Source organism: Gadus chalcogrammus, chromosome 14, assembly GCF_026213295.1.
Source record: "Gadus chalcogrammus isolate NIFS_2021 chromosome 14, NIFS_Gcha_1.0, whole genome shotgun sequence".
NCBI classification, from domain to species: Eukaryota; Metazoa; Chordata; class Actinopteri; order Gadiformes; family Gadidae; genus Gadus; species Gadus chalcogrammus.
In genome coordinates this window covers 7,325,200-7,393,981 of record NC_079425.1, presented here as the reverse complement: position 1 = coordinate 7,393,981, position 68,782 = coordinate 7,325,200, and the positions used below count along the sequence as shown (strand labels likewise).

Here is a 68,782-nt window from a genome sequence, read left to right as displayed (position 1 = left end):
TGGGATACAAATTAATATAGTGTGTGAACTGTAATTGTGGTTCTCTAGTGGCTCTAATCATTTTGTCAGATTTAGAGGCAGGAGTAAAGCTCCCTGAACCCATCCTAAAAAAACTATTGGCTGTAGGAAAAATAATGGGGGGGAGAAACCTTGACAGTTATTCAGACATACAGTGTAGCAGAGTTGCAATTGATAAGGCATAAACATGAATATGAACAATGTCTATGATGAAACGGAGGCATGCGATGATAAGATGTGTTCTTCAGGGTGGGGGCAGTAGGGGTTCCTGCTGCCAGCAGTTCAACATTTAGTCTTTGGGCCATCTTGGTTATCAGCATTGAACCTAGTTCTGGTTGTTCGAATCTGAAAGAAAGAACAGATCGAAACAAAAAAAAAGACTGAAGAAAGGCAGCAGAGTAACCAAGGATACATTCAGTGAGACAATGGGTGATCAAGATTCTTATATGGAAACGTTTGCATTGTGGGTAGGAGGGGTAAATTGGGTGACTTGTCTTCTCAATCTTTTCCCCACACACGGATGCCCCTCAACTTCCGGCCTGGGACCGGACGCACTCAACCTCTAAAACGGTCTTAAGGGGATTATATACTGCTCACACCCTTCAATGTTCAAGTTTCAAATTCCAATATTTTCTGTTCTCCTCTTTTCTCGTTCAGGACAGCGCTAAGATGGAGATAAGGAAGAAGCTGAGTTCTCCGCCAGAACCAGAGGAAATACGAACCATGGTATATTACGCCAAGAATGTCATCGAGGAGTTCAGAAGAGCCAAGCACTACAAGAATATCCTCTCGTGATCTATGCCATGTCGTCCTCTGTCCCTTAGCTGATCCATCTTAATTTCTCCATTCATCTGTTATCTCTCTTCTCTGCATTCATCTGTGACCACTTTCTGGCGTTGATTCTCATACCATCTGTTTACCATCTTTTTTTACATTTGTTGAAACCTATCTTTCGAAGTTTGTCATTATCGGTTCCTTGACCACTTGACACCTCCCAGTGAACTGCTTGAAATGTGCGAGCTGAGCCAGGAGAAGATGGGCTCTATATTCGCCGACACCAACGTCTACATGCTGCACATGATGTACCAGGCGATGGGCGTGTGTCTCTACATGCAAGACTGGGACGGAGCCATGAGCTATGGAGAGAAGATCGTCCAGCCCTATAGGTAGGCCCAGCTGTCAATCACAGCGACATTGACATAGTGGCGTATAGAAGTAAGAATCTCCTTGACAATCAAGCAATTGTACCCAACCAAAACCATGAATCAGATTAAGAATCAGTTACTTTTATGACATCTTTTGGTACAAGTACACAAGAGTAACATTCTCAGGCTCGTTTCCTCAACAGTCTCATAGCAGCAAACAATACAAGATAAAGTGAATAAAGATAAGATAAGGAGCAGCATCAATAGATCACAAAGATAAGATGACTGAGTGCAATAGATATTCAAAACGGCCCGTAACGGCTCACCGTACTCACACCCGGTGGTATAACATGTCACCTTTTAAGCATTGTGTCCTCTGATCATGATGCATTGTCTTCAACGTGTGCTGTTGTATCCCCCAGCGTGCACTACCCCCCCTACTCTCTGAACGTGGCGTCCATGTATCTGAAGCTGGGCCGGCTGTACCTGGGGCTCGAGAGGAAGACGCAAGGGGTCAAGGCTCTGAAGAAGGTAACTAACCAATCCGCTCATTAAAGAAACGTTGTGGAGACGATGTTGCTTCACCCTAATCTTGGTTGTATTTGCACCAATATGGATTATATGCTTTTATTCGTTAGCCTGAAATAAAAATGAGATCTTCGAAATGTAAATGCAACTATAGGGCTGGGTAAAAATATCGATTCATCAATGCACTGCAATTTATTTGTTCTTGATTCAATTTAGATTCACAACTTTTTTTTAAATCGATTATTTCCATAAAAAAAGAAACATACTCAGTCATTGTAATCTAGAAGCGAGTATGCCTAAATGTATATGCCCTTTTACATTTGTCAATGTTATGTTTATTACTTTTATGCTGCAAGTTTACCTCAGGAACAATACTATACAACGGTGTATTCCCTTTTTTGCACAATGAAACAATGAAATTGTTAATTCATTTTGAAATGGTTAATTCTAAATAATATCTAGGTATTTTTGGCCTCTGCACATATTATTGAATCGATATCGAAGTAATTGGATCAATATCGAATGAAGACCTTAAGAATCAAATTGAATTGAATTTTGAGGTACCTGGCTACCCAGCCCTATGCAACTATATGATTATCTGGTGGCTCATTTAATGGTATGAGCACTAATATATAATGCATACAAATTGAGAATCAATATAACGAAGTAACACCATGATGTGATCGTTTAACCAAATCTGGCTAGGATGTACCTGATGTACGTCCCTCTATGCAGGCCAGTAATTCTCTCTAAATGATCTTCTTCCTCTGGCCGAAGGCACAGGCGATCATGGAGGTAGCCCACGGGAAGGACCACCACTATGTGGCGGAGGTCAAACGTGAGATCGAGGAGCAAAACTAAAAGGAGATGCAGGAGGAGCAGTTCGTGTCCACACAGAGGCGTTGGGATTATTGCCACCTCGCCTTAAAAGAAAAAAACCCAGAATTTCAAATGCACAGCATGCGTCGTGTACCTCCTTTTTCTTTTCTTTTCTTTTCCCGGTTAAGTGATGTCCAATACAGTGTTTGTGTCCACCGGTTTATCCCCGTTTGTGTAGTTGGTCGTGATTCTGTTTCTGTTAACGGTTTTGTCTTGTGTACATATCAAAGTCTGGTCTAGGATGACCTGCGTCGGGCATGTCCTGTTCAGCGCGATCTTAATTTGTATTTTTTTTTTTTTTTAAAGTGGGCATGGCTTAATTTACTAAATGTTTCTAACTGTGTTTGCGTTTCTGAGGCGTTCCCTCCCCCCAGTGTTTGGTAGAATAAACCACGAGTTCCTCAGGAATGCAAAGGAAAAACGTGACGACTGTATGAAGTTGTTTTTGATTTTGGTTTGTTTTGTTTGAAGAAAAGAAGTATGACACATATTGAGTCAGTTTAATGACTCGCCAACTCATCCAACTAATCTGAAACCATTGTGCCATCTAAAAAGATCATCAATAAATTGAATCAGTTTGTATTACATTTTTTTTATTGATTGTGTAACAACCCATGCAAAGCAGATGTTTTGGAGAGACGTAGCAGCAACAGCAGCAAGCATTTAAGCTCCAAAAAAGAAACCATGTTTGACTTGACTGTATTATTATTATTATTATGTTACTTACATCTCCATATCTCCCTGCACCAATGCTTTACCTGTGTCGTAGTTTAGTATAACTATTCAAGACCTCTCAGTTCTGCCTATGATTCTGGCTTTATAGATGTTGAACTGACTTTTAAAACTGTGAAGCAATCCCAAATGACCTTGTAGCAGCATGCAAAGAGGTCATAAGGATGAAATACACAAGTGTTGTGTTTTGCTTGTCGTTTGCGTTCCTCTTTTTGGGTACCTACATCAAATAAGGATGAGTGACAGAAAGCGTCCTTTAGTGAATGCTGTTACATCTACATTTAATGTGATATCTGATATTGGTATGATATTTGACATCCAGTGTTGATGTTGGCCACATCACCACATAAAAGTGACTGTTTTAGAGTTAAGCCTACACTTAAGTCTATATCCGACTTTATTTGCATGTTACCTGCATGGTAAGCTTAGCAATCGCATGCTTCAATGCTCCTGATCTGGGAGCATTTTGTTATTGGTCAGACCTATCATCCTGAAATAAGTCACCTCCCAATGTTTTTAGGTCTGGTCATGTTCACGCGGGAAATAATGGGGTCAAGACGAGTCCATGTGGGAAAACATGGCGGTACATGATAAATGTGAATTCTGATTCATCAATCAGAAGTTAAGGACACTTGGACTATTGGTGAATCAGAAGTACCATTCACCTCTAGTGATTGTTATATTCTGAAATATTGCAGTTACTAGTACAGTAGTGATGTAATGTCTAATCTAATGTTCTCCTTTGCAGTTCAACATCAGCTTATTTGAAAAATTCCTCAGCGCATGTTCCAGGACATTTAGCTTGTCATATATTAAAGATGGATAACACAGTTTAATGTTACAATGAATCTTATTATATACTAAGAGGCATGCACCTTTTTGTTTGAATAGAACAAGCCTTAATGGTAGATTGGAGGTCAAAGTTTGGAAACATTAATGAAAGAACATCAACTTTCTATGTGGTTTTTCAGTAGATTGGTGGATGATGTGGATTCAATATCAACATATTGGCCCAGGCACCAAACAATAATTCTTTATTGTTCCAATGTTTTTAAATACGATTTAAAAGTGGGTTCAACAACGTCGCAATGCCCTGTTTACAAATTGTCCTCAACAGGAGATCCAGGGTAACCCATAAACCGATTTAATTGTTAATCATATGATTGACTGGATTCACCTCATTGGTACAGCATGACAAGTTAGGGGACTTAATAGACAACTGCAAAGATCCATACACGATGTGTTGTCTGTGCTCTTATACAGTACTAGAACATTCAGCGTACGTTGTCACCTGCATAGATGAAGGAATACACAATCACCTCGAAGGTGCCTATAGCATTCCAAGCTACATCACAATCCTATCCTATAATCCAATAACCACAAAGCCTAATAGATGAGGCTTGATTGACCTTATAGATAATTCCCCAGATTTGCAGTACACACTGTCTTGTTTTTTTACTATTTATATTGTGAGCTGTTGGCATGACAGTTACCAGGCATGCATTTTAATGCAGGGGGAATGCACAAATAAATATCTGAGCCTCAAATTGTATCCCTACATTGTCTGGACCCTTAATAAATGATTCATGACATTGATCATTTTCTTATTTATTTTGTCTTGCTTACTTACTATACTTACTTACTATACTATACTGTATAATGCAAACTCATGTCTATAATTTCTCATGGTCAGTGGGTGGTTTAGCTTTGAATGTTTTGCTCAGCAATTTGGCATCGGAGCTCTGTTCAGTTTATTTTATATTGTAATATATGATAATATATTTTTGCAAGGAATTTCCGGAGGTCTGTGTGGATTAAATTGCACACAGCCACTAAACCTATTCATACAAGTGGTTAATTCAGTAACCCTGTTTGGGGCTTTTCAGAGCGTGCTTACATCCAAGTGGTATTCTGTTCCACTAGGGCTGTGTGTGTGTGTGTGTGTGTGTGTGTGTGTGTGTGTGTGTGTGTGTGTGTGTGTGTGTGTGTGTGTGTGTGTGTGTGTGTGTGTGTGTGTGTGTGTGTGTAACAGGTATTTGTTTATTATTTTTGTGTATTTGTGTAAACAGCATGTGCTTGATGAGGAACATAATGGCCAGCACAGAGATGTTTTGACCTCAAGAGGGTGTTGGGAGGGTTGAACTGATAAAAGGTTGGTGTGGGGTCCGACTGTGGGAACCAGGACGAGAGATATGCATACAGACCAATAAAAGAAGTCTCTGTTTTTTTTACGCGGCTACCAGGACACCTGCACGTGCATGAGGATAAACATTATACATTATGAAAATTATATCTGTTACTTACTTTATTACCTACCGTTACTTGCCAGTGTTACCTGAAAGAAGAGGTTTAACTGTTCATTACCACTGTTGCCTAGTGGTCATAACATATAATATATACAGAACATACATATCATTACAAGTTACATCCGGTGGACTGTAGGGGGCGCAGGGAGGAGGGGTGCCGGTGTTACACCGAATTCTGCGACCCACCGAAAAGTGTGACCCCAGGGGGCGCTGTTGCACATTATCTGCAACATGCACGTGTGCATTATAACAAAAACACAAATAAAACAAAATATCTCCGGTCGGTCTTTCTTTTCTTGATACTAACATTAATTCTAAACAGCATTTTACACAGTAGCCTATAATAGGAAATGCTCAAAGGTAAATCAGCATAAATTAACACTGACTGTAGCTTTTTATGGGTAAAGAAGCAACGGTGAAGGACCGTACTAAACGCCCTATCCATGGTATGGGTCTGTAAAATGCTAATCAAATCAATCAAATGTATTTATTAAGCACCTTTAATAAAAAGGTAAATGGTTGGGGGGAGTTCTTATATTTTATGTATGTTTTTGTCATGCCTGTCTAGTCTACGCTTCAATTTCATGCATATTGCAGAAAATTTGCTAATCATTACCCCGACCCCCACCCACCTGAGCGACCGGACCCTTTCCAATAGACACAGCAGGGCTTCCCTTATCTGCATCAGGGGTAGGGGATTCACCCCAACCCGTCCTCCGCGGGGTCATTTACGCTTGAAAATGAGAAAACTTAATACACCTACAAATTAATTGATGAAATTAATAGAATAGATGTTAATAGTTTCATAATAACTAGTCGTCTATGTGAACTATCGCCCGCATCTTCCCCCGTTTTCCTCTGGACCGTTGGTGAACCCCCATTTACCACATGATATATCCCGTAGGCTATATGTGTCGCTATACGGAAAATGATGGTGTTTTTTCATATCAAAATAAAGCACTCGCCATGAGATAGACGTACTAAGAGGATTCGTAGAATAACATATAGTGACACTGAATGTATCCTTGGTTACTTTGCGGCCTTTCTTCATTCTTTTTTTATTTTTTATAAGTGTTGATCTTATGATCAAAAAGGGAGGAACTGTCGTGGAAATATCAATCATAACTATAATATACAATCATGTACAAATTATATTAACCTTGTTATATAATTACTCACATTAAAATGAACTGTATACATTCTCCCTGTATCTTAAGATTCATCCCTTCCTCTCTCTAACTGAGAGAGGTTAAGATGTTCACACTTTCCTTCCCAGTGGAGCCACTATGTCTGATGGCCAGGTCAATGGACTGACTTTTTGTTATGTAGATTCCTTGAACCATGCTTGCAGACTTGCAGACATGTCCAATTCCCGATAGTGTATTGCAGTTAACTTGGCCTCTCCCGCCAATCCTAAACTCTCCACTATGGTCAATCCCACTTACCTGTGTATTCCCTACCCACAATGCTAACGTTTCCCTATAAGAATCTTGATCACCAATCGTCTCACTGAATGTATCCTGGGTCAATTTGCTGCCTGTACTTTTCCATGATCATGCTCTAATATTAAATCAAATATTTCGCTGGCCAACGTGTCCTAAAAAGAAGTTTCTCTTCAGCAAATATGCTATATGAATACTATGAATATATGAATTGTGGAGAAAAGATTGAGAAGACAAGTCATCCAAGTTGCCCCTCCCCTGTGTGGCCTGGAGTAGCTCCAGCAAGTCTGCTGACCTAATTGACCTGTCTCTAATAAGTCTGCCCCCTGATCCACATTACACACTTTTTCTTGTCCCGTTTATTTTTTTAAAATAATGTTTTACACAAACGACATAAAATATGTAAACGGCCCTTTTAACACTTTAAACTTTCACAACATCTAACCATTAACACCTCATCTAAGCCGGCCCCCCCACATCCCGTCAGCATACAAACGCAGATTCTTTTTTTATGGGGCCCACTCTTCCTAGCTCTCATCCTGGCCCCACCAGACTTTAGGCACAGATTAACCCTATCTGTTAAGGTTTATGCCTAGATGCATTTGCGGCTTTCCCAAGGAGGCCCACAAAAGGCTACACACAGATGCACAATCCAGAGATTAGGTATTCACAGAATATCTGTGGATACTTTGGTTGGAATTTTGCCCACATCAATCGTTTCCTGTGTAAACTGAGTTGGTATTGTGGTAAAATCTGATAAACCGCATTTCACACTTTAAATAAGAGAGTTTGAGGAGTCTGCAGCATGAAAGACAAGTGTCATTTTTGGTATTCCACGTCCATAAATGCAGTAAATGGATTCACAATTAAATTATTTTCACCTCGCTTCATCCTTAACCCTTGCTTGATGATTTATTATAAGCTTCTTCCACCTACTTATTTTAATTAAATTACTCTAGGCAGTAACATTGAGGAGGGCATGTAGTGTACTTCTCCTTTCAAAAAAATGTATAATTACGCAGTCGGTTACAGGGAGGAACCTTAGGGGAGGAACCATTCGATCCGACCATGGGGGAAACAAACCTGCATTGGTCCATGAAAAAAACCGAGGCGTACAATGCCAACCAATCAGAGCTATTGCCTCATTGACGTCAGCAGAGCTAGCCAATACCAGCGAGGCTGTTTGAATTGCTCCAGTTTGGTGGAGTTTGAAATTGTTTGACTCGTTAAGTTGTGTCCTGTATTGACGCGGCGGCCTGCTGAAAAGTAAGTGTTTGCTCCATTTCAAGAATAGCAAAGAGCAAAACAATGTTATGGTGTTAGAAATGTGCTCGATAATCGCTTTTATGTGTATATATTTTAAAAGCCATGCACAAACCACTATCTGTTTATAATGTTCGGTCAAAGAAAACGTTATTTACATCGAAAAGTCGATATTTACTTGATGTTCAGTGAGCCTGACGGTAAACGGACTGCATTTTTATAAAGCGTTTTGTTGTAACCAGTGGCCACCGAAAGCGCTTTACAATATTCTCATTTTTATTAATCTAATTCGTAATCCGACTAGCCTTCGAAATTCTCCGTCGGGATGTCGAATACGCAATGCAATTCGCCGCCCGATCGATTTTATATGCTGACTACTAGTGCCTTGCTCAGATACAAATCGACTAGGAGGACCAGCCAACCCGCCCTACCTCCTGAGCTACATGCCTTCCTATGACTGAATAAAATGTTCCGCACTGGATCCTCCGATTTAAAAGTTTCCATGAATTGGCCAGGTTGTGCGACATGAGCTGGGCAGTAGAGGAGTGGAAGGATGGCCTTCCAGCGAAAGCCCTGCAGAAGATCCTGGAGATAGAGGGCCAGCTAGACAAACTGAAGAAGGAGAGGACTCAAAAGCAGTTTCAGCTGGACTCACTGGAAGCTGCCCTGCAAAAACAGAAGCAAAAGGTTGGTGTTTGAGGAGCCCCTCATTGTGAATGGCAACCATAACGTTCAGGTGTCCCCCCCCCCCAGCACTGTATGGTAAGGCGGCTTTTATACAACAGTTATGCTAGTAAAATGTACTGTTAACAATAATAATTGACAATAGATTGTGATTTGTTTCATTACTTAATCATCTAAACGAATGAAATTGCTTCTGAGTGATGTTGGATGCACATATCAGCGCTCCTGCAGAAATCATCGAATGTTTGTCCAATCAAATTACTCGCTAAGAAACACTGTTGTATGAAGATAAATAATGCATCGGTGATACTGTTCAAAACAATAGTCGTTCTAATCGAAACCCGAACTTAAAGGTTGTATCAGCGATTCTAGTGTTGCTCCGAGATCGTACACAAAAACAAATGGTACGACGACTCAAAACCAAAATAAATAGTATTCCAACCAATGTGGGGTTTTAAACACATGTCAAATGTATGTTTTTCACTCATTCTAAATTCACTTATTTTTATTATTTTCACAAGCTCCCTAATCACAAGTCTTATCAGAGAGTTGTAGTTTGTTGTACCAGGGGAAAGCCTCATATCCGTCTTCCTTTCTCTACAGGTGGACAGTGAGCGAAGCGATGCGTCTCATCTTAAAAGAGAGAACCAGACTCTGCTGGAGTCATGTGACTCTTTGGAGAAGTCCCGCCAGAAAGTTGTCCATGACCTGGGGATCAAGGAGCAGCAGGTTGGCCATCACCAAAACATCTTAAGCAATGTCACATCTTTTTTACACCTACTCCCCTTACATGCAGAATACATCTGAGGGAATTGAATTGCTCTGGCTAAAGAAATGGGCTGGCTACCTTCAACATTATTATGACTTTCACAAAAGCTAACCCTACTGGCAGGTGATTGTATTTAATAGATTAACTATGCAGCTTAGATTTATAATTTGTGGTAGGCTACAGGCCTATACTATTCCTGAAGGGGCTCTGATTTCAAGTTCCCTTGTGTATTACTCACAGCCTTGCAATCCCTTGTTTAGGGACACACCCAAACAAAGAGGGGTGGGTAAGGGAAGCTTGCTTGAAGAAAGCTAATGTTTCCTCCTTCATGGCTAACCCATGTCTTCTCAACCTAGGTTAGCTACCTGGATGGCCAGCTCAGCGCCTCCAAGAGAACCATAGAGCGACTGGAACAGGAGCTCAAAAAGTGCGTATGACCTGTTTGATAAAATTTTTTCCATGCCTTTGAACTCAAAAAAAAAAATATGCATACATTAAATGGGTCTTCTTACAAATGTACTTACTTATTGTTGGTATTGTTGGATAAAAGCGTCTCCTCAATATAAATGTTCACGTAAAATCGAGACAAAGGACTCATTGGTTTTGTTTTTAACATTTATTCTAATTTACTGCTGTGTTTCAATCTTTACAGAACCCTTTTTTTGCAGCAAAAATATCTTTTTGGCACACTTTTTAAAAAGGATTTCACTCTAGGAGATGGATAGGATTTATGTTAATAATCATAAACCCTCTCCCCTGGCCAGGTACAAGAATGAGTCGGATCGTTCCTCCTCCTCGTCTTCGCTGTCGTCGTCATCGTGTTCTGAGCTGCAGGCCTATGCTACTCCTTTGAAGAGCTTTCCTGCACCAAGCGCCACACCAGGATACAGACAGCAAGGTACCGTCCGTGCTGTCGCCCTGGACCAGTATGGACCAGTATGATCACTGCTCGCCACTTGTTTGGTTATCAGTGGTGTTCCATCTCGGGCCCCCTCAAGTAATCCAGTTGAACTCTCTCTGTGTGAACTAGACAACAGGCTGGAGGAGCTCCAGGGGAAATACAGCCATGAGGTGGAGGAGAGGAAGAGGCTGGAAACTGAACTCAAAGTGCTACAGGTTAAGGTGAGCACCACTGATGACATCTGATCCCTTTTATCTTTTGTGAGGTGTGCTGTCTGCACGATCTTACAGCCCTCACTATAGTATGTTGAAAATTGTTATTCTTATTTTGTTCACTCCCTCCACCAGATGTTGAGTCAGTCCTCAACCACCGTCAGTCACAAAGATATAGCTGCCCGTCAGCAGGCCGGCTCCTCCATATTCCCATGGCAGAAGTCGGACCAACCCCAGAGCCGGCCGTCCCAGGTTCCTTTGGATACGCCCATAAAGAGATGCGGCGGGGGCGGTTCTTCCCTTTGGGATGCACACGATGAGACGCCAATCAAACCCAGCCAGCGAATGAGCTCTTCCGCTGTGGCACAGAGTCCGGCTGGTTCCTCCGACCAGATGAAGCAACTGAAGGCTCTAAACCAAGGTAATTAGGTTACAGTCATTCCTCAGTCCATTGTATCTCAGCTGTGGTTTGTCAATTGTCACAAATTTTAGCTAACGACGAACCTCCTAATGATGTCGATAACCTTAGATGGTCCTGTTACTGTGTCGGACTGGTTTGTGCTTGGTCGTTCTCGCAAGACCTGACTGAGCCACTTGTCCAGTAGTTTCTCGTGTCCGTGTCGGTGCTACAGTACTCTCCTCTGTGCCACTCCACCAGAGCTGCGTGGCTGCATGTCCGAGCTGGAGAGGAATCTAGCCTCCCAGGAGAAGGAGATTCGTGGTCAGAGCTCCCGGCTCCAGGAGCTGCAGATCCAACTGGACCAGAGCCGCAGAGAGCTGGTGGATCGGGACCGGGATCTGGCTAAGACCCGCCATGAGCTCACCCAGGCTTCAGCCAAACACCAGCAGTCTGAGGACAAGGTATGGTGTTCTTTATGCGGTACTGATCACATAGTTGTATGCAAGTTATATTGTATACTTGTTTCATTTGAAATTAGGACTTAGGCTTAGCCGGCGGTGGCCTTGCAAGGCTATGCGGCCTATATGGCACACTGACATCAAATAACCTTTCGATGGCAATCTTAATTAGGTTTTAAAAATGTCTGAAAGGAGATGGCTTGTAAACCTGAAATGGGAGATGCTCCCCACCGACTTCTGATCTCCAAAGCTGACCACACGTCCATCTTGCTCCCCCATAGTGTTCGTCTCTGGAGCTGAAGCTCAAGCAGGTCACGGAGGAGATGGGTTGCCAGAGGCATAATGCTGAGAGCTGCAAACGTGCCCTGGAGCAAAAGATCAAGGACCAGGAAAGGACCAATCAGAAGGTGAGAAGCCATGCGAAAAAGTTGGCTTCTTCACTCCTGTGTGCAGGAGGGGGGGGGCTCTCAGCCCTACAACCCCCCCCCCCCCCCACCGTGGGGGGAGGGGGCAAGACCATATCTAACAAATAATACAATCCTCAACAAATGCTACTATTTGTTGCAAATTATCTCTATACACAAAGACAATCCTCTGCATCTAAATAACAACTGGTCTCATAACAAGACCAGTTGTACTGATAAAGGGTACACATTGAAGGTTTTCAAGCTTACTTTGCATTAGCCATGAAGTGAAATGTGGTTCCACTTCAGGTATGATATTGTGTCATAATTCGTGCTTGGTTTTAAAACGTATGAAATCATGTGTGTCTCTCCAGGAACTAGCACAACTGCAGAGTTCCCAGCATGCATTGGAACAGACACTGAACCAGACCAAATCCAAGCTGACCCAGGAGATCCAACAGGCCAAGAAGGACCACAACATGCTAGAGGCTGAAATGGAGAAGGTTCGAAACTCCTCCTTTGTTCTCTCCGATGCTATATTCCTATCTTGTTTTTCTGTTCTTCTCTTTTCCGGGGAGCGTGGTCTTCAACCACCTCAAACCTTTTGTTGTCATCTTCCTCTCGCATTACCTCTTCTTCATTCAATCTTAATCATAACCTAAGAAAAAGGTCTTGCCCTCGAAATAATTGTATCTATGTCTCCTAGTAAACCGTCTCTGCTCTATTCAGGTGGGCCACCAGAAGAGTCAGATGCAGCGGGACGTGGAGGAGCACAGGCAGAAGCTGCTGAGGTCCGAACAAGGTCTCCAGACCAGCCAGAGCAAGGAGCAGGACCTCCGCAAGAAGATGGAGGTGAGCAGACTGACGTATAGCTTTACCCTAGAACACACTCACACTCACACTCACTTCGGTCGGCTGTCGTATCATGTAGCCCTCTGGCTTTCGTTGACGCTAGCCAGGGGGGTCGAGGACCAAGCCCATACATCATTAGGAGTCGTAAACTTACCGTCACCGCGTGTCACGACATCCTGACCAGTAGACGCACTGATAATACACATTTCCTAGACACCGTTGACCTACGCCAGCTCATTCACACAATAGACATACTATCTACTATTGAAAAGTACAGTTAATACATCCATCTTATAATAAATGAAATTATTAAAACATCAGTTAATAGTATCATGATAACTCCTAATATGTTTTCTATGTGAACCACAAACGGAACCCACATATGGTAAACACCACTTTTTAACCCTGATATATAATGGGCTTGTTTACCGTATTCCCATCCCTATAATACGATGACCACTATACACATATATATATTTATTAAGAGGTTTCATATAATAATATTTAACGCTTTATTACAACACACACACACACACACACCTCTCTCTCTCTCTCTCTCTCTCTCTCTCTCTCTCTCTCTCTCTCTCTCTCTCTCTCTCTCTCTCTCTCTCTCTCTCTTTCTTTCTTTCTTTCTTTCTTTCTTTCTTTCTTTCTTTCTTTCTTTCTTTCTTTCTTTCTTTCTTTCTTTCTTTCTTTCTTTCTTTTCTTTCTTTCTTTCTTTCTTTTCTTTCTTTCTTTCTTTCTTTCTTTCTTTCTTTCTTTCTTTCTTTCTTTCTTTCTTTCTTTCTTTCTTTCTTTCTTTCTTTCTTTTTCACTTCGGCTGGCTTATGGAGGTGGTTGTTTACCAGATGGTAAACAAGATTATAACCGGCCCCCAATGCCATTTGAGGGGTCGGCGGTCGTATCATGTAACCCTATGGCTATCGTCGACGCTAGCCAGGGAGTCGAGGAACAAGCCCATACACCAAAACATTGCTTGAAGGCTGATTTACAACACACGAAAAGAGAGGAAGAGGCAGGCAATAAAACGCATCGCACGACCCTAGCAGGCTCGCACTCTAGTTGACCCATAAGGAGAGGAGATCGTAGGCCCTATATTAAATTACACAGAATAGCAATAAGTCATTAACACGCCACCACCCCCCCCTCCCCCCAACCGGAAGTTACTATTTTCATAAACATACCCAGAAGGTGTCTATTATAATACTACTGAGATAGCTAAAGAGGTTCTCGTGTGCTCTGCTTCCCAGGAGCTGCTCAAGGAGAAGAACAGCGTGTCAGTCCAGCTGGACCAGGGCAGCAGGCGGGTGTCTCAGCTGGAGGAGGAGAAGAAGAGCTCGGAGCAGAGCTTCAAGCGCACCCAAGGCCTGCTGGACGACATGAAGGGTGAGCGTGGTGGGGGGGGGGGGGGGGCCTGAAGCTCTCTCAGCACATCCACTGCTTATCTGCTACCTAATAGCCGGGGGTCGGTTGATGTGTAGTAACTCGGGTGTTCTACTCCCAGCTGAAAGGCACAGGGTTCGATCCCCAAAGTATCCACATCCTGCCTGTAGCCATTGTGGTGGAAATAACCGAGATCTAACTCTTCTACTAACTAAGAGAGCAGAAGAAATCGAGGGGTCCGGTGCAAGTATGACAAAAATACTTTATCGTTAAAAAAGGCAACAACAAAGCCCTGCCAGTCAACAGAACCCGGCGTCCTTTTTATCCACACATACAAAGCAGTTTCTTGTTTGGAGTGTCCGCCCACAATCAGTCATCCTGTGGGGGTTCCAACTTACACTCTGACCCCAGACTCCATGGAGCCGTGTGTGTCAAGCCTTGGATCAGAATCCAGAGGCGCTTTTCGATGTTTTCTACCATTAGCTATTTAGGCCTAATAATAATCATGGTTTACCATAGAATATAATCATTAATTTCTTCCATACCATCAGGGACAAAGCCTGTACCTGCTCCTTTATCACCTTCAAAAAGACTCAATGGTACCGTGTGTGTGTGTGTGTGTGTGTGTGTGTGTGTGTGTGTGTGTGTGTGTGTGTGTGTGTGTGTGTGTGTGTGTGTGTGTGTGTGTGTGTGTGTGTGTGTGTGTGTGTGTGTGTGTGTGATCTCCAGCTAAATGGGAGGCGCAGACTGAGGAGGTGAAGGGGCTGAAATGTAAGCTGGAGCAGCAGACTCAGTCCTCCAGCAAGGAGCTGGACAACCTGAGGAAGACTCTCTCAGATGCTGAGGCCAAAACCAACAGGTAGGCGTTGTCTCTCTGTCAATGGAGAGCGGGACTTGAACCAGGCTTATAGAGAGAAAAAGTTGACCATATCTTGTTATGCGTCGTCTCATTTCTTTATAAATCATGCTTTCTATTAAATATTAACTGATATTTTGACACGGCCCATAAAGTAAAAATGTGTTTCCTGTGTTCTCAACCTGTCGCTGTTTGAACCCAGCTCTCAGAGCGAGCTCCAGAAACAGAAGAGGGAGACGGAGCAGCTGAGCGACCGGCTGGCCGTCCTGGAGAAAGAGGGCCAGGCGCTGGGCGCCAGCCTGGCCTCCAGCCAGCGGGAGTGCACCGAGCAGCGGCTGGAGCACCAGGCTCTGCTGGCCTGGAAGGCCGAGAAGGAGGCCCTGATCGACCAGACGGAGGCTGTGCAGGGTGTTCTCCGTGAGAAAATCAGCGGCCTGGAGAGCGCCATCTCCCTGCTGAACAAGGACCACGACGAGCTGAAGGTACGTACCGCGGCATGGAGCCTGACTGACATCCAATGGCGCTGGAGCGATATTAACCGCAGGGGGGGAAACCTCGGTATTCCAGGGCCAGCTGAGCGGGGTGGAGGCGCAGCGCGCCGGCCTGTCGGCCCAGATCGACTCCCTGAAGGGGGAGCTCCTCAACAAGAGCACCGAGCTGGAGGTGAGGGAGCGGCAGTACGAGGACGCCCAGGCCCAGCTCTCTGAGGCAGGACAGAAACACGCCAAAGACCTGGACAACATCGGTGTCCAGGTAGCACTGCTCCAGGAACAGGTGGGTTAAGGGTTCGATTCACCATTCATTTATTTTTTGGGGTGTTTTAAAAAGGAAAGAGAGCCATTGTAGCCATTTGCTTGCTATCGCAGCTATAGTTGCTTAGGATAAGTTGGACCCTCGGAAAAAACGACCTTCACTAGAAGGAGAAATCAACGCTCTATAAAACTGGCATCCCAACGATCCAAATTGCACTTCCTTTAGGGCACTCATGGAAAATGATCTCGGCACTATAACATACTCGGGTTCTTATTCGTGGCAGCAGTGCGGAGCATCCTCTGTGTGCGCTCCACTGATGATGTCTCCGGGCCAGGTGGGGGCGCTGGAGGCGCGGCTGCAGCAGGAGGCCGGCCGGGCCGACCGGGCAGAGGTGTCCCGCGCCCAGCTCCAGGAGCAGCACCAGACCACCTGCGACCTTCTCCTGTCCAAGGAACAGATGCTGGAGCTGGGCCAGGCCGAGACCAGCCAGCTGCGAGACAGCCTGGCCCTGGCCAGCGAGCAGCAGGACGCCCAGCACCACAGGTAGGGGTGGCCCACCGGCCGCTGTGTGTTTGTACGAGGCGTCGTCTTCCTCATTGGCTAAGGATCAGTTCAACGAGGAGATGACACGCTTTCTGTCGGCTCGATTAAGACCATTTCAAATGGAGTCATTTTTCAAATTGCAACAATGATTTTAAAAACAATTTTATGGATGGGCCTTTATATTTGGGGTTGTAGCAAGAGTAGAGTCCAGCAGATACGGCCAGGTGTGGCAGCTTAATCCAGCCATCATCCACACAATCCCGCAAGGGTCTTCCATTGTTAATCTTCTTTTTTTTCAGGTTAATGGAGGAGAAGTTATCCATGCAGAGTCGGTGTGAGGAGACTGTCGCGGAGAAGGCCGAGGAGGCTGAACAGGCTAAACTGGAGCTGATCAAGATCCAACAGGACCTGATGCTCTCTGAGGATAAGGTTTGTATTAAACCTGCTCACCGATGCATGTATTTTATTTGCAGTATTAATTATAATATGATTATTTGTAAGATTGATTCTTATTTTGGACAAGATAAGCATTTGATATTCAGTCTACAGCATCTGTTTTGACTTGACTGCATCCTGCGATTCTTCCTTCATCAAGTCTTTCCATTCGTCACTCCAGATCTCGTCTCTGCAATCTGCCTTGAAGATCCAGAAGAGCCTTGGAGCCGGCCTTCAGGGTCAGATCGACACTCTGTCAGCAGCGGAGGAGGAGCAGAAGCAGGCCCTGAACGCTACGTCAGAAGCTCTCAAACAGACCAGGCAGGAGGTCAAAGCCCTGCAGAGCCAAGCGGAAGACAAGGAGAAACTGCTCCTTGACGCGGAGCATAAGATCACAGCGCTGGAGGAACAAACTGCTGCTTTGGAAACCAAGGCTGTGGAATTGAAGGCAGAAGCAGAGGTAAGCGTGGACGGTTTTCAGCCTGATCAATCTCGTCTCATGTATGTATTGGAACACTGCATCAGCCTTTGGCTATAACTATCTTTATTTTTTTAATTTTTTTTATCTGTTTTCAGAACCTACAGCACACTCACACAGCGGAGAGAGACGGGCTGCAGGCTCAGCTGACCGCCCTGTCGGAGGAGGTGACCAGAAGCAAAGCGCTGGCGGAGCAGCTGCCCGCGTTGAAGGCCGAGCTAGAGGCGGCCAAACAGTCCTGCGGCTCTCTGAAGAACGCTCTGGAGGCCGCGCAGGAGAGCCACGCGCCCTGCGCCGAGAACGCCGCCGGGCTGGAGAGGAGCCTGGCCAAGACCACCGGCCTCCTCGGGCCCCTGGAGAGCCAGCTCCGGGAGCTCTCCGAGGGGAGGGCCCGGCAGGAGGAGTGCCACGTGCGGGAGATGGAGGGCTTCCTCCACAAACAGAAGGCCCTCCAGGAGCAGCTGGCGGCGTCCAGGGAGGCGGAGCGAGCCGCGACGGAGGAGCTGGCGGCTCGCCGGGAGCAGGTGGCCAACATGAAGCGCAGCCTGTCGGCGGCGTCCGCCGGGCTCCAGGAGCAAGACGGCGCCGTCAAGGGCCTCAAGGAGAGGCTGAACCGCGCCGAGGCGGCACACACCAAAGCCTCGGTCTCGCTGAAGGAGAAGACGGTCGCCATGGATAAAATCAAGGTATGATCCGCGCTTCAGCCCGCAAAGTGATTTTAATTTCAATGAATGAATACATTGGTATCCATTGTTGTTCCCTCCCATTGGTTGGTTCCAGAGCCGCAGAGAGCTGGGCTAGAAAAATTGGCAAACTGTTAAAGGGCTGCTTTCCAATACTGGACTCATGTTTTGTTAATGTCGCTTCACGTGCAGGTGCTGATGGAGATGCTGCAGATGGACCTGGAGGACACAGAGACGGCCAGGACCTCCTTCGACGGTCAGGTGGAGGAGCTGAAAGGAACCATTGCTCTGCTGGAGAGCCAGAAGACTGACCTGGAAGTCAGGCTGGAGGATAGTCAAGCTCAGGTCAGACCGATGAGCTGGGACTTAAAACACACTTTCTGCCCGTTTAATGCCTCCTGTTATATAGCTTATATTTTTTTATTATTATATATTTTTTATCTCCATCAAACAATTTTACGATCATCTTCATCGTGATTTTCAGGTGTCTGTGCTGGAGACCCGTCTGGAGGAAGTACAGTCCAGCAACGCCACGCTGGAGAGCCAGTACGAGACGGCCCAGGAGCATCTACTGGAGTGGAGCGACAGCGGCCCTCACACGGAGGAGGGCGTGTCCGACCTATTGAGCGATTGTTTTCAGCAATTAGAGAAATCCGAGGTCTTGTCCAAAATAGTTAACAAAGAGAAAGAAATGCTGGTTGAGGATGTCAGTGTTTTAGAAGCACGAAACGAGAAGCTGTTGACCAACTTCTCTATCCTTAAGAGCAGGTTTCAACCAATGTTAAGATCGAACCGGGTGGCTCATTCTTTTTTCAATAAAGAGTATGGCAAGCTACATGTTGCCTATATGCAGATGATGGACGAGACGACCAGGCTGAAAGGTGAAATTCTCGAGCTCCAAATGAAGAACATCTCAGACTTGCAGACTGAAGATTTGAAGAATTTTGAAATGGCTATCAAACTTCAAAATTTGACCGAAGCAAAGGTTTTGGCAGAAACTAAACTGCATCAGTTAATTGAAGAAAAGGCAGAAGCGAAACTGACTCAGGACGAGGCAGAGATTCCGGACCTACACAAGGTATCCCATGAGAACGACGAGTTGGAGACCAGCTTGAAACGACTGGCAGAAGAGCGGCTTCAGTTGGAGAGCGCCATAAGACTGCTGATGGCCCCTGCAAACCAAGAGTCTCGGCAGCACTGGGACGCTGTCCGGCGCTTGGCGGAGAGGAACCAGGAGATCAAGAAGAAAATTGATTGTCGCGACTTTAGGTATCTATGCGTGTATATTTGTATATTTTATTGACAACCGTTCGTCTGCTCGATTTCTTACTCAGCGGGTGAATGTGTTTTTTTATTCTAAGACTTGCATTCTTTCGGGGGGGGGGGGATGTTATTCTTTATTTTCTTAAATATATTTATCGTGAGCTCTTCACATCAGTGCTGACCGCGGTCCATGGGTGTTGTGCTGTGCTATCCCAGAGGCAGGCAGTTTGAGTCTGAACGAGAGCTGCACGAGAAGACATCTGGGCTGCAGAAGGAACTGGTGCTGTTCAAAGAGCAGTATGCTGCTCTGCTGGAGAAGGCGAACCAGCAGCACAGGGTCATCCAGCAGCTCTCTGAGACCCAGGGGAGTCCCGGCTGCATGGACACAGCCGCTCCATCGCACGGTGACCAGCAGGTGGTTGGACACATTCAACCTGGTGAGTGTGGGTCCAAATTTCTTTTGCAGAATTGATCGACTACTTTTTTTTTACATTTTGTATTTAATATATATATTTTTTTCCTTCCCTGATTGCAGCTTCTTGCCAGCCTGATGAAATGGAGTCCAGTATGGAAGCTCCTGCAGAGCAGCACTCCACCATGGCTGCTCCGGATGCAGACCAGGATGAACCGCCAAAATGTCCTGTCGACACCGCCAGGTACGATGACCAGAAGCCCACAACAACCTCAGGAACAACCGGAGATTTCAAATGTTAATCTGGCCATTGAATGGCCATATATCTTTGAATGAACATTTGTTAGCCATTTTTGCAATTTATTTATTCACTTCTGGCATTAAGATGGACACTTAATGGCTAACATGTCATGCAAAAATCGGTCTCTCTAACTGAACTCCCCTCCCTGGGCTGATCCAGGAGGTCGTTCCACCACGAGCTGCCGTGCCGTGGGGTGGCGGAGGCCCGCTGCCCCGCCGCTGAGGCCACAGCGTGTGGAGGGGACCTGGCCCGGGGGCAGCAGAGCTCTGAGCCGGCCGCGGAGGAAGAGATGGAGCCCTGCTCCCCGCCGCCGAACATGAACCAGGGCCAGGTGAGCGTGGGTCCCTTCTACTGAGCACGAAGTCTTCTTTGGTCTTCTGGTGGGTGTGAAGTAGTGTCCCTCTTCGTAGGCGTTGTCAAACAGGATGGATTAGGGTGAGGCAGCAGATTTGAATCCATATCCTTTTCTAATCGACATTGATCTTTACGTTTGAGTTTCGAGGAAGCATAAGCGCCTCGCAGCTGTTGGCTCTTTATTCTAGAGCACTTTCTTTTTAAACTCTAAAAAGCTAATGCATGGTGGGGAAGTGTGTTGCAAACATTGGTTTGAAGTACAAATGTTTTGGTGGTGAATACCAGATCAACACTTATTAGATATCTTCATGCAGGTGTTTTGGTTGCTGACCTGTGTCCTTTGTTTTGTCAATGTCGCTTCACGTGCAGGTGCTGAGGGAGATGCTGCAGATGGACCTGGAGGACACAGAGACGGCCAGGACCTCCTTCGACGGTCAGGTGGAGGAGCTGAAAGGAACCATAGCTCTGCTGGAGAGACAGAAGACTGACCTGGAAGTCAGGCTGGAGGATAGTCAAGCTCAGGTCAGACCGATGAGCTGGGACTTAAAACACACTTTCTGCCCGTTTAATGCCTCCTGTTATATTGCTTATTTTTTTTTATTATCTTATTTTTTTTTTATGTTTCTCCATCAAGCAATTTTACGATCATCTTCATCGTGATTTTCAGGTGTCTGTGCTGGAGACCCGTCTGGAGGAAGTACAGTCCAGCCACGCCACGCTGGAGAGCCAGTACGAGACGGCCCAGGAGCATCTACTGGAGTGGAGCGGCCGCGGCCCTCACACGGAGGAGGGCGTGTCCGACCTATTGAGCGATTGTTTTCAGCAATTAGAGAAATCCGAGGTCTTGTCCAAAATAGTTAACAAAGAGAAAGAAATGCTGGTTGAGGATGTCAGTGTTTTAGAAGCACGAAACGAGAAGCTGTTGACCAACTCCTCTATCCTTGAGAGCAGGTTTCAACCAATGTTAAGATGTTACCGGGCGGCTCATTCTTCTTTGAACAAGGTCAATGAAGAGTATGGCCAGCTACATGTTGCCTATGAGCAGATGGTGGAAGAGACGGCCAGGCTGGAAGCTGAAATTCACGGGCTCCACGAGGAGAGGAAAATCTCAGACAGGCTTGTGATTCGGGCTGACAAGTCAAAAGAAGCCTTTGTGGGTTATTTCGTCAAATTTGTAGAGATAACCGCAAAAAATGTTAAAATGAAACAAAGAATTCAACGTGCCACTGAAGAAAATATTGAAATGGCTGACAAACTTCAAGATTTGACGGAAGAAAGGGTTTGGGCACGACTGGCAGAAGGGCGGCTTCAGTTGGAGAGCGCCACAAGACGGCTGACCGGGGACAATGTCCAACGGCAAACCAGTCTCGACCTTCCTACCGAGGAGAAACGCCAATTACACGCTAGCATGGATCCTGCGCAGCTAATGGCCCCTGCAAACGAAGAGTCTCGGCAGCACTGGGACGCTGTCCGGCGCTTGGCGGAGAGGAACCAGGAGATCATGAAGTTAATTGATAGTCGCGACTTTAGGTATCTATGCGTGTATATTTGTATATTTTATTGACAACCGTTCGTCTGCTCGATTTCTTACTCGGCGGGTGAATGTGTTTTTTTTATTCTAAGACTTGCATTATTTTGGGGGGGGGGGGGGGGGGGGGGGAAGCTGTCATTCTTTATTTTCTTAAATATATTTATCGTGAGCTCTTCACATCAGTGCTGACCGTGGTCCATGGGTGTTGTGCTGTGCTATCCCAGAGGCAGGCAGTTTGAGTCTGAACGAGAGCTGCACGAGAAGACATCTGGGCTGCAGAAGGAACTGGTGCTGTTCAAAGAGCAGTATGCTGCTCTGCTGGAGAAGGTGGACCAGCAGCACAGGGTCATCCAGCAGCTCTCTGAGACCCAGGGGAGTCCCGGCTGCATGTACACAGCCGCTCCATCGCACGGTGACCAGCAGGTGGTTGGACACATTCAACCTGGTGAGTGTGGGTCCAAATTTCTTTTGCAGAATTGATCGACTACTTTTTTTTAAAATTTTGTATTTAATATATATATATTTTTCCTTCCCTGGTTGCAGCTTCTTGCCAGCCTGATGAAATGGAGTCCAGTATGGAAGCACCTGCAGAGCAGCACTCCACCATGGCTGCTCCGGATGCAGACCAGGATGAACCGCCAAACCGGCCTGTCGACACCGCCAGGTACGATGACCAGAAGCCCACAACAACCTCAGGAACAACCGGAGATATCAAATGTTAATCTGGCCATTGAATGGCCATATATCTTTGAATGAACATTTGTTAGCCATTTTTGCAATTTATTTATTCACTTCTGGCACTCAGATGGACACTTAATGGCTAACATGTCATGCAAAAATCGGTCTCTCTAACTGAATTCCCCTCCCTGGGCTGATCCAGGAGGTCGTTCCACCACGAGCTGCCGTGCCGTGGGGTGGCGGAGGCCCGCTTCCCCGCCGCTGAGGATGAAGGCCCCAAGATGAACCTCCCCGGTCAGTAATGCAGCATGATCACTGAACTTTAAAAGAGCAGCTCAGACGAAAAACAAACCTTTTGTTTTTACCATTTTCCAGGCCGCCAATGTTCCAGCCTAGTCCCAGCCTTGTTATGTGGCCTGGATTTAGACCCCTACACCTCAGACTTGTAGCCGAGACTCCTCTTACAATGTCTTTAGCACTGTACCTTTACCGCCAACAGACCCCACCGATAACATTCAGTGTTATTAATAAATCCATCCCCCACAGACCCACACCAGCTTCAAGCTGATCTGGACCAGAGCCGGGACAAGATGAGGCTCCTGGTAGAGGAACTCCAGAGCCTCCGCTCCGAGGTCCTCCTGCTGACCTCTGACCTCTCGCTGAGGAAGGAGCTGTCCTCCGAGCTGCAGGGCAAAGTGGACCAGCTGGAGCTGATGCTCCGGGCGTCCGAGGTCCAGGGTGGCGGCACCGGCGGGAAGCTCACCCTCAGCCTGCGAGAGAGCCGAGGCTTTGAGAAGCAGGTAGCGCATCCGGATCATACCAGCGGTTCATACGGCCCCCGAACCAATGGATCAATGGCGGCCCATCCCCCCCATTATCTGTATCGTCAAGGCGTCTGCTGATGAAGTGTCTGTTTGTTTCCAGGTGTTCCAGCTGTCGGAGGAGAGGGACGCGTTAACGCTGCAACTGCAGACCGCCAAAGAACAACTGGTGGATATCATGCAGATGATGGAGGGAATGGAGATGGCCAAAGGTAACCATCTGTCTAATGAGCACGTTTTACACCTTGTGTGTTCAATGAGGAACGTTGTAGAAACCTAGTAGCGCTCCTAGAGTCCTTTTTCAGCAGTGGCCCTCCCACTTATTAAAGTAAAATGTGAATTTAACATCAACAAAGATCCTGTGCTCCATCCAAGTCATCGGTATTGTCTGCGTGTGTAAGTCCTTTTGCTTCTCATTGAGGTGGTTTGACAATTGTCGATCAAATCCACGGCACCTCGAAGCACTGCTGCGCCTCCTCAGTGAATTTCAAAGTAAAAGCCATGGAAGGCCTCTCTCCTCTGACCTTTCGGTTGACCTCTCTCCTGCTCCCCAGGTGGCTGGGACGAGAAGTTCCTCCAGCAGGAGAGTGAGCTGAGGAGGGTGCGCTCTGAGAAGGCCAACCTGGAGCAGCACATCCTGGGCATGGAGAGCGAGCTGGATGCCCTGCAGGAGCACCGCGGCACCCTGGAGAGAGTCCTGGAGACCCAGCGGAGGGCCTTCTCCGGCCTCGAGCTGCAGATCGACGCGCTCAGGACAGAGGTCGGTTCACCTGCCAGCTCAACTCCTTTAGACTTCAGCTTGGGCTTCTACCAGCTCAACTCCTCTAGACCCCAGCTTGGGCTTCTACCAGCTCAACTCCTCTAGACCCCAGCTTGGGCTTCTACCAGCTCAACTCCTCTAGACCTCAGCTTGGGCTTCTACCAGCTCAACTCCTCTAGACCTCAGCTTGGGCTTCTACCAGCCCAACTCCTCTAGACCCCAGCTTGGGCTTCTACCAGCTCAACTCCTCTAGACCTCAGCTTGGGCTTCTACCAGCTCAACTCCTCTAGACCTCAGCTTGGGCTTCTACCAGCTCAACTCCTCTAGACCTCAGCTTGGGCTTCTACCAGCTCAACTCCTCTAGACCCCAGCTTGGGCTTCTACCAGCTCAACTCCTCTAGACCTCAGCTTGGGCTTCTACCAGCTCAACTCCTCTAGACCTCAGCTTGGGCTTCTACCAGCCCAACTCCTCTAGACTTCAGCTTGGGCTTCTACTAGCTCAACTCATCTAGTCGGGTTCCTACCGACACCTTAGGCGTGTTCACTTCGCTCTCGTCGGGGGTTGAATGAAGCAGTGGAACCGGACGGTGACGGTTTGATCCGCGTGTTCCCTCAGAGCACCCAGCTGAGGGCGGAGCTGGTGTCCTGCACCGAGGAGAGGGACGAGGCGAGCCGGGCCGTCGGCCGCTGGAGGCAGGAGGTCCACAGCCTGGAGAAGACCAACGTCGACACCAGACAACTCATCTCCATCCTGGAGGAGGACCTCAGGGCGGGCCGGAGGGAGTACGAAGCCCTGCAGAGCAACGCGGAGAGACTGGACGGCGAGAAGCAACAGGTACGTGGTCCGCTCGACGGCCAACCAGTCCACTGAGGCGTGGTTTTAATCCTAGCGTTTAAATCCTTGGACTGGGGTTCTTCAACGGTATAGTCTAATGCTCTGATCTCGGGGTCAACGCTAGTCCAATGACGGTATGCATCGTTTCCGTGTTGTGCCCAGTTGCGCGGGCAGGTGGGGGCGTTGGAGCAGGAGCTCTGTGAGCACCGGGGCCAGAGGGAGGAGCTCCTGGGCCAGCTCGACCGGGTCACTGAGGACCAGAGCTCGGCCTGCCACAACTCTGAGTCCATGGCCTCCAAGATACAGGTAGGCCACAAGCGTTTAGTCCTTGTAGGAAAACATAAAGGTAGTAAAGGTTACCACCGCCTTTAATGTACGCACTTATTGTCTGTCGTTATGTAGCATCTCATCCTAGCTGTCTTTGTTCTATACGGGGAATGGGTTAACCTAGCGATTGTTGGTGCTTTGCACTTGGTTCTATGAACATTCTTATTGTACCGACAGCGATATATTGTTTCACTTTCTTTTGACGAATGTACTTATTGTAAGTCGCTTTGGATAAAAGCGTCTGCTAAATGCCCTAAATCTAAATCTACCGCGTCGTCACTGTAAATAAAATGTACTGGGTTTGATCCCCAGTAGCCACCATGTGCACTACAGCAGAGCAGCTCCATGATGACCGTTATCTGATTTAGCTAACGCAAATGTCGCTGGGTCTCCAACAGGCTCTGGAGGCAGATCTGAGTCGTATGACCCAGTCCCTGGAGTCCTCCCTGCTGGAGAAGGGCGAGATAGCGTCCCGCCTCAACTCCACCCAGGGCGAGGTCCAGAACATGAGGAGCGGCATCGAGAAGCTCCAGGTCCGCATCGAGTCGGACGAGAGGAAGAAGAAGAAGATCGGAGAGCTGCTGAAAGGTGACGAGAAGGACAGAGTGGTTTTTGTGTCTTTATGTTGGAGGCTTTCCCTGTTCTCAGGCTTTTGCTAAGCATTGAACTCCATCCGTTTTTGTCTTTTGGCTCGATTTGACCAACCACTATTTCAAGCTCAAGCTGGAATTCCCGTTCCTATTTGAAGACATGGCCTTTCTCTTCTACGTCTGACTTTTTCGTATCCCTTCCTCAGATGCCCAGAGGAAGTCTGACTCGCTGCAGGATCGCATCGATGCCCTGGAGAGGGAGAAGGAAGGCACGGAGCAGAGTCTGGAAGAGGCTGTGATCCAGGTACCTCATCCGGGTCCTTTTGGCTGTGGCCCCCGCATCACGTTCTTGTATTCCCAGGGATGTGTGCGGCTCTGGCCCTCATACCAGTTCTTTCCTTCTTGAACAGGCGGAGATCGCTAAAGCTGAGATCGAGGAACTCGAGGACGAGAGGAAAAAGGTATGCGCATTGTTGCTCCTCGTTGTCATGGGACTGGGGCGACGGTCATCTAGTGCATGGTGTGGTCGTCATCGGCACTTGAGGAAGACCTGTCTCACATCCTTCTCCCGTCTTATGCTTTCCCACCTTGCCCTTCACCGGGGGCTCCTGCGTGTCAGGTGGAGGAGGAGAAGAGCTCCCTGGGCGAGAGGCTGTCGGCTCTGGCGGCGGAGCTGGACCACCTCAGGCAGGAAAAGGAGGCCATGGAGGGGGAGCTGGAGGCCAAAAGCAGGGTCATAGAGGAGCTGAGGGCGGCCAAGGAGGAGCTGGAGCGGGGCATGGAGAGGGCCGAGACGGGGAGGAGAGAGGAGCAGGAGAGACAGAGGTCCGTGGTGGAGGGGATGGAGCGCGAGGCGGTGTCAGAGCGGGCGGAGGCCCTGGAGAAGTGGTCCAGGGAGAGGCAGGCGCTTGAGGCCAGCGTGAGCAAGCTGGAGGAGGAGCTCAGGGGTCTCCACAGCGGTTTGGCGGAGGCCGAGGCGGAGTGGGCGAGGAGGGAGCAGGAGAGCGACAGCAGGGGGTCTGAAGAGAGGGATGCCCTGAGGGGCACCATCTCCTCTCTGGAGGGGGAGGCGTCGGTGCTCGCTGAGGAGAACCAGAGGGCGTCCGCGAAGCTGTCCTCCCTGGAGGAGGAGAAGGAGAAGCTCATCTCCGGCCTCGCCTCGCTGGAGAACGAAAAGGAGAGCGCGAACGCCGCCCATGCTCTGTCGCAGACAGAGAAGACCCGACTAGAGGAGGAGAAGGAAGCCCTGCGCTCGAGCCTTTCCTCCCTGGGGGCCGAGCGGGACAGACTCACCGGTGAACAGCAGGATCTCCAGGCTACCCTCTCCTCCCTGGAGGCAGAGCTGGAGACATGCAGGCAGTCCTTGTCTCAGGCCACTCAGCAGGTAAGCACAGGCTACACAAACCTAGCGTTTGTTGCGGGGGGGCCTTCTGCTACCGTGTCTTTCACGTGTTTGACGAGCCCGCCGTTGACTGAGCGCCGTGCCTCCAGGTGTCGGAGCTCAGCGGGCAGGTCGGCGCCCTCGCCGAGGGGAGGGACTCTGCCCTCAGCAAGATGAACCTGTGGATGAAGACCTGCCAACAGTTGCAGCAGGAGAAGGAGACGCTGGAGCAGAGCTCTGGTAAAAACAAATGCACACGCCTGTATTGAACCTAGTTCAGCCAAAATACTCTCACATTCAAATAGGTTCTTTCTTCAGTGTGTGTCACAAGAGAAGTATAATTAAGTAACACACACACACACACACACACACACACACACACACACACACACACACACACACACACACACACACACACACACACACACACACACACACACACACACACACACACACACACACACACACACACACACACACACACAGAGAAGGAGAGGGACAGAGAGAGAGGAATATAAGAAGTAATATAATGAGATGGATTTCTCTGATGAAATAGTTTCCGATGGAATCGTGTGGATGTTAATGGTAACCTTGTGGATGTTAATGGTAACCTTGTGGATGTTAATGCTAACCTTGTGGATGTTAATGGTAACCGCGTGGTCGTCTGTCTGCCACAGGCGCTGGCAGCGGCACCGAGGCGTCTGCCCACGGAGAGGAGGCCAGACTCCTGGCGGAGCAGCGGCAGGCGGCGGTGACGGCGGAGCTGGAGACCACCAGGAAGGAGCTGGAGGCCGTGACGGCGGAGCTGGAGACCACCAGGAAGGAGCTGGAGGAGGTGACGGCGGAGCTGGAGGAGCGCAGCCGGGAGGCGGACGAGAGCCTGGACAAGTACTGCAGCCTGATGGTGCAGGTCCACAAGCTGGAGGAGGCCAACGAGACGCTGAGCGCCCGCCTGCAGCGCGGCACCACCCCCGCCACGGCCACCCCCGCCCCCGCCGCCGCCACCACCACCCCCACTCCCAGCCCCGCCAAGAGGCTGTCCAGGAGGCTCTCCAAGCGGCAGGAAGTCGCCCCGGAGGTCGACGCGAAGAACCCCGCCCCTTCCCCGGTGCTCCCCGGGAGCCCGGCCCGCGCCCTGTCGCTGGGCAAGCGCCTCCACCTGGCCAACAGAGACGCGGCGGCGCGCACCCCCGCCAAGGCCCAGGAGGCCCTGTACAACCTGACCAAGAGGATCAAGGCCGGCGTCGCCACGCCCAAACCAGGAGGCCCCCAGGACGAGGAGTTCAGGCCCGAGGGGCTGCCCGAGCTGGTGCAGAGAGGTGCGTCTACTGAGGTTCTGTCTGTGACTCTATGTGTGTCGGTCTGTGACTCTGTCTGTGACTGACTCTCTGTGACTCTGTCTGTGTCACTGCCTGTGTCACTGCCTGTGTCACTGCCTGTGTCACTGCCTGTGTCACTGTCTGTGTCACTGTCTGTGTCACTGTCTGTGTCTCTGTCTGTGACTCTGTCACTGTCTGTGACTCTGTCCGTGTCACTGTCTGTGACTCTATCTGTGTCTGTGACTCTGTCACTGTCTGTGACTGTGTCTGTGACTCTGTCTTTGTCTGTGACTGTCAGTCGCTATATATGGTGGAGACGCTGCTAACTATACCATGATTATTGATGCTTGTATTAGGACCCATGCCACTTACACATGATTTTGTCAATGTACTACACTGCACTTATTTTTGTCCCTGTCTTGATAGTCTTTTATGTTGGCTTAAATAAGTGTGTGTGTTGTGTGGTCATTAATCGGGTTGCGTCCTCTGTAGGCTTTGCTGATATTCCAATGGGCGAGGCCAGCCCCTTCATCATGAGGAGGACCACCGCCAAGCGCCGCAGCTCTCGGCTCTCCTCCAGACGCACCCCCGCGGCTGCAGACCGCACCGTGACCCAGTCCCCGCTGGCCGACGGCAAGGTAGGCCCCGGAACAGGCTCACGGCTCACCGCTCTCGTTCTCACCACAATGGCTACACACCCAGGTATACAGTCTGCTTGGATGACTGATGCAGAGACCCACTGAACAGAAGGAAACAGACGGTTCACACACAGGGGGACCGCCCTTACTCCTCAAGGCCAGAAGGGGGCGACGGAGGGAAGCAACATGTCGCTCGAGGAGAAAGGGAGTTGCCATACAGCTGGTGTCAGGTCGATGATGGGCGGGTGAAGAGATATTGAGGGCTAGTGAAGAGGTATTGATCTGGAGTGATGATGAGTGAGTCATCTTGAGGTGTAAACGGTCAATATGTGGCGGGTGTCACGGTGACTCTGGGACTGGATGAATTGTGGAGTCATGTATGGGAAACTTGGCCCACCTGGCGCTCACGGTTCATGTGTGTATTACTGCTCCGGGATATGGTGGCAGGTCGGCCTCATGGCGGGGCAGGCCGACTGGACGGAGGCGGGCCAGGGTTTAATCAGGGAAGTCTGGGGCCCCCGGGGGCAATCCTAGGGGCCCCCGGGGGCAATCCTAGGGGCCCCCGGGGGCAATCCTAGGGGCCCCCGGGGGCAATCCTAGGGGCCCCCGGGGGCAATCCTAGGGGCCCCCGGGGACACCCCTAGGGGCCCCCGGGGACACCCCTAGGGGCCCCCGGGGGCAACCCCGGTGACCCGGCCGCTCAGGCAGAGAGAGCACTTCCTTGAAAAACCACTCCGTTCATTTTCCCAACTCCTCTTCCAGGTATCGGGGCACCTCTCCCTGACGAGTCCGACCGTTGCCGCGGTGACCCCCGCGGGCCGGGCGGGGCGCCGGTCGCTGAGCCTGCAGAAGACCCCGGAGCAGCGGGAGAAGCGTCGGGAGGCGCTGAGGGAACAGGCACAGCAAGGGGAGAACTGCCAAGTGCAGTAGGCGCTCCCGCTCCACCAGCTCACTCTTTCCTCTCTGCCCTCTGATAATCGTGTGTGTGTGTGTGTGTGTGTGTGTGTGTGTGTGTGTGTGTGTGTGTGTGTGTGTGTGTGTGTGTGTGTGTGTGTGTGTGTGTGTGTGTGTGTGTGTGTGTGTGTGTGTGTGTGTGTGTGTGTGTGTGTGTGTGTGTGTGTGTGTGCGCGCACGCGCGCACCATGGCGTGCGCACTAGTGCGTTCACAGCCTGTTGGTGATGGTTGAAGCCCTATTCGGGTTTTGAATGTAAAGAGTCCTGATTGGGTACCTGGACGTGTGTCATCGGCTGTGGCTCAAAACTGCGCTCCCATTCAGTTCTTGGAGTTGCTGCCAGACGCTTATTCGTGCCGTCTGTGAAGGCACGTCTGTCTGTAAATCCGCTGATCCTCCAGCATTGTATATCGAAATATCAGTAAATGCCTAATTACGCCAACCACCCGTTTACTAATGGCAACTAGCTTTTAATCACTTTTACTGGAATACATTTTATATCATTTTAGTCTTTTTGTTTTTTCCTCCCGATCAGAAAGTGCTTGTACGTTATTGCAGTCATTTTTAAATTTAATTTTCTCCTTTTTACTTTGTTCCTCTGCTCTTCAGAGTTTGTTAGTTGTGTGTCTTTATCTATTAGTTTATCTTTCTATTAGTTTGTGGAGTCATGCATTGGCCCTGGCTTATTCCAAAACTGCTTTTTCTAACTAAATTTTGTACCTGACACAGTCTCCTGTCTCTTCTTTAATGAACGTATCACTGCTGACCGGTTGTTATCTGCTTAAGCAGATGTAACCAAGTTCCTCAGCGTTTAAACTCTGATGTATTTCACTTTATAAAATAGTTAATTTGTTATTACTATTTTAGTCAATTAACGGACGGGAGGACCTTACGGTTAGGATGCAAACACCCTTAACGAATTCACTACTCAAGAATAAAAACATTATGAATCAGACGTGCTGATTATGATCTCCACTCAGTCTGCTGGTTGGGAGCAGAACGCTTCACTCACATGACTAGCGTGGACATCTGTTGGTCAGGTGTCTGATCACCTGTAGTTTGACCCGTGCAGAAAGCAGCCAGAGGACCAGAATTAACGAGCTGAGAAGAGGGGATATGAAGGGCTCTGTTATTCCGTGCGTGTTAGTGTGCGTGCGTGTCTCTGTCTCTGCTCGTCCGTCCGTCTGTGTGTACGTGAATGATCCCCATCCTGTGTGCATGAGCAAGCCCCTGTCTGCACTCGGCGTCACTGAGTAAGCAGGCGTAGCCGGGCCAACGAAAGCAGCAGACCCGCTGGCAGGAAGTGGAGCCCAGTGGACAGTAGGCCTACGTGGGATGAGAGGTGATGGAGGAATTAATCACGAATGAGAATATGTAGATCTGTCACGTACCTGGGATGGTCTTAGTTGAAAGAGTAATTACTTTGTTTTAAAGACCGATTTCTCAAAAGGGGGACACGTCTACCTTTTGTTGACGAGTCCATCCAACGCCACAGTGAGGCTATTGTCGATTTTGTAGTCGACGGTCCATCCCAACCGAGGTAGCACTCATCACTTCACAACTCGGTCCTGTCCAGATGTGTTGGATTGCCACCCAACTGACAAAAATGAATTAATTTTATTTGCATCCGTCCTTTAAGCAAGCGATTACCCCACAACTTGTACGTATGCCGCAATGTTCTTTTGTCTGTCAGCGTTGGTAGGGTTATTTTGAGGTGTGCATGATGGGATCCGGCTTGTCATCATTGCGAACAGACTCAATGAAGCGAGCTTCCTGCTAGTGTGTGTGTGTGTGTGCTGGGCAGTCGGCCTGTCTAGCTGTTGTTGGCCGCGGACCAGTCTGACTGGCCACTGGGTGTGGGATTGTCCCTGGGCGAGCCACTAAGGGAGAGGGCGAGAGAGTGCAGGCCAGTAAGGGATGGGGAAGATAAGAGGTAATAAGATGAGATTATAAAGGTGAGGCTAAATGGCAAGAACATTCATTAAAGTGGGATTCAAATCTAATCAAGTATGACGGTACAGTATCATATCACACTCGCAGAGGAGTGTGGAGTCGATTAATTAAGAAATTATTTCTGTGTCCCTAAAAACTTAAGTGAAATGCACTGGGGACCACCAGGTCATTGGGAATCAGACTTCGAAAAATACTTTCAGAGGAGGCTTACAAACTTCTACATGCATCAGTCTTCCAGGGATTCTATAGCATCATGTGTGTTCTATAACAAAAAAAAACTTTTACTGTGGTTGACTAATTTCATACGGGGCTGTGGGGAAGATACAGTAGCCCCTTATGGGGGCTGGGATTCACCATTGACTTAACCACCACAAGACACTGAGCCTGTCAGTGTCTAGAAACAAGATGGCTGCTGGATGAGCCAGGGCCCTGGATGAGTTCCCCCTGGCAGGGCGGTGTTTATAAAGGCCGAGATAGGGCCCTGGTGATAAGCGGTGCTCTATCTGGCTCATCGTGTGGTGTTGATCCTAGCCTGCGCCGACGGCGCTTCCTGCTTTCAAACCTTAATTTCACGCCTCAGGGGCCGAGCTGCTGTCGGCCGGTCGACATCCATCAGACCTGCCCGTTATGACGCGTTTGTCACCCGTCCAGGAAGATTGAACCCAAGGCAAGGGTCAATCAGTTTGTCAGCCCCGTGTGAATCAGCCCTGTTGGATTATTGGGGCTTGGTTGATGCTAATTTGAGACGGTCGAATAGGTTATCAATACGCTGTTAATCAAGATTTCAAGATTTTTTTTCATTCAGTTCAAGATGTTTTGTGCAAACGTGAGGAGACCGAGTCATTTATGGCTCAAACAAATGTGTGAAATTTTATATTTTTAAAAGTGTCTTGTTTCTGTTCATGGCGACTATGAATGTGTAGCACAGAGATTTGGATGCGTAACTTAATAACTTTTAAAATCCTGATTCTTCCAATGAAAGGGTACAGAGAAGCCGTTGAAATCACAGTATATTCAAGTCATTTAATATTCTGTGTAAAAAAATCTGTATCTATGGACATTTCTTTGAGCTAAGGATTTCCTTACATCAGAAATATGCTCTTCCAACGTAAACATACAGAAAAATACATAAGCTTTTTCCTCCATATCATAGAGTATCAACCAATCAAAGCACATCCAGTACATTAGTAGATTGTAGTTATACACAGTATAATCAGTTTTTTGTTAAAATAAAGCTTACAAAGGAAGTTAGAAAATAGTTAACCTATGAACCCAGATCCAAAATAAAGCTAACCAATCACAAGATGTTATGAAATGCAATGTTAGTACCAACAGCTAACCCTGTTTAAAACAAATTATTTTCTCAGTAAAACTAGTATGCAAAACTATGAAATAAAAGGTTATTTTGGGGTACCTTAATGGGTACTGAGGTGTATTCAAATCACCACATTTACTGGAAGCCTAAGGACACAAAGTTCCTTGTGGAGGAAAAACACTATTATTGGGTCTGAGGCTGGAAAATAAAAGTGCATTTTTAACGGCAGGCATACGCACATCAAGCGTGCGTATGTCTGAATGGCTGACTTACTGCGTGTTACTTCACCTGCATCCGTTTATGCATATAACACACAAGTTATGGCACAAGCAAAATGTCACTGTCTGAATGCTGTATTACTTCTTCATCTCTTATCCTAAAATGAGTCGGAGTTGAAATATTCCTAAAGATTTACCAGTTTGCACTTTTTTGTCCAATTGTTCCACTGAAATACCTAAAACGCCTTACAGGCTTGAGTAAATCCAATACAAAAATGGCCTTATAATTTTCCCAATTAAATCTCCATCTTTAGCTCCTTCCAATGCATCATTAAGATGAGTGTTTGATATTTAATGATTACAACTGCTTAATCAGTCAGAGGCTTGATAACATGAATTTTGTAAACTATCTAAAGACCATAACGACAATTGAATGACAAACCGGATTCCTCTGTATGTACAAGGCATCCCTAACATACCACTCATACCACTCACTTGCAATACAGCAGTTTTGTTCAATAATATGTCATTAAAACCGTGGCTTGGTATACCCATGCATGGTAGTTAAAAAGGCCAACAGAATTCAAGGATGTTGACCCAATGGCATTTGATGCTTGATTAATCAAATATGAGTAGATGATGATGCAGAAAATGTAACTTTTGATAAAGTCTTAAATTAATGTTCGACATATAGATACTTCAAAATATTTGAAAGTACGCTTGTCTGGGATATCAGTTTGTAAAAGAAAAACTGTCTCAAGACACAATATCCAGGACTTTATATAATAAAGTGCCTTGGAGCTATGCCATTTTCATCATGGCTGTCCAGCTGGTACGACTGTCATTAAGAATGGCCAAACTTATGTTAAATCCATCAAAGTTACCTCTTTGATATAGAGTATCAGACAGATACTTAAGGAACTGCTGGAGACATGATCGGAATACAATCAGAATACATATTATTTTTAAGAGTCTAAGAAATACTGATCTGGCATTGTTACATTAAGATGATGAAGCAAATTAAGAAAATAATTGTGTAGCTTGGATAAGGTTGTGTTTTTTTTTAAATTTGGTATACAACCTCTTAGAAATGTCAACTTTTGTCGTCCATTCGCCATTGCCATTCTTGTTGTACTTCGTTACATAGCTAATGTGCTAAATTCTTCACATTTCTACTTCTTTGGTCCACTCAGCACACCCTAGCCTACCCATTGTTTGCTGACAGTTGCACTCTTTGCTATTCAGACATAGTGCTGGTCTTTGCAGTTTGAATACTATCACATTCTGTTGTGTTGAGGTTGGGGAAATCCTCTTGTTTCATGCTAAATTGGCACATCCACCAATGTAGGCAACAGTGGTCAGAGGTGGATAGCGTTGGCTATGATGGGGCCAGTTCTGAGATCACCTGCACAGGTGAGGGAAGCTTAAGAGGCACACAGTGGGGTCAGGGAGGCCTGGAGCCTTACTGATGGGAGTAACTTTCAATTAATCGTTTGCACCCTGCGTCGACAGAAGAAGCAAACCGACGCAGACTTGTACCTCAGATTTTAGGCTGGCACATTCAAATTTGTCGGGACACACGCTGACATAACCTACCTTTATGAGCAGCCGTCACCATGTGCCAACAACATCTTATCCGGTTCGACCAATCACTGACCCCTAGTATGGAGTCAGTCGTTCTCAGATATGCAACCGAAAAAACGTTTTTTTACACCGTGATTAAAAACATGTCTACTCATAGCTGCTCGATGATGGAGATGTCTCCCAGCTCGGGGTCCAGACCGTTCATGAAGTAGCGTCCCTTCCTGGTCAGCGGCGTCATGAGCGCCTGCAGGGCGGCCTCCTTCTCGCTCCGCTCCCTCTCCCGCTCCTCGCCGTAGCCCCCCGAGGCCAGGCCCCGGCGGGGGAGGCAGAGCTCGGGGGCGGAGCTCAGGCCCAGGTCGGTGGACAGCTTGCGCTTGATGGAGGCGGCGCGCTGGAACTTGTCGTAGATGTCGATGCTGACGCGCCGCCGCGTCTCCTTCAACTCGGCCGACACGTTGGCCGTCCACTCGGCCGCGTGCGCCCGGATCTCCACCACCTGGGGGTTGGGAGGGGGAGAGGGAGAGAGGAAGTGAGGGAGGGGGGTAGGAAGAGGGAGGGAGGGGGAGAGGGAGAGAGAGAGGGGGAGGGAGAGGGAGAAATGGCGGGAACAGGAAGAGAGAGAGGGGGAGGGGGGAGGGAGAGAGTGAGGGAAAATACGGAGAGAAGGACGGTGGGAGGGAGAAAGAGTGGGAGAGGGAAAGAAAGAGAGAAAGGGAGAGAGAGAGGGAGAGAGAAACGTGGAGAGCGGGGAAGAGGGAGAGAGAAAGGTGACGGTTAATCCCTGCAATGTCAGTGTGTCTATTTAGGCAAGAGAGCAAGATAATTAATTTGTAATTTTCCACATTATCCAAATGACACACACAAACGCAAATAAAATATGCTGACAAAATCCTTCTGTTTGCCTTATTAATGGATTAGCGAGATATGCTAGAGAGCTAGAGGTGATGTATGAATTGATGGCGCTCTTTCTGCCTCTGATGTCACAGGAAGTCAACTCAAAAACATCATACCTGCAACTAGATTTAATCAGCCATGTCAAATATCACACACACACACACACACATTGAACATACTCTTGCGGTTCCGTCTTCTTGATATAACGGCCGCGTAAGCCTTTACAGAGAAGTCAACGTAAAGCCGGCCAGGTCACTGTTCCTCTTTATGCATGGCTGATTGGTCAGCACAAGCCAGCGGAAATGTTGTCAATCACTCAGAATATATACTTTTTTGCTTTATGCATCATTAATCACGATGTGCAGGGTCATGTACCAACCGATGTACCAACCAAATCAGACCTAATTCAACGTTTGCCTATTCTGCCAAATTAACATACCACACCTTTAACAGTGGAGAAAGACAACATACACAAACACACACACACACACACATTACTATAGCTCCTGCCCTGCTATCATCATATCTAATCTATAAAGTAAGATCTCCATACGCCCCCCCCCTGCCCTCTCTCTCGGCCTGTCTGTCTGTGTTTGTCTGTCTCACTCTCTCCCAGCCCCCCACTCTATCTCTTTCTCTCTCTCTCGCTCGCTCTCTATTTCTATCTCTCTCTCTCTCTCTCTCTGCCGTCTCCTTCACGCTCTGGAGAAGCTCAAGCTAATAGCCTGCGACGCTATCGATTACTTGCACAATGTTGGGATGGAGGTGGAGGTGGTGGTGGAGGCAGGGAAACAGTTGATCAGATTACAGAAAAGTCTCATGGCTGGAATGAAGTTAGACAGAGGGCAAAAGTTGAGATGGAGAGAGACGGACGGGCAGACAGATTAATGTATGGGTGGATAGATAGATGGATGGATGGATGGATGGATGGATGGATGGATTGACATACTTCTTCTTTGGTCCTCCTGGAGATGACCCGCAGCCAGTCTCCTATCATGCTGAGGATGGCGGCAAAGTAGGCCAGTCCCACCAGGATCCAGAACCACACGACGGGTTTGTAGTAGTCTTGGTATTCTATCTCGGAGCCACCTGCACAGAGAGCAGCAGGTCAGGGTGGAGGATCACCGCCCATAGGCCTTCGGTTCACACTCCTGTTAGAGAGATCCAGGGTTCCTGCAGATCTTAAATATGAAAACACTAATTGAACTGATCTTGTCAGAGTGGTCAAAGTTGTGAGAGAAAATGTGCTTAAATACATACATTTTTAATTCTTTGGATCCAAATCTCTCAGATGTATTATTGTGTTATTAGTGTGCTTACCGTGAGATGAAGTGCACTGGTAATATTTGTGCGTGTGTGTGTGTTAAAGTGTTGTGTCACTTCATCAGTCAGTGCACGTGCCGCTGGCCTCCTGCTTCGCAGCCGACAGGCATGGCGGCCCGTCTAGCTCGGGGGGGGTCTGCGAGGGGACAACCCTACCTGCCACAAAGTCCCCGAAGCCGATGGTCGTCAAGGTGATGACCACAAAGTAGAGGGACTCGGGCGCGGACCAGCCCTCGATGTGTTTGAAGACGGCGGTCGGCAGCGCCACGAACAGCAGACAGCCAAACAGGACGAAGAGCAGCGTGGAGATGACCCGGATCTTAGTCTGACTGATGTCCCACTGCTGGAAAACAGAGGGAGAGAGAGAGAGAGAGAGAGAGAGAGAGAGGGAGGAAGAGAGAGAGAGAGAGAGAGAGAGAGGAAGAGAGAGGGAGGAAGAGAGAGAGAGAGAGAAAGAGAGAAAGAGAGAAAGAGAGAGAGAGAGAGAGAGAGAGAGAGAGAGAGAGAGAGAGAGAGAGAGAGAGAGAGAGAGAGAGAGAGAGAGAGAGAGAGAGAGAGAGAGAGAAGGGGAAGGGAGGAAGGGAGACAGGAAAACGAGAAAGTAAAGGGAGCGGAAAGATGTGTAGTAAGTATCAGTCGATGTGGGTATATATCGATATTTCATATCTATATATAGATAAGTATTACATTATAATGGATCACAGTATTTGTAATGTCAGCTATAAACTGTTCATTCAGCACTTCCAGAACGTTCCTGGATGTGGTCAACCATCACTCAATGGCTGTTCTTCACAATAACTTCCCCGTAAGCGATCTTATCCCCTCTTTCGGGTTTTTAAGTTTGGTCAGCATCAGCAAATTCTCCCCAGGCACAAAAAAAATGTGGCGACCATTCGCAGCCGTATTAATAATGAAACTGTTCAAGTATAATTATCTTATTGCTGCCAGACCCCAGAAATTACACAAAATAAGGCTGGTAATGAGGTGTTTGAATTAATGTGTGGGGTATGCATTGACACTGGTTCAAAATTGTATTAGTATTAGCACATTAGCATAGACACATGCATATAGCATACACTCTCTCTCTCTCACACACACACACACACACACACACACACACACACACACACACACACACACACACACACACACACACACACACACACACACACACACACACACACACACACACACACACACACACACACACACACTCCCTTTGCCTTAGCATTATGCATACTCTTCATCGCTGAGGCCTGTCCCCAGAGACTACTTAACCATTAATACATTCGACATTCTCCTTTGAAAACTCAAAAGGCTCTCCACTGATTTAATAGCCAGTGGCTACTGAGTGAATAGCGTTTTAAAACTATGGCTCATTATAATTTATTGATTATTTATTGTGTTTATTTCTACCTTGCAGCCACACTCTTGCAGGTACCGCTCTGGTCACAAATTTGCTTGACACACTGTTGATACTTCGGATCAAGGACCCCCCACGTCGGTGGTCAACCTGAATAATGCATTTTAATGAGCTGGGATCTCGAGGTCATCGATTTCAGTGGACATTAAGATGGAATAAGCTTCACTCAGACATTTAGTTACCATTTACCCAAGCTCAAATCAAAACAGGGCTTGGGTAACTAACTCTCTGCAGCTCGAGGCTCAGAGCTGCCTGTCCAGCATTCCACCAGAGTTGGGTTCATTCTCATTTAAATAGGGGTCAACGGTTTATCATCCAGCATCTTAGGATTCAGACATATGCATTCACACACACATACACACACACACACACACACACACGAACACACACACAAGCAAACACACACACACACACACACACACACACACACACACACACACACACACACACACACACACACACACACACACACACACACACACACACACACACACACACACACACACACACACACAAGCGTGCAGAAACAGGCATGGAAGCACAGAGATGCACAGCACACTGCATTATACAATGCAGTGTGCTGTGCATGTTAATGGCTGTCTAAAAAAAAGCCATTTTGGCCTGTGTGTGTATGCGTGTGTCTTTATGTATCTGTGACCATCACTCACCACAATCATCTTCTCCACTTTAGCGATCCCCTTGCCAAATATGGTGCCCAGCTGGTCTCCCACACCGGCCAATAGGAAGCCAAAGAGAGGGATCCCGAGCAGCGCGTACACAATGCAAAAGATTCTCCCGCCCTCTGTTTGTGGGGAGATGTTCCCGAACCCTGCAATGAGACACACACGTCGCAGGACCATGAACTACACTCCCAATGATGTGTATCAGAGGCTGAGGGGAAAGCAGTGTGAGATAAGTGGAATGATTACTGTAGATAGACTCAAGTCTGTCTTTAACAAACAAGTTACCTCTGATTTCCTTCTCTTTATAAATTCCCTTTTTTCCCTTGCTCTTTCCCACTTCTGACCTTCTCCGCTCACACGCACGCACGCACACACGCACACGCACACGCACACGCACACGCACACGCACACACACACACACACACACACACACACACACACACACACACACACACACACACACACGTATTACTTATTGAATTACAAGTAAGAAGGCTAGACAACACATGATATATACACATATTTAAGGACCCTCCATGAGCATAATAGTATTACATCCAGGAAGTATCGTCAAGCATCATCCACAACAGCTACCCCAGTGTTCCTCGTACAGAAAGCACGGTGAAACAATAGACCCAGCTGTTGTTCATTCATCGGGCTCCTCTGACACACACGCACAACCATGCATATGCAAGCGTTGACGTCTCCTGTTGTGTCATGCACGCACATACAAACTTCCTTCTGTGTGGCCTCACCGATAGTAGTGATGACTGTCCCGGCAAAGAAGAAGGCTGAGCTCAGGTCCCAGAGACTAGCATGATGGGTCAGCGTTCCTGCAGGGTTCACGCCCGAACGAATCGCTGTCACCACTTGCTGCAGTGGGAGAGGCCGAGGGAGAGTTCAGTGATTAGAGTGTAACTCACACGGATCGCGAAGGGCACCATAGAAACAGCTTTCGTTGGTCAGGGCAGTTGTTGATCAAGGTGAGACACACACGCAGGTGCGTGCGTGTGTGTGCGTGTGTGTGCGTGTGTGTGTGTGTGTGCGTGTGTGTGTGTGTTTGTGTGTGTGCATGCAGGGCTGAATGTTGTAAAGGTCGTTCTTATTTGCATCACCACTGTAGCCGTCTGATACTGAAGCCTTGCCAATCTCCTAGCGTCCTTGTGTAGATTCCTTTTAATGACTTGCAGACTGGTCCACTTCCCCCATAGTGGCAAATTAACTTAGTCTCAGTCTTAATCCCCCTCACTTTGATTTCCTTTGTTGTTACTGTCCATGATTTGAAAGTTGACCTATAAAAATCATTCTCTCTAAAATGTAATAAAATACTTTGCAGTCAAGAAGCGTCCCAGAAAGAAGTTGTTTGTCATCACAAACCCATTCTTCACAATTCATAGGAGACTGTAGGCTTGAGTAGGCTCTTGGTTGCCACGGCAGTGTAACTGACAGTAGGCCCTACCTTGACCAGTTCCTCCAGCTGGCTGTGGTTCACACAGGGGTGTCTGGAGAGGAACTCCAACTTCTGGGAGAGGATGGCCAAACGCTGGGCACTGGAGGGGAGAAGGAGCATGAGAGAGATGGGAGAGAAGCAGGGGGTCAAAGTTCACAAGTCAAATAATATATATTTTTATTCTTATAGAAATACTCCAAGAGCTTAATAATCCTCATATGGGCGGGAAACAGCAGAATGAGCGCAGACCCAGACTGTGTGGTACCGAGACATGCATCCACCAGACTGTGTGGTACCGAGACATGTATCCACCAGACTGTGTGGTACCGAGACATGTATCCACCAGACTGTGTGGTACCGAGACATGTATCCACCAGACTGTGTGGTACCGAGACATGTATCCACCAGACTGTGTGGTACCGAGACATGCATCCACCAGACTGTGTGGTACCGAGACATGCATCCACCAGACTGTGTGGTACCGAGACATGCATCCACCAGACTGTGTGGTACCGAGACATGTATCCACCAGACTGTGTGGTACCGAGACATGCATCCACCAGACTGTGTGGTACCGAGACATGTATCCACCAGACTGTGTGGTACCGAGACATGTGTCTACCTCTCGTGGGGCTGCTCCAGGGCTCTGAACACCAGCGCTCCCATCACCAGATACAACACCACCAGGAAGAAGATCACAGACACCGTCTTCCACTTCATCACCGTGGCCACCATCTACAATACATGAGCACAGCAAACATCAGATCCATGTCCGCATACTTGTACTCGTGGGTTTTACTATGCTGCTGTAGCAAAACATTCACCAAAACATTTGTTTTTTAAAAGTATTTACTTTTTCCCCTCACCTCGCTTTCCTCCCGGGGGCTCACTGTGACAGGCTTGTTTGAGAAGGAGAGGCGGGGCTTGCTGTTTTGAGTAGCAGATTTGGGGTCCAGTAAGTCTGGAGCTGCCACTGTCCGTGAAACGAGAAAAAAGGTTATTGGACATGATATGGGATGTGTGTGTGCTTGTTAGTGTGTGAATGTGGGATGCACGTGTGTCTGCATTGGCATTTGCACATTCAGGGGGAGGGAAATACAAATGTATGAAATGATACATCCCCCCCACCATTCACTGGTGTAATATTTACTTTTAAGATGAGATGAATGTTCATGAGATTCAAATACAAAACACAAAAGTAAAATGATAATTTATCATAAAAATAAGAATGAGAAAAAATACATTCAAACAATTAATGCAGGAGAGAGAGCGATAGAGAGAGCCATTTGGAGGGAGAGAGAGAGCCATTGATGGACAGAGAGAGATCCATTGAGGGTGTGTGTGTGTGTGTGTGTGTGTGTGTGTGTGTGTGTGTGTGTGTGTGTGTGTGTGTGTGTGTGTGTGTGTGTGTGTGTGTGTGTGTGCGAGAGAGGGAAAGAGAGGAAGAGAGAGAGAGAGAGTGAGAGATAGAGAGAGAGAGAGAGAGAGAGAGAGAGAGAGAGAGAGAGAGAGAGAGAGAGAGAGAGAGAGAGAGAGAGAGAGAGAGAGAGAGAGAGAGAGAGAGAGTGAGAGATAGAGAGGGAGAGAGAAGGTGTGACAGAGCAAATTAGAGTGAGAAGCAAGTGAATAAATGTTTGTATTGAATCATTTGGCACATTAAAAATGAATTTACTCTATATCTGATCTGTACTAGTCGTATGTGTAGCATTTTACTCATGTTTTCTGGATTGTGATGCGTAATGCCAATATTTGCCAAGAAAATTATTAATGCTGCTTTGTCAATAGACACGAAATAACAACTGCCGGCATAGTACCAACTGTTTGGCACAGAGTCTGAATAACTCAAAACGGACTTCCGATGATGAAGTATAGGCATATTGTACCATTTACTGAATTATAATATACGAATATGAGGGAAACTTACTTGAAACTATAAAGTGCCTTGGATAGTTTTTACGTTCCATTTGTGGATAAGCTTTAGACTGTTGATTTCCTCCATGCACTCGGTTCCTCCCAGACCCATGCACCTGTACATGGGTCTGTGAGTACCGCATCGGTACAGTACTCACTCCTAGCCGCCTAGCCGATGCCCCGAGCTCTCCTCTCCGGGTCCGGGGTGCTCTCCGCGCTGAGAGGAATCTTTCCTGCTCCCCGTCTTCCCACTCTGCGAGGAGGAGCACTACCTTTCCCCGTCTCCGTCTTCAGTCCGCTCGTTTGCTCTTCCCTCGGAAAGAGTTTATGTTATTCGCTTTGTCCGCTCAGAGTGACAGACGGGTGCCCGGCAGACGGTACGTCCACATGGCACGGTGAAGTATGCACTCTTTGCGCAGTGGCTTGCTCCAGTCTCTGTGTGTTACCGTGTCTGCGATTCACCGCAAACTGACACGCTGCCTTTTCAGTACACGGTACCTTGGTAGTGGGGGTGGTGCGGGTGGTGTTGAGAGCGGGGAAAGAAGGGAGGGAAAAAGCCAATGGGGGGCCGTCAGGTTTTAGGGATATGCACATGCGCTGCCGGAGAGAGAGAGAGAGAGAGAGAGAGAGAGAGAGAGAGAGAGAGAGAGAGAGAGAGAGAGAGAGAGAGAGAGAGAGAGAGAGAGAGAGAGAGAGAGAGAGAGAGAGAGAGAGAGAGAGAGAGAGAGAGAGAGAGAGAGAGAGAGAGAGAGAGAGAGAGAGAGAGAGAGAGAGAGAGAGAGAGAGAGAGAGAGAGAGAGAGAGAGAGAGAGAGAGAGAGAGAGAGAGAGAGAGAGAGAGAGAGAGAGAGAGAGAGAGAGAGAGAGAGAGGCCACAGGTAGGACTACCAGAAACCCTCTCACCTCGCTCCCGCAGTGAGGAGGGGTCCACCAGATTATAGGGGACCACCTCCACCACATCATAGGGGCCCACTCGCTCGCACGCCTCATCTCACCAATTTGATTAATAAATAATTAGACCTCCACATTATTACAGGGCAACCACTAGCCCACTATGAGGTATGTTCTATGGCCCACTTCTAATCACTCCATTCTCTGAGAATTAATGAACAACTTTAACATCGTAAAACGAGCGCCCAGCGCGTCGCTCCCAGCGCGTCTCATGCGCTCCTGGCTGGAGCACAGCTCCCGCAGGTCACTGGGTTGAGTTATCACAGCGCGGAGCGGTATTCTGGCGCACATTTAGTTCCATGTTTCTAATCTTAAATCATGATCTCAGTCTGAACCTGTAGGAGTATCTCACATTAGGAAGGCCAGGTACGATTGTGTCACTTCTCTGAATAAAAAATAGAATAATTACATGCAATTAAACTAAAGGTGTAGGCCTATATATAAATAGAAAGCTAGTATCAAAATCCAAAGGAGTCCACCCACAACAGTTGACATTGACACCACTCTTACATAAGTACTGAAACATTTAGTCTGTAAAGTGCCTGTCGAGAGGGTTGTAGCCTATTTGGGATCAATAAATACGATTTCTCAAAACAGTACTGAGGATAGCTGAGGTCGTCTACACCTTTTGGTCACTGGGTTTGCCATTAACCCAAACCCATAAGAAATCAGACCCCTGTCGATCGTTGGTATTCGGTTTTGATACTTTAATACTAAAAAAAATACTAAAAAAATGATGATTAAGTAAATCAACCAACAATTTGTTGTCCCTAGTAATCACTTAGGTTGTGTGTGTGTGTGTGTGTGTGTGTGTGTGTGTGTGTGTGTGTGTGTGTGTGTGTGTGTGTGTGTGTGTGTGTGTGTGTGTGTGTGTGTGGTGCGCGCGCGCAGTTCATTGTCCAACCCGGTTTAGCTAAAGTATGATAATCATTTCGGTTCATAGTTAGGCCTAGGTCCCATTGCATTCAAGTGGATCAAAAATAGAAACCTAATTTAAAAGATTTTCATTATCATGTATTATTTGTGTCTAGTTTTTCAGGGACAATATATTCTTGCAGTGTGGAAAAAACCCACAAGAACAGATATATCCCAGCACATCTGCCATTCAAGGACTTATTTAAAACCGGATCCATACAAAATACATACAAAATCATTTCAAATAGAGATGGAATGACTGAATATAAAATATTAAAATAAGCTATGAGAGGCATATTTCGAGAGGATTAAGAAAGAGGCTTGAGGAGCAGAAGTTAAATAGAGAGATTGGTGCCCATGAGAAGAGAAAGAGAATCACGAAAAAAACCTGTGAACTCATCTGTCATCACCATGACGACCCAAAGAGAATGTTAGTGATGTTCGTTTGGCCAATATTTTGGTGGTTGAAAACGTGTGTGTGTGTGTGTGTGCGTGTGTTTGTGAGTGTGTATGTTTGTGTGTGATCATTCGTTCATGCATGCAGGTGTGTGTGTGTGTGTGAGCTTTGTATGAGTGGGTGATCAATATGAACAACATGTGTGTGAGTGAACAGCGCCCACCAGGTTAATTGGCGCCGACAGAGCAGGGAACCCGGGCCCATGAGGCCCCCAGGATGGTCAGGTATGCAATTAGTGGCTCATATATCCCGGAACCACCCTGTGTGTGGGTGTGCTTATGCGATCGTGTGCGTGTGTGTGTGTTTATGTGTGTGTGTGTGTGTGTGTGTGTGGGCATGCTTGTGCGACCGTCTGTGTGTGTGTGAGTGTGTAGGTTTGTGTGTGTGTGTGTTTAACATAACTTCCCTTCTCTCTCTAATGACCTGAAGCCCTAAAGAATTAAGCTGTGGAATGGGACAACAACCTTTCCACACAAACAGTACTCAGCTATTGTGAGGAACCTTCCTTCCATCCTTCCTACCTTCTTTCTAACCTTCATTCCCTTCATCTCTTTCAGTTTTTCTTTCTTTCCTTCTCCATCCTCTTGTCATTCTTTCTTTCTTTTATTTCCGTAGTTCTATTAAAGAATAGGTGTGCTTGGTTCAAATGTTGAATGGAAAAACGTTCCAGTAGTAGAACTGAAATGATTATCACACCAGAGACCATTTGACCACGATATCCGCCAAACATGTTACCATCCAACAAGAGATGCGGATTATGGTCACATGGCTCAGTGAAACCTCCAACTAAAAACAAAATCCCTGCCATGCCTTAAATAGTTCCCCACACCCCATTCCCTGTGTGACCCCTGCGCCCTATGGGTGTTATAGACGGTGGTTTGGTTAGGCCCCTTGTGCTTCGAAGGGGCCACAATGGCTGTTGTTATGAGGGTCCGTGTTTAGGATATCACATATAGCCGACCAGGGCTGCGTTGGCTAATGTTATTGTGCCACAGGACTGCCGCTATTGTACTGGGGGTCCAGGGTTAAAAATAGCCTGGATAGTTTTGACTATTAGCTGCAGTGGGTGGAAGCCCCTAATCCTTGTTACATAACTCAACTGGGAAAGTGACTTTGGACATGGTGTCTGTGCGTGTGTGTTGTGTGTGTGTCTGTGTGTCGCTTGCGTGGCTGTGCCCAAGACCATTTGCGGGAGACTGTCCATGTAACAGATTGTGTGTTCACGTGAGTGCACTTGGGCTATGCAAAAGACAAACAAGGACATACAGTTTTGTGACTCGCCTCAAACTGGGGCTGATGGGAACATACCGACAGCACATAAAAAAACATTTCTGGGAAACTGAAAGTCTTTGGTAATATGATTGAGTTGTATATTGTTCTCAGCAGAATGGGCACTTTGTGTCTGGTTCATAATTTTGCTCTTGTTAAGAGAAGTATGTGACATGTAACAAGTGTCAATTACTGTTCTCGGCTCAGCAAGGTAAAGGTGCTGTAGGTAAGATTAAAGAGTCCTATTCTTTTTTGTGTAATATTTAAGAAATGGCGTAGCCACCCGACAGCCATTAGTGAGGGAAATGCGCTTTGAGAATATCTGTTTTGTGTTGACTGCGCCTCCCTCTGTTAGAGCCATTTCGATTTTAGGCTCATTCGGACCATCAGATATCTCTTCTGTGATTTCCTCAGAGAATCAAACTTTCCTGTCATTCACAGGTGTGTGAAACGCAACTCAATGGCATAGAAACGTAGGGCGGGACGAGAGGGAGGGGACGTTCTTTGTCTTTTTTTGTTAAAATGTCTTGCCCTCTTCAAATCTTTTCTACCCTTTCAATTAAACAATTGCAAACCTTAATTGATAATTTATCTTTGGCCCCTGATTGTATCAAACGTTTTATCTATTACCGTCCCTTTATTTTTGAAGGCCTACATGCATAAAATGTGTGTGTTATGTTATCGAACCTCAACCCTAACCCTAACTGTGAAACTTGGACTAAAAAACACAAAAAATAATTATAACTTATCAACCCTCACTGAAGTTACATAAAATATTAACTGAAATTGCATCAATTAAAAAAAACTTGAATTGAATTGAATTGAATAGAGTTGATTGAATTGATTAAATCTTATACTTTTTATAGAAATTTAATGTAAAAGAAAATAAACAGCAAAACTGAAGAGTGTGAGAGTCTGGGCTTATTAGCGTATATCTCTGAGAATAGTCCGATGGGTCAGGTCCACGTATGTTACGGTAAATGTTTATATTAAGTTTAACTGGTGTGAAATAAGCAGTGTATCAGTCTCCAATCGCTCATACAACTAGTCTGTCACGCACACACATACACTAATGGACACTGTGTGAGCGTCAAGTCTATAGTATATGTAGTATATAATCCATCTTTTAGGGGCTTTGTCCTTTTTCACACACACACACACACACACACACACACACACACACACACACACACACACACACACACACACACACACACACACACACACAAACGCACACATATATATACACTCCCATGGAACTACATTTCCAGCCACTCATGGCAGCAATTACGGTCTAATCTCTCTTCCTGTAAGCAAGTGTCAGTGGGATGTTTTTCCACCGGTCATCTGTAAAATGAAGCGTACAGTCACGCAAACCCACCCGCACCCACACACACACACACATATGGACACATCCATGCATACACTCCCACACCCACCCACACACCCAGACACACACACACACACACACACACAACCAGACATATGGACTTACACACATGCATGCATACACACCCACACACATGCACACATACAGACACACACACACATATAGACACACTCATTCTACACAGTGGGAACTCTGGCCTCTGATGCATACATGGCTGCATGGGGAGCTAGCGTGCTATAGGATATAACCTCCAGGTGGGAGGGAGGGGTGGGGGGCAGAGTGTGTAAGATGTGTAGACATGACTTCTGCATGGTCTTCCTGCTAACTGCAGTGGGGTAACGGTCCCAGGGGGTCCAGTGTGTGTGAAAGGTTGGTTGAGTAACGCTTCATTGCTTCTGGAACTTGACCCATTTTCAGGTTGACCGGGCTCAAAACACTGTCTGTACCTAAACAAAAGTTACAGTTCACACACGTTTTCAGAAACAAACAAAATGTGTCTGTAGACCAGGGTGATTGCCCTGCTCTGTATTTCAACTCTTCACTTCTCCCTTTTCATGCATAATTATCGAATAATATGATTAAAGGATTACCGTCCTTGATTCCGCACAACTGGCGTGTGTGTGTGTGTGTGTGTGTTTGTGTGTGTGTGTGTGTGTGTGTGTGTGTCGGTCACCGGTTGGCATACAAATGTATGTATGACGCTGAGGGGAAACGAGTTGAGGGTGCGTCTATAGTGTGAAAGAAACAAATTACCCATTTGAAGCATGAGAACAGCGACATCTTTTGGTCAGACACAATCAGCGCATACATTGGCTTTTTTTCGTTCGACTTTTTTCAAACAGATTTCTTGTGTTTGAATTGGACATCAAATTTACCGTTAGCAAGACGTAGAGTAGCTCACTTTGATAGTTTGAAAGGCAAAGACCAGGGTCCTAGAAATATAGACTTGGTGGTGAACTGTGGCATCCTCTATGGTATAAACACACTATTGAGTCTGGCGTGATTGTTAATTAAATGTGTAACATTTTCTTTAAACTTTTAACGATATTAGCGACACTGGCCTGCATTTAACCGGGCATAAATCAATCCTAATTGATATATTATCGTCGACTAAATAGGCCTATGAGGCCCTTTGTTCCGGAATAACAATGAAGCACAGACGCTGAGAGAGTAACTTGTAACAGTAACGAGATCACCGTAGCACACAACTACAACAAGGACCTTCCCAGGTTTCCTTGGTGAGCTTTGAACAGAGGAGGTACGTGGCGCTGCCGGGGGAGTGGAGCAGCGTAGGACTCTTCCTCCGACATCGCCCAAGGCCCCGCACACACAAAAGGGCGCGGGCTTCCACGTGGACTCTGTCATTGACCAAAACAATTTGTGTGCGCGTGGAACCCGCGGCGGCTCGTGGCTGACGTTGCGCAGTGCGGACACTCCGTGCGTTGCGAGCGTAGCGGGACAGCGGCATTCTTCCTCTCTTTATACCCACTCTCAATTCTCTTTCTCTCTCTCTCTGAAGATTAATACACACATTGTTGGGCAGACTTTGTTCCAAGATGCTGAAAGGTAAGCCTCCCCCCCCCCCCCACACACACACACTTTGCGGTAGCATGAATTGTTTATTTCATTCATGCGTCTACACGGGTTTTGTTTAGATTGATTGTATTAGTATTACTACTGTGCAACTCCTAGCTATTCGCTTTCCGTTCTGTTTAGTTTCAACAGCTGAGATTTAGAGAGAATGTGTTTCTGCTTGTGCAGTAGATACTACGGTTGCGTTAGGATTTACCCGTGCCCTAGCAATGGGCTCGGGTTTGTAACTGTTTGTTACTGGAGAGGCAATAGTCATGCTAACATTGGTTTCCTTCTAGCATCATGCAAGGAAGAGATCTTAAAGGGGCATGATTGTTTCTTCTGTTGGACCGATAGGTAGGCTATACTATAGAAGGAAAAAAGGCTTCTGTTCGAATTTTCTACCAAGATTATAAACCCTTATTTGCATACTTTGTTCAAGCTCCTGAGTATGAGGAGCTATAGCCGACTTGATACTTGATATGGAGGCTTGATAGCTATCAAGTTACAATGGTCAAACACACCGCCTATCCAGGTGATCAAACTGTGTCGTTATCCCAGGCTTATATAAATACGTGAGGCTGAGTTGTGTGTTTGTGCCAGGCGTACCAGCTGTGCCTCACCTGGAGAGCCTCATCCCACGGCTCACGCGTCTCTGCCTGCTGGCGCACCTATGCCTGGGCGCCCGGGTGCCAGGGGCTACGAGGTATTATTTATTGGAATTGTCTTTATCTTTCATTCTTTCTTTCTTTGCTGTCCTTCTGTGTTGCCTTATCCCTTCTTCCCTAAATTTTGTCCCACATTATGATTTCACTTATATTTTTCTTTCCTCCTTTTCCCCTCCTTCCTCTTTTCCCCCCTTGTTTCCTCCCCCCCCCTTTATTTTTCTTTATTTTTTCCTTCTTTCTTTCTTTTCTCTTTCCTTCCTTTTTTTTTCTATGTTTTTTGAACGCCTTCTTAATTTTTTTTTTCACAGCCGCCACAGTGATCCCTGCTAACTGACTGTGTAATATCTTAATGTGCATTGACGTCCCCACAGAGAGGAGTCCGGTCTGGTTAACCCCCTCGGAGCCGGGGAGGAGGAGCGCAGGTGAGCAGCTGTGTGGAACAGTGCATCACTGCACCAGCCTCACACTTACACCACGTGTTCTTAAAAGTAGAAGTTAGTTATTTTTTTAACACGTAAATGTGAGGAAGCATTCAGCCTCAGTCTGAGCTAGGATGAGTTTTCTGAGCCCCCCCAAAACCAGGCACGGTGCCTGGCAAAAAGAGGCCCGTTCACGATTCTGACTTTAAGTTGGGAAAGTGAACATGACATTCGAGCAAGTCGAACATGACATGTACTTGCCCTATGGGCAAGTGCTTTGAAACCTTAGTGTCAACCCCTGCACGTTTTAGGATTCATTTTAAAATACTTTTATTTGCGTTTAAAGCCTTAAATGGCCTTGCCCCACCATACCTCTCCGAGCTGCTAAAACCCTGCACTCCTAGCCGTTCTCTTAGGTCAGCTGACCAGCTGTTTTTGGTCACATCCCGTACCAGGCTAAAACACAGAGGAGAACGTGCCTTTGCGGTAGCAGCCCCAAAATTGTGGAACACTTTGCCACTCCATATTAGACAAACTACATCCCTGTGTCTCTTTAAAACCTTGGTAAAAACGCACCTTTTTTATTTGGCCTTTGGACACTAGATGGCCTGTTGATGTGATGTAGAAGTGTTGGGTGGGTCATGTGTTTTTACTTATTTTATACTTATTTTATCTCTTTTTCTGTGTGAAGCACTTTGGAAACCCATGTGTTTGTTTAAACTGTGCTATATAAATAAAGTGGATTGGATTGGATTGGATTGTGTTCATAGTCTTATATGGACGGGCGAAAATATAAAACATTTATTACCTCTGACAATAGAGCAGGTACCCTACCAATACTTAGCAGGGTCCATCTTGGACTCAGGGTCAGATTGATGCTTTGCCACATAGTAAGTGTGTGAGGCCATGGACAGAGTGCCCTAGCGAGGTAACGCACTGGACTTTCACTGGCATGTCGGGTTCGCCGCAGTGACGTGGCCTGGCCCCTGCAGACAAAAGATCATGATAAGAGTGTGTGGACTTTAAGACCGCGGCTGTCTCGTTCACTGTGTTCAAAACATATCAGACCCACGTTGTTGTGTTTGGGGCGAGTGGGCGATGCTGATTAAGTTGTAGTGAGGTCATTTACGGTGAGCTGTGAATATTACAATGGATGGGGAAGGTTACCTGTGACCATAACACATGGCGAGTGTGATCACATAACATGAACATGTCTGCCTGTATTTAAGTCAAATGTTGTCCTGGGTGACCTGTGACTTTCTGGCAGGTTGCTGCAGAGTTACATTCAAGCGCATCTCAAAGAGGGTGAAGGATCGGATGTCAGCACATGGGAACAAGGTAAAAGTCGACACCTAGTGGTCCTTCTGTGTACAGTTCAATATTCAAACCTACATTTTGTCCATAAACATTTGCCCATCAAGGCACATTTTTAGGACATAACAGAATCAAGCAATGCCTTTTTTTGTTTGTTTGTATCTGAAGATAGTTTGTAAAAGACAAACATACATATTCCTCTCCCCTTTGTCCCTCTCAGCTGTGTTCTTCCTGTTTCATCTGTATGATTTTGATCGAAGCGGACACATCGATGGCCTAGAGATGATGAAGCTACTGTCAGACTACAATTCTCACGCGCCACTTGAAGCAAGTTCTAATGAGCCGGTAAGAAAAATCCCTATGAGGGTTGGATTACTTAGAGCATACATCAACTAAGTCTTCTTCAGATGGATATTCTGTAGTTCGTGCTTATACAATTTGTGCACACAGTGGCTCCTCCTTTTCCTGAACACCTGGGTGTTTGTGTGTGTCTCTTTGTGTGTCTCTTTGTGTGTGTCTCTGTGTGTGTTATGGTATGTGACTGTGCATCGTCTTTCCAGATTGTAACCATGGTCGATTTCTTACTCAAGACGAGGGATCTGAACCAGGATGGGCTACTAGGTCCCTCTGAGCTGCTATCTTCACCCTTGCCTTACATTCAGGTACATGTTTACACACAGTTTACACTCAGGTACACGTTTATACACATCTTACTCCCAAGAACATATTTATACACAGCTTGCTCCCAGGTACACGTTCATACACAGCTTACTCCTAGGTACATGTTTATACACAGCTTACTCCTAGGTACATGTTTATACACAGTTTACACTCTGGTACATATTTATACACATTTTACACTCAGGTAGAATTGAATACACAATTTGCACTCAGGTACAAGTTGTTACACAGTTTAAACTTCAGGGGTACAAGTTATTACACCGTTTACACTCAAGTACAAGCTAATACACAGTTTACCCTGTGGTCCATGTTTATACACATTTTACCACCAGGAACAAGTTAATACACAGTTTACAATCATCTAAATGCTGACATATGGGTACAAGTCTTCTCTTGTGGACTAATATAATCCCACTTCCAACCTTACGAAGGATTCTGACGACGAGGCTTTGCAGCAAGGGGAAGTGGCGGTCGAGGAGAAGCTGGTGGCGCCTGAAGACAGCTTGAAGACAGGAGGTGAAGAGCTGAAGAAGGAGGCGGAGGAGGAGGAGATTCAGCCAGGAGGAGAGCATGAAGATAACACTCACCGGGAGAAAGAGGTTGGGCATAAGGAAGAAGTGCCCCTCGATCAGGTTTTAGAGGACAACGAAAGGGAACAGAAGGAACTTGATGAACTACAAATCCAACAAGCCCCTGCTCCAGTGGAACAGGGCGAGGGACCACAACAAGGAGTATTAGTGCACCATGGACAACCAGAGATGTGAACAAGAACTAACACGCAAGGACCCAAACACACCTAGCCTAGCTCTGCCCTGAAGAATTAGCAGAATGAATAAAGTGTAAGCTTTCTGTGACTCAAGGGACAACAATCACAATAACAAGTCCTTTAGTGCTTCTGGTCCATCAGGTAGACAAACGGACACTGAGTTGTTCCTCATAACGATGGTGCCGAGACAAGAGCTAATTCACTAGTTCACAGGTTTGGTGTATAGATAGATACTCTTCATTATTATGTCTCCATCAGAGATGGAATAATAAACAATCATTAAATGAAGTAAATCTCAATTTGTTATGGTAAATTACGGTTAAACCAACATCACAAAACAAGCAATGCAATATTTGTACCCTTAAGAAAATAGTTTTTAAGATCCTAAAAATGAGGGCGTAATTTAGGAATATAATTGAACTTAATTATGCCTGTTTATGTCCATACTTTTGTTAATAAAAGTTTATTTTGGAAAATGATGTCTTTCTGTAATAAAATATATTTAAAACCCTTCTCCTTGTAGGCTTGTCTTCATTGAGATTCTGAAGTAAGCTATATATAAACCTACATCCCTATAAAATTCGGTGGCTGACTAAAAAGTAAATTTTACCATTGAAGTAATCTGATTTGTGCAGACAAACGTTATCCCAACTATTTTAAGGTAATGCTGCATTTCCAGCGAAGGTAGAATAGTCAAAAGTCGGTAAATCAATTAAAAAATAAAAACAACCACCAGGGGGAGTAGTTTACACATAATTCAGACCAGCATCGTTTTAGGGTCTCTATAGCAACAGACAGTATACTCAAACATGGCTGACGACAGGGAACGGGCAGGTGCGTAAAAGTACAATTGATATAGGCTTATAGGTTTATTGTCAACAATGCTAACTTATATTGGCTTTTCTAGTGGTATTCTTTAAGGAGACATAGGGCCACAAAAATAGATCAAGTTTCCACAATTTCACCTTGTAACGTGTAAAATAACATGGACACCAATTAGTCAAAATACCGTCAATTTATTGAGAACAAATGCAAATTATTTCTCGATCAAATGTGTCATTATTTATTTGGGTTATTATTTTAAATGATGCTTTTTAAATGTTATTTCCCTCTGCTCTGGAGCCAGAGATCCTGGTGACAGGGGTCCACAAGAGGATCAACGATGCGTTTCAAGTGTTTGATCACGACCTGAACAAGACGGTCGATGTCAGGTGTGTTTATTTAACCTGGAGGAACCTGCACATTTCTCCTTACATCAGTCTGGTTCTTCAGGCCGATCGGTAGTAAATATACATATAGGCCTACATATATATATATATATATATATATATATATATATATATATATAGTCTGCATTTATAGGGAGATCGGTGCCATTGTTCGTTCTCTGGGCTGCTTCCCCACTGAGGCAGAGCTGCTTGATATCATAGATGAGGTGAGAACTTCCGTCCGTCCAACTGTTCTATCCTAATCTATATCTTATGTCTAATCTTTAATCATGCTGACAGTTGGTTTCATACTGCTTGGACAGTCATAGCATACAAAGTATATTGAACAGCGACCACATTCTGTTACTAAAGGTGGAAGAACCCAATGGATTCATCTGCTTTGAGAGGTTCCTCCCAACAATGAGTAAAATACTTATGGAGAACAAGTAAGACCAGAAGACCCCATCATGTAGTAGCGACACCAAATGCTGTGTTAAGGATTCCCATGACCAAACTGTGTGCGTTTGTGTAGGTTCCGCCCCATACCCGAGGACACGCTGCTTAAGGCGTTTGAGGTAAGCCAGTTCCTCATATTCTATTATTACCATAATATATATATGATCCACATGCCTATAGATGTGATCCATCAGTATATATGGAGAAAGATCCTTTGTTTTCCAGGTTCTTGATCAACAGAAGAAAGGACACCTGGAACCGAATGAACTGACAGAGTACATGAGACAGGGAGGTAAAGCCTGCTAGTTCAACTCTACCAACACAATCCCTACTGGGACGCAAACACGCAAACAATTGGCTTTCTCTTCATAGGTGTGTGTGTGTGTGTGTGTGTGTGTTGGTAGATGAACCTTTCACCCAGTTGGAGATGGAGGAGATGCTGTCTTCAGCGGTGGAACCTGACTCCAATCTTATCTACTACAAAGACTTTGTCAATATGATGGTGCTGGATGGGGAGAGATGATTTCACAGCATTTTGATCTCATCTTTTATACGTTTGAACTAATATGTCAGCATTAGAACCATCAGAAAGATTAATCGATTTGGAAACCCAATTTACGACTTCTGAAGGTTATTTACGATAATACGGACACATTTATATATAGATATATATGGTTTAAAAGATTAATGTACTTTTATAACGCATACTAATATCACACCAACAGAATTTCTCAACATTTGATGGGTTTGTGGAATATCAAGTCATGGTGCGGAAAAACAAGTAAATGAAACATTGACTTATTCATGAGCAAAACACACTTTATATTAACATAACGTTTGCATGCATGTAATGCTGAACCCCAACTGTGGAACATGTATGACTCAATGAATGATCTGTAGATTGATATGTTAATGAGCACATAAAACCAATCCCATGCATGTTAAAGACATGCATGACAACTTAAATTCACAGTAAAAACCTGGACAATAATTCTTTACTTTCCGGGACAATGCAGGAAATGGAGGATATCAGCAACGAAAAAAAGCATGAAACTCTCAAGACATTCCCTTTTTATACAACGCCGCCAAATACAGAAGACATAAAATATATGCCCTCAGCATCATCCAAGGACAGAAACCAAAACAAAGTTCATCACACACACACACACACAAACACTAGGCTTCCCTAAAAATAGATTTAGAAAAGACAACACAAGATGCCCTAAACTTAAAGCCTGACCCTTAAACATGGAGCAAAGCTTCCATATCATTACCAAGATTCTATCGTTACAAGCAACCACAAGGAGATTTTCATACATTTTCTAATTAAGTGAAAAACTCAAAAGGTTATCAAACAAAAGAGGTGAAAAGGGTATACCTTTGAATTTATTTAATGGGTTGTAGTTTAGCAATGGAATGTTAAATTCCCTAGCTTTGGTAAGATGTCAAGAATGCCATGGATTTCATTGAAGAATACCTGTAATAAATAGAGCTAAAGATCGACCGCTATGCTAAATATCCTCCGGTCCAAGTATCCTAAATCACATGAAAGTAAGTCCATTTGAATGACTACAGCCAAGCCACATTCATGAGGAATGCTATTTATTCGTGGTAGTCCCTGAGAAGCAAGGCAAACAGTTAAAGGGGCTCGCATGTTGCCCCAACAAACACCAACATTGGAACCTATTGGCTGGAGGTCTTCCAATTAGCGTTGTTGAATAGGCATTGGCCAACATGCTTAAAGGTGGGGGCTTGTTGTGTTTGTTGGGGCAGTGTGCTGGCACCTTAAGATAGGAAGACATGAAGGGAGGCAGTGGCTTCGAACTGAAAATCATGCGGCTCCATCCCACTTGATTTCACACAGAAATCATGTGAGCTCGAACAACAGCTAGTCTTCCTCTTGGTGTTAGGTCAATTTAAAAATGTGACGATGCCTACACAGAAACATCTGATATGGTTTGATTGTGCATATATCATTTGGCAGAGCACTATGGTCCAAGTGGTTCCTATGATGGTTATGTGGATTCAAGTCAAACCCCCCTTCACACCAACTAGCTTTCCGCTCAACTATGCGGCGTCTGGAAGTACAGACTGCACTGGAATCAAGAGAGGAAAACAAAAATATCACAATGGCCTTTAGTTTATCCAGCCACGAAGCTGCTGTGGACATCGCAGTTTATTTGGTCCTTGAAGAGTTAAACCCATGGGTAAAAGCAACCCATAAATGACAGAGGTAGAGGGGTTACTTCGGACATCATAGTAAGCCATAAACAGTTTTCTGTTCACGCCATTCTTGAATTATTGCACTGAAAACGGGGATCAATGACAGTTCCTTTCATTCTACACACAAAAATGCATACATTGACCTGAAATCCAACACTTCACATACTAAGGGAAGGCTCTTACTGGGTGATGGAAAATTAAGACTATTGGAAAATCGACACCTATTCAGACAAGCATCGCATCAAAGACTGTTACGCGGGGCTCTATTATAAAACATACACTTAAAAAGTATACTGTCAGACAGCAGGGATCTCTCTTCCATCTTATATTTATGCATATGGTGTGGTGACTGAGCTTTTACTCATGACTTTGGACTTAAGGAATTAATAGTCGAACTGGGACTTGCAACTACTATGCATCGAATAGTGCCGTTTTGTCGATTGAATGAAATATCCCCCATTGTTACAAATTCTATTTGGCCCCAAATGTCTCTCCACTGGGCTTGCACAGATGAACTGCAAAATTAGATCCGGTTAAATTTTCTCTTGAAGTATAAATAATAGACCCCCCCCCCCCCAGGCTTTCTACCTCCGTTTTACAAACAAACAAACAAGAGGACTTTGCAAGATCATACAAAGAACTCATCCAGAGGTCACAAACAGTCATTTTTGGCATTAGCTTCTGAGGAGAGGTGCCATTAGCCTGGCCAAACGCAGTCGCCTAGAAACGCCGTCAAACATCGATCCGTCCAGGTTCCCTAAAACACCAGAGGGCGCCCACTTCTTCGACACGCAGCAAGTATTACAAGAGAAGCCTTCCGTGGCGCTGCTCTAGATCTGCAGCACCAGCCCGGCGGCTGAGACGTTGTCCCCGCCACCGGCGGTCTGGTACACCTCGGTGCACACCAGCACGGGGGCCACGCAGACCTGGTAGTCGTCCTCGTGCCAGCAGCTGACCGGCCGGCTCTCGTCCACGCTGATGCGCTGGCTGCCCTCCTGGCGGCTGACGGAGAACGAGTCGTCCATGATGAGGCGCGCCTTGCTGGGGTCGATGTCCGGGGAGCCGCACACGTGGCGGTTGGCCGTGAGCGAGGCCTTGGCGGTGGCCGACATGGTGTTCTTCCACTGGGAGCCCTGGGTCACGATCATGGCCTGGAAGGCCAGCGTGTGGACGTGCAGCCGGGTCAGCCGGCGGCGGCCCGTGGCGCTGGCCGCTCCCCGGTCGCCGGCCCGGTGGTGCTGATTGAGGAGGCTGTAGAGCTCCCTCATCTGGTCCAGGACGGTGGCCACGCGGGGGTTGGGGTCCGAGAGCACGGTGATGTTGGAGCCCTTCAGGAGGCTGAGCAGGTTGGGCAGCTCCTGTTCGTTCATTCCCAGAGAGTTGGCCTGGAGGAGCAGGAAATCAGTGTCACACTATCGATACGGTTGATTCAGATCAAAACCATCTCATGGGAGGCACAGACCCACATGTATACACTATAATTTAATGCAGGCGCCAAAAATGTCCGGGAGCAAACTTAATATTCTCAAAGCCCTTTGAGAGGCTACACAAAAATAATGTACTTGACTTGAATGTAACATTAAGCCAATTCAAAACCCAGGGACACTGTAATGTCTGAACAAACTGGGTTTCCTAGTTGAGGTAGCAGAAGAAATATAGTAATCTCTGATCCAGCAGTCCTAATATGTTTAGGAAAATGTCTGGGGGGAGAAGGCACAAAGCCTGGTCCAGAAAACAGATCTGCAAGGGGTGGAGTTACGTATGGGTTCCAGTTTCTGTCTATTCTACCAGAAAATGAAACCCAGATGAAGATTTCAGGAGGGGACTGTGGAAAAATATGATGCGAAAAAAAGTGAAACGCCCCATTGCCTAAGTCTTCGTTTGTGCCACTACAAAGATAGCAAAGTAGAATGTCCTGCCCTTATGTTCCCAAATGAAGGGCATCGTCTTTCCGTTTCGCCCTTCAATCTATAAATATCTTATGGCCGTGGATTCTTGTCAATGTGTGTGTGGGCATGGTTCAAATTCTACATACGTTCGGGACCACCAGGTTGAGCAAGTCCTTCATCAGACCTTCATCCACGAAACTGGCCATTTCAAAATGGATGCCCGTCTGAGCGGACGAGGAGGACATCATGTCTGCCAGCTGGGAGAGGAGAGCTGCTCTCTCCGCTGTTGAGAAGAGGGAAGAACAGAACAAGGGACGGTTGATTGGGACACAGAGTTTGAGAAGAACAGAGGAAGTTAAAAGAAGCTGCCTCAGAGTGTCAAACTGATTTTAGAGTGTAATTCGTCAGCGCTTTTATCAGATTGCCAAATGTTGAAAATGTTATTGTGGTACTGGTTAAAGAGGGGAGGAACCAGCGTGTGAATGAGGGAGTGGAAGAGGGAAGTGACAGATAGCAAGTCAGTTGGGGACAATGGACAAATGAAAACAACATGACTAGTCTCTCTCTAATCTCTTATCTAAACAGTCTGGGCTTGAATCAGCAGTCATTTGGCAAGGCTGAATGCCACCCTGGGAATACAACACAAGTGGAGGACCGACCGACACACCGCAATGACACTGTGGGAGTGTGTGTGGATGATGGCGGGTTTGAGTCTTTTTGGACTCAGGGCTGGGTGAGGTTGCACAATGAGTAATCAGTGTGCACAGGTCAATCCAGCCGTATCCAAACACACTCAATAAGTTCTGCCAGATGGCAACAACGCCAGGCCATGTATCATTATCAGACCTTACAATAAACTGGTCTTTCAACATCACTAGTGCCACCCTGCGTGCGAGTGTGGTAGCCACCTAGGTTGAGTGTGGTAGCCCCCTAGGTGGAGTGTGGTAGCCCCCTAGGTGGGGTGTGGTAGCCACCTAGGTGGCGTGTGGGGAGCCACCTTGGTGGATTGTGGGGTGCCACCAAGGTGGATTGTGGGGTGCCACCAAGGTGGATTGTGGTAGCCACCTAGGTGGATTGTGGGGTGCCACCTAGGTGCGGTGTGGTAGCCACCTAGGTGGAGTGTGGGGTGCCACCTAGGCGGGCTGTGGTAGCCACCTAGGTGGGGTGTGGTAGCCACCTAGGTGGAGTGTGGGGTGCCACCTAGGCGGGCTGTGGTAGCCACCTAGGTGGGGTGTGGTAGCCACCTAGGTGGGGTGTGGTAGCCTCCTAGGTGGGGTGTGGTAGCCTCCTAGTTGGGGTGTGGTAGCCACCTAGGTGCGGTGTGGTAGCCTCCTAGTTGGGGTGTGGTAGCCTCCTAGTTGGGGTGTGGTAGCCTCCTAGTTGGGGTGTGGTAGCCACCTAGGTGGGGTGTGGTAGCCTCCTAGTTGGGGTGTGGTAGCCACCTAGGTGGGGTGTGGTAGCCACCTAGGTGGGGTGTGGTAGCCACCTAGGTGGAGTGTGGGGTGCCACCTAGGTGCGGTGTGGTAGCCACCTAGGTGGAGTGTGGGGTGCCACCTAGGTGGGCTGTGGTAGCCACCTAGGTGCGGTGTGGTAGCCTCCTAGTTGGGGTGTGGTAGCCACCTAGGTGGGGTGTGGTAGCCTCCTAGTTGGGGTGTGGTAGCCACCTAGGTGGGGTGTGGTAGCCTCCTAGTTGGGGTGTGGTAGCCACCTGGGTGGGGTGTGGTAGCCTCCTAGTTGGGGTGTGGTAGCCACCTAGGTGCCGTGTAGCACTGTAGCAGGAACTTGGCTACGCACTCAATATCCAATTATTTCCCCTTTTCACGAAACATCCCCAAAAGTACCAGTCAAAGTATTTCCACAAGCTCGTAGAGCCTTCTCATCTCACCTGGCTTAAAGGGGAAATTGTCCATCATCTGCAGCCCCCCCACCACCAGAAGATCAGGGTCGAAATCTCGAAGTTTCTCTGCAAAGTCATCCATGGAGTCCAGGTAGGGGTTATGGTCATCACTGTGGACTATGTACCTGTCGACACCAAATGTGTGAAAACGGGATGCACTACATCTACTACATCAGACGCTTGGTAATACAGCCCGGTACAGTGCCGGCGTGTCCTACCTGTTGGCCCTTCGGGAGGTGTAGGGGCCCCAGCTGGCCCCAGCGGGGTACTCGAGGATCAGGTGGATGTCTGGCTCCTCCACTACATTACCGGCCACTAGCGAGACACAGGGAGCAGGGCATGAAAACCGGGTGGAGGCTAACGTTACTCTGCGGCATGCATGGGAGGCCGGGGGGGGGAGGGGCCAGAGTTCAACTCGAATAAAATCGTCCGCTGTTAAATGAGTCAACGTGCAACTGAGGAATGGTAGGCATGCGCTTACCCATGATGTGCTGGGACAGGACCTCGGTAAAGTCCGGGCTGAAGGTTCCCCCTAGCAAAACGTCACAGCCCTCGTTTGCCATGCGACCTGCCATCACGGGGGCGTTTCCACCCACTGCCCATCGGTTGCCGGGCAACCCCCGAGAGGTTTCCACCAGCTCGCTGAAGAGTGTTTTATTCATCACAAAACGCCTGGAAGGGTGAAAGAAAGGGGGTCAGTGAAACAACTTGATGATTGAAAGACCAGAGGTTTGGTAGTTTAGATCTTATCTTAATGCTTTTCATGAAAGGTTAACTGTTTTACTAAGGAATTCAACCGACTTCAGAACCTTGGTTTACCCTTAATGCATTCCGATACCAAGCAAAGGCACCCGTTAGAAATCCCTGGCAGGCTGGCACACACAGAACAGGATTATAGAGTGGGCTAATCTGTAACGACCTCGTTAATTTTCCATCTTAAATACCACGGTAGGTTCTACAAAGTCTGGGGGGTTTTTCCTTTGTGTAAAAGGAAAATGTTCACAATTAAGTATGCTGGACTACAGATTTGAGATGTATCTGAGCTGACAGCAGAACATTCCTCTACAGCTTCAACATGACTGTGCATGAAGATGGAAAAGGTTTGTATATACAGGAAATATGACAATATGAGGTAGCAAAGACAATAGCAAAGTCAACCCTCCCAAGATAAATAACACTGTGTTTACATACTCTGTGAACTATGGGCGTATGAACATATTAAAGGGATGCAGGAAAGAATACTGAGTGACTACAGGGGTGGAGCATGACAGCATGGGGTTCATTTTTCAAAGTTATAATATTATAAGATTAGGCATTTAGCTACAAACAGTTGGGTTTAGGTACACCCAACTATAATATTCTCTGTCTATGACTTCCAAATATTTCCTAACAAGCTTAGTGACGGGAATGTCTCACAAAATAGGCATGAGTTGATCCAATGTTGTGCTAAGCTGAGAAATGCTAAATGATCCTTAAATCCATTTTGTTCCATATCTAAAATGTTTGGTTACGTTCTTCAGTATAATGAGACCATCAATCGTCAAGGCAGTTCAACGACGACGCTTATTACGATTCAAAAAGAGGATGGGGGGGTGGTAGTTGCCAAGAAGAGACTCTCCAGTAAAAGCACCGCAGGGCGGTCACATGCTCAGACGATCATTTACAACCAGCTCTATTACACAGATCCCAAGTCTCGTCGGTCTGCTGCCTTTAGATATAAGCCAGAAGCACTTCATTAGTCCTCAACGTTGTGAGCCAATAAAATGCGATTATCAGTAAGAATAAATAACAATGTTCATTTCAGGTTGTTGTTCTTTCATGCCCCATATCGAGGAAGAGGATCTGAGCCGTGTTGGGTGCTGAACGGAGCCCTAAATAGCATGAGAGGAGGAGGACTTATGGCGATTGCTGCAGAACATACACTTGCCCCTGTAAATGCCAAAGTGCCACGAGTGTCAGTTTAGCTGTTCTTTTTTTAGATGGTAAACAGGCTGCTGCTGTGCCTATGCATCGTTCATCATCGACATTGCACACGGATGGTAATACACTGATGGAAGATTGCACACATTATAGATGGGTGGCTAGATACAAACAAAACACGCACAGAGGAAGGACGAAAGTGCCATGGAAACCGAACAACAGAGGGATTTCCTTGGGACGGAAAGTGAAATTTGTATTTCGTTGAGTTTATTGACCCTTGAGCCTTTTCACTGAACCGTGCATGCCAGTGAGGCCAAGACTGTCCGAAAGAAACATGAAAATAAAAACCTCTATTCTGTGCATTTCCAACCATTATGAGTACTATGTATTGAGCCCTAAACTAATACTATTATTATCAATGTCCTGGCTACAGTATAGTGCCCCTAAAGGGAACCGGTTACCCTGCCTACCAGCAGAGGACACTAGCAGGGCTGAATGATATGGCAAAAAACTAATCATATTGCGATATGACTCAGCATTAGTGGGACAGAATAGATCATTTTTGCCTTACTATTTTCAAGGGCATCTCATTCATAATGGGATCATACATTTACCCCAAATAATTGCAACTCCTGCGATTTGGATATTGCAATTGGCCATATTGGGATTTCAATATTATTTTGATTAGTTGTTCAGTCCTAGTTACTAGATGGTTGATTAGCAAACAAGGCCGATGTAGGATCTCAGTCCGATCTGAGCATGATGAGCACTGCAAGTCATTTCACAGCACACCACTTCCCCTTTTCTTTTTTTTTACAAATCACACTACACACGCACGCAGTTAGTTTTTTGGATAAGTTTCATTGGTTAGCCAAAAAGAAGATCAAAACATACCATGTCATAAGTTAGTGGTTCAAATACTCACTCTGAAGCGGCTCCCGGTGCAAAGAAATAGGCGAAGCTCTGGGCAAGCTGTTGGGCGTTCTCGATGGAGTCATGGTGCAGGGGCTGGTTGGTGCTGGACAGCCCCATCTCATTCATCAGTGATACTCCATCCACTAACAGGTCCACGCACCCACCGAAACCTGCAGGGAAACCAAGCAAAAAGATTTGAGCAACATTTTGGTAACTTGCATTGCCTTGAGGCATTGAGGGCTTTGGAAGAAAACACTTTTTAATTCCCTGTGAAAAGTATAAATTATACAGCTGTTATTGAAGCTGTTGGAATTGCAATAGGTCTCTTCACTTGCCAAGGGCATGGGAATGTTAATTAGTATGCAAATGCTAACCGTCGCTTCGTCAACAAGGTTCGGCTTTGACTCAAGTTAGGGATTGACATTATCTTATCAATCTTGCGTAACCAGAAGCTGAACTCTGTGCATTGCAGGGACCTGACAAATGCTATAGATTAGTAATGGTTTTATGAACTAATTCGTTACGGAACAATAAAAAGCAATACATTGGTAAACCAAGCCTCCTCTCAGAACCAGGCTGGACCACAAGCCCGTAGCATACAGCAAATAAAAACATCAACAATGATTAGATGAGTAAAGAGTGAGTAAACCAAGACAGATTGAAGCAGTGATACAATAATCCAGGTTGTGTGGGGGTGGATATGAGTTTAAGGTGGGGGGATGTGAAAAAACACTATCTTTGCTCTTAGAAACAGAGCAAAGTTGTAAATATCTTGTCAGATTGCATTCAGTCCGCATTCTTGGGTAGGGCAGTCCTCAAAGAGAGAGTCAACAATTGGTGAAAGGTCAATTGTCTTAGTCAAGGTGGTCAAGGAGCGTTTCAATTCCATTCAAAAAGCTTTATGGCACGACCATTGTTGTGAACAGTATTACCGATGCATTATTTATCTTTATTTTTTATACCTGATGGAAGTATGTTTCCTTTCCCTACAAGAGTTTTCTACTTTGTCAATGCATATTAATTAAAAAAGTATTCATATATATATTTTCTTATAATATATGTATAGATTTATTATCTTCAAACCAGAACATGTGGTTTTCGGTTCTCATTGTTTTTAGTAGTTTAATGTTGCAACAATGTTGGTACTTAAGGGGTTAATTCCTGAAGGCAAATAGACGAGCAATGACTCAGCATTTATCCCAGAACTCGAGGAAATCATTCTGAATTCACAACATTGAGAATGCAGGTCAGAAAAGGTGATTAACGTGAGATTGATTTGTAATCAAGATGCATTTGATGACATTGTATAGCACTCAAACCTTTTAGGTTGGGTTGGAGGAGTAAAGGTGGAAATGATGTAGTAGCTGTGTGTGTCATGGTCCAAATGATACAATTAAATAGTGATAAGATCTAGTCAGCTGATTAGACATTTGACAAAGAACTCAATGCGCTGATTTTTAAATATTGTTTAGACATTTTGAGACCATTTTTTTTTAAACGATAAATCTAAAAACAACTCCAGTGTATGGGTTTTTCAACTGCAAATTATTCAAATAATTACAATGCAATTAAGTTAACGGGACTTTCGTTTGCAGCGCAATGTGGATACAACCAATGTAGAGTTGGTTCAGTTTTAATCAATATTATCCGTGTTTACTTATTATTACATCCCCCAAAACCGGTTAATGCAACCACTTCAACGCCATCTAACCGGGTCAAGAGTCAGACTAGTTTTGAATACATCAAGAGGAAACGATGCGGAGACTACGCTTCATGCCCTGCATCGTTGGGTTACAATGTGTTGTCGATTTACTAACGCTGCTATAACGTTATTCTATTACTCGAACGGGACGGATAGACCCAATAATAAGAAAACGAATATAAATGAAGTAAAAGAAAACGATATTCATCGAATACAATAGTATTCAATGAATAGACAGGTAATTGCCATCATTGGCTATAAGTCAACGTATTACTGCCCGTTAAAGGCTCTTCTCCTCCACTTACCAATCGCCACTTTGGGTCGAGCTCTGATATCAATGCCCACTTTGCGCTCCGCTCGTAGCAACGACGACAGGACGTTGTCCAGCCGGTCATCTAGCAACGCGTCCGGGGGTGTTCGGAACGTGTAAGCCAGTATTAAAACCAAAATGGATACAAAGGAGCCATACTTCATGAACGAAGAGCCGTTCACCCCCTCCATGTCGACTAGCTGGCTGCTAGCATCGCTCTGAACATCAGTGCGTTCTAGAATCTACTACCAAGCTTACCGCTGAGGGGCGGGGGGTGTGGCGTTTGTTTCCTCTAGCGCTAGTACCGTTTGACAACCAAGTGGGCGGATCTTAAATGAAACAAGTACGTTATAAGATAAACAGTAGAAGAAAAAAATGAAAACACACTTTTCAAAAATACATTCGTATATTTCCACCGTGTAAGGACAGCACTGGGTCCAAGTGCTGAAGCGCCGGTAAATCGAACGAGAAAGTCTAGTTTCTACGGCGAAGGGGGCGTGTTTGTCGTTATAGACAACAAGCCGGAAATGACTTTCATCATTTTAGTTGCGTGAAACCGAACATGATGGCGCATGACGGCCTTTAATTGCTTGGCATCAACTACTCATCCGAATCCTATAAACTATTGACAGGGGGTCACGTCACACATGTAGTGTAGAAGTTTGCAGTAAACATGAACTTTCACCTTGTGTTGGCTCACACAGATAACACAAGAATGTATACATAACAATGGCTGAGGTAAATTTATTCTGTTTATTGTTCTCAAAACAAAAAAAAAGATCACATCAATTTGATCAGCATAGAGATAAACAACTCTAAAAAGAGCACCCTTAATACTGACAAAAATAAGAAACATCTCTTTATCGGCAAGTAAAAAAAAACACACCAGTCTATGGAGGCTTATCTCAATCTTACAAATTAAAGGAAACAGAAGTTTGTGAATAGATTAAAAAATATCCCCACATGGCAATTTTGGGATATACTATAAAAACTAAAAAAATGGTTGGCCTACTTGTCCACTGCAAATTAAAGCATGTGAAACAGTTCAGTGCAAGCAAGTTTCATTTGATCACTTTTCCTTAAAATGTCCGGTGATAGTGGAATACAGCTACATAACGGCAGCTATAGCGTCGAACCCTATGAGGAAACAAAGATATGTTTAAATGGATCAATACTGGTATACATCTTAACACAATCTTTGCAGGTCCTATTGCAGAAAACATGCCTGTAATCATTAAACCCTTATGTGCACTACCACAGGGTGCTCCAGCATTTAACTATACCCTTGTGAACACTAGAGGGTACTACAGCAGCATCTACCAACCCTCAGTTAACTTTCAGAGCCACCCATGTCTCACGCATGGGCCTAAAAACGTAAAAAGTTCAATGCGAGTCAACTGAGCTCAATTGGAAAAGTTATGATTCCAATTTGAATCTCCATGAATTGTTCCTTGCAGGGTTAGTCAACATTTTCCAGATCAAGATACATCTTATTTGTTGAGAAATGGCATCAAAGTGACCACTGCTTTTAGCTTTTCCGCCAGTTAACTAATGTTGACTAAGACTTATTCCAATGACAATACAATGTATATATGAATATATACAATGAAAATGTATATATTTTAATTAGACAGACCCCCCCCCCCCCCCCAGGACCATTTCATGGAAATTTAGATTGAAGGCAAAACTTTCTTATTGTAGCTCCGTTGACTCAAATCCAAACAACCTTTTCCGTTTCCAAGCTCCAGGCGACATGGGTGGGCGTGGCTTAGCCATGTCATTTCAAATAAATATATTTTAATATATTTGATGCTTCAGATGAGAGCATGCATGTTTCTCCTGACACACGTCTAGTTACTTTAGATAATATTAATACAATCTGATAGTTACAATAGCAACATTGGCGTTTTGCTCAGCGTCAACTTACATTTTACACAGGGATTCCAGCCACAATTCCAGCCTCGATGCCACAGTGGTCCTCTCCACGCAGGATCTTAAAGAACCCTGAAAAGCAAAGGACGGCACACGTTACAAACTGTCACTAGTTTCGGCAATGTGCACGGACAACGCACTTCAACTCACTCACATCCATTTTGAGACCACGTACGCACAGCTGCGAGTATTGATTGGGGGATGGATCATGTGCCCTTACCATTATCTCCCCAATCTGTGTTCCATGAGTTGGCACACAGCCAGTATGGGATGCTATCCTCCACTCCCCAGCCCAGGATCTTAATGGCATGGCCGCCCAATGCCTCCCCGGAAACATGTTTATACACACCTGGGGAGAGGACAATACGAAGTAGAACAGTAAGAAGCAAGGGGTGACGTTCAGGAAGCAGGGCCGCTAATTCGAGAATGCTTAAGATACATTGTTCTAGAAGATGTATAAATACAATGGTCATCACTAGCAGGTATGCACTTGTTCCACATTGGTAAGGCCTTCTTACCAGTCTTGTAAAGTGGGAAGTCTGCGTATACGGTAAAAGCGCCCTCCACTGGTCCATTTTGATAGATCTCCGCCTGAATCTCTGCCACGTCTGATGAGACACTGTAAGAGCTCTTCCCTACCACAGACAAACAAATGTTGGTTAAAAGACTAAAAAGGCAGGGTTGCACTCGACCTACGGCAGGGCTTGTCAAAGGGAACTAATTATAGACGTGTTCAGTTCCACGTGAATATTTTACAGGAAGGGCTACTTGTGTAGTCCAAACGTGCGTCTTTCTTACCAAAGTGCTTGTCCTGTTTGTAGCCTGGCGTGTATCCAGTCTCACAATTCTTGGCACACTTTGGCGTCTTGCCCTCCTCTCCGGTGCAGG

General features: G+C 46.2%; 7 protein-coding genes across 8 annotated transcripts in view; 4 read left to right on the top strand and 3 right to left on the bottom strand.

Moving 5' to 3' along the window:
- Nucleotides 1–4,913, top strand: part of LOC130403244 (N-lysine methyltransferase SMYD2-A-like) — a 13,197-nt gene extending 8,284 nt beyond the window's left edge. The window contains exons 9-12 of the mRNA XM_056607505.1: nt 676–799; nt 1,010–1,184; nt 1,586–1,694; nt 2,469–4,913. Of these exons, the coding sequence (XP_056463480.1) occupies nt 676–799; nt 1,010–1,184; nt 1,586–1,694; nt 2,469–2,552 (492 nt within the window). The 3' untranslated portion in view covers nt 2,553–4,913. The remainder of the gene's footprint in view (nt 1–675; nt 800–1,009; nt 1,185–1,585; nt 1,695–2,468) is intronic.
- Nucleotides 4,914–8,241: 3,328 nt separating this feature from the next.
- On the top strand, nt 8,242–30,400 carry cenpf (centromere protein F). The gene is made up of 42 exons (XM_056608060.1): nt 8,242–8,316; nt 8,829–9,000; nt 9,601–9,726; nt 10,123–10,193; nt 10,531–10,664; nt 10,797–10,888; nt 11,015–11,300; nt 11,538–11,740; nt 12,019–12,144; nt 12,516–12,644; nt 12,871–12,993; nt 14,244–14,379; nt 15,106–15,235; nt 15,435–15,714; nt 15,800–16,006; nt 16,320–16,528; nt 16,828–16,957; nt 17,145–17,423; nt 17,540–18,127; nt 18,317–18,469; nt 18,609–19,393; nt 19,604–19,824; nt 19,923–20,043; nt 20,260–20,431; nt 20,824–20,976; nt 21,122–21,984; nt 22,210–22,430; nt 22,529–22,649; nt 22,866–22,957; nt 23,210–23,463; nt 23,588–23,696; nt 24,039–24,244; nt 24,861–25,079; nt 25,242–25,385; nt 25,805–25,994; nt 26,203–26,300; nt 26,407–26,457; nt 26,616–27,380; nt 27,488–27,617; nt 28,055–28,696; nt 29,189–29,334; nt 30,097–30,400. Exons 2-42 carry the CDS (start codon nt 8,839–8,841, stop codon nt 30,262–30,264), a joined length of 9,435 nt encoding a protein of 3,144 aa, XP_056464035.1. The 5' UTR covers nt 8,242–8,316; nt 8,829–8,838; the 3' UTR covers nt 30,265–30,400.
- Nucleotides 30,401–33,264: 2,864 nt separating this feature from the next.
- On the bottom strand, nt 33,265–43,079 carry LOC130404068 (potassium channel subfamily K member 2-like). Its single transcript, XM_056608671.1, has 9 exons — nt 43,055–43,079; nt 41,997–42,103; nt 41,753–41,865; nt 41,140–41,230; nt 40,436–40,553; nt 39,666–39,826; nt 37,731–37,917; nt 37,201–37,340; nt 33,265–35,853 (listed from the first exon to the last, which is right to left on the bottom strand). Coding segments are annotated over exons 1-9 (1,263 nt in total). The 5' UTR covers nt 43,056–43,079; the 3' UTR covers nt 33,265–35,508.
- A 6,163-nt stretch (nt 43,080–49,242) lies between these two features.
- On the top strand, nt 49,243–53,954 carry cgref1 (cell growth regulator with EF-hand domain 1). Of its 2 annotated transcripts, XM_056607819.1 has the most exons (8): nt 49,243–49,280; nt 49,542–49,588; nt 50,198–50,300; nt 50,634–50,684; nt 51,949–52,019; nt 52,216–52,340; nt 52,556–52,657; nt 53,108–53,948. In XM_056607819.1, exons 2-8 carry the CDS (start codon nt 49,579–49,581, stop codon nt 53,438–53,440), a joined length of 795 nt encoding a protein of 264 aa, XP_056463794.1. In that variant the 5' UTR covers nt 49,243–49,280; nt 49,542–49,578; the 3' UTR covers nt 53,441–53,948. The 2 variants fall into 2 exon arrangements, with proteins under 2 accessions (XP_056463794.1, XP_056463795.1); XM_056607820.1 differs by having other exon boundaries at nt 49,262–49,588; nt 53,108–53,954.
- A 291-nt stretch (nt 53,955–54,245) lies between these two features.
- Nucleotides 54,246–56,632, top strand: efcab2 (EF-hand calcium binding domain 2). Its single transcript, XM_056607341.1, has 7 exons — nt 54,246–54,276; nt 54,569–54,653; nt 54,805–54,877; nt 55,023–55,096; nt 55,183–55,225; nt 55,332–55,398; nt 55,511–56,632. Exons 1-7 carry the CDS (start codon nt 54,252–54,254, stop codon nt 55,627–55,629), a joined length of 486 nt encoding a protein of 161 aa, XP_056463316.1. The 5' UTR covers nt 54,246–54,251; the 3' UTR covers nt 55,630–56,632.
- adpgk2 (ADP-dependent glucokinase 2) lies at nt 55,459–66,579 on the bottom strand. The gene is made up of 7 exons (XM_056607339.1): nt 65,958–66,579; nt 63,961–64,120; nt 61,597–61,787; nt 61,334–61,430; nt 61,104–61,240; nt 59,365–59,501; nt 55,459–58,714 (listed from the first exon to the last, which is right to left on the bottom strand). The coding sequence occupies exons 1-7, from the start codon at nt 66,151–66,153 to the stop codon at nt 58,160–58,162; spliced, it is 1,473 nt and encodes a 490-aa protein (XP_056463314.1). The 5' UTR covers nt 66,154–66,579; the 3' UTR covers nt 55,459–58,159.
- A 117-nt stretch (nt 66,580–66,696) lies between these two features.
- The window catches only part of ctsba (cathepsin Ba), a 6,118-nt gene continuing 4,032 nt past the window's right edge, over nt 66,697–68,782 (bottom strand). The window contains exons 7-11 of the mRNA XM_056607340.1: nt 68,693–68,782; nt 68,413–68,529; nt 68,115–68,243; nt 67,890–67,966; nt 66,697–67,099 (exon numbers count right to left, since the gene is read on the bottom strand). The exon at nt 68,693–68,782 is cut by the window's right edge and continues 57 nt beyond it. Of these exons, the coding sequence (XP_056463315.1) occupies nt 67,893–67,966; nt 68,115–68,243; nt 68,413–68,529; nt 68,693–68,782 (410 nt within the window). The 3' untranslated portion in view covers nt 66,697–67,099; nt 67,890–67,892. The remainder of the gene's footprint in view (nt 67,100–67,889; nt 67,967–68,114; nt 68,244–68,412; nt 68,530–68,692) is intronic.

Excerpts from the sequence above, each read along its gene's own strand:
- cenpf (XM_056608060.1), top strand. The coding sequence starts at position 8,839 with ATGAGCTGGGCAGTAGAGGAGTGGAAGGATGGCCTTCCAGCGAAAGCC. Across the intron at positions 12,645-12,870 it reads TAGAGGCTGAAATGGAGAAG|GTGGGCCACCAGAAGAGTCA; the intron begins GTTCGAAACTCC and ends TGCTCTATTCAG. Across the intron at positions 19,394-19,603 it reads ATTGATTGTCGCGACTTTAG|AGGCAGGCAGTTTGAGTCTG; the intron begins GTATCTATGCGT and ends GTGCTATCCCAG.
- LOC130404068 (XM_056608671.1), bottom strand. Across the intron at positions 39,827-40,435 it reads GACAGTCATCACTACTATCG|GGTTCGGGAACATCTCCCCA; the intron begins GTGAGGCCACAC and ends GTCTCATTGCAG. Across the intron at positions 35,854-37,200 it reads CCAGGAGGACCAAAGAAGAA|GTGGTGGAGATCCGGGCGCA; the intron begins GTATGTCAATCC and ends CCCAACCCCCAG.
- cgref1 (XM_056607820.1), top strand. Across the intron at positions 50,301-50,633 it reads CGGGTGCCAGGGGCTACGAG|AGAGGAGTCCGGTCTGGTTA; the intron begins GTATTATTTATT and ends ACGTCCCCACAG. Across the intron at positions 52,341-52,555 it reads AAGCAAGTTCTAATGAGCCG|ATTGTAACCATGGTCGATTT; the intron begins GTAAGAAAAATC and ends TCGTCTTTCCAG.
- efcab2 (XM_056607341.1), top strand. The coding sequence starts at position 54,252 with ATGGCTGACGACAGGGAACGGGCAG. Across the intron at positions 54,878-55,022 it reads TGCTTGATATCATAGATGAG|GTGGAAGAACCCAATGGATT; the intron begins GTGAGAACTTCC and ends CTGTTACTAAAG. Across the intron at positions 55,097-55,182 it reads AAAATACTTATGGAGAACAA|GTTCCGCCCCATACCCGAGG; the intron begins GTAAGACCAGAA and ends GCGTTTGTGTAG.
- adpgk2 (XM_056607339.1), bottom strand. The coding sequence starts at position 66,153 with ATGGAGGGGGTGAACGGCTCTTCGTTCATGAAGTATGGCTCCTTTGTA. Across the intron at positions 61,241-61,333 it reads ACCTCCCGAAGGGCCAACAG|GTACATAGTCCACAGTGATG; the intron begins GTAGGACACGCC and ends TGGTGTCGACAG. Across the intron at positions 58,715-59,364 it reads TCAACCTGGTGGTCCCGAAC|GCCAACTCTCTGGGAATGAA; the intron begins GTATGTAGAATT and ends CTGCTCCTCCAG.